Raw genomic sequence first — 72,089 nt, 5'->3', positions numbered from 1 at the left:
TAATTAAATTTTGAATATGAGAATTAAAAGGTCATAAAAATATTAAGATTGGTAAATTATTTCCGATTTAAAATTTAAAATTTCCATACATATTAAATTATGTTAAATCCTATATGTTGTACCTATACTTCAAGAATGTAAGTGCAAAAAAAAAAAAGATACAGTTACCAGGAAACAATCATCACACAAGTAATGATATAGTAAAAGGGAACTCACTTAAGATACAAAAAAAAGACAAATACCATAGGCTACATAGAATGCTCGAGCCGTTGTGATATTAGTGGAGCCTTACTTGTTGGTATTTTGTCAAGATGTTTGCATTAGGATAGGACTTTCATGAGAAATATTAGGGATGTTCTTCCAATCCGATCAAACTTTTTTACTATTAACCAATCTAATCCAATAAATAAATTTTAGATATAGAAAATCATCATCCAGTCCAATTATAATTTGATTGGATTAATTATTTTATCTTTGAATCTAAATTTTATTAATAAAGAAATTAACAAATAAAAAAAACATACAAAAGAAATCATGCAAAAAAACTAAATACTGTTTAGTAATAATACTAAATTAAGTCTTTACAATTAACCATATTAAGTCATCGAAATATTAAGTTTACAACATAATCATTCAAATTTAAAACTAATGTGTCCAAACCAATAATTAAAGTACTTAAATAGTAACAAAACATGAACACAACAACAACATTGTAGAATATAAGTAAAACAACAAAGTCATGCATGGGGCATTTATGTAGGCAACCCAAGTACAAAAAAAAAAAAACTAGCTAGTGGGTAGCTTCGAGTAAGATAAAACAACTTGTTCCTAATGGAGTATACAAGCTGGTGAAGCTTGACAAACAAAAAATACATAAAAATACCATTCTTGCCTATTTCAAGCTAAACAATTATAATTATCACCCCTTATATTAATCATTTCATTTTCATTTCTTAAACCTACCACCAAATTGTTACCTCTTCATAGCTGACGAGTTCTACCATTAACACTATATTTCACCAATAACACATTATGTCTCCCCCTATCAAAGTTCCAATGATGGATTTGAGCAAACACCTTTAGGTTGACAACTAGACCAGAGTGTCGAGGCTTACTTTTGGTAGTTGCCATAACAAATGCAATCTTATGTTGATATTAAAGTTTTAGATGGTGACTGTCATTGGATATGTATTACCTTGTGTTATCAATGGAGGTGATAACTTGACAATGTCATCAATAAACGAAATCTTCTCCTGCTCCTTTGTGTTTGATGTCACAATGTGTTCAACTTTCTTCAGATAATGAAGTGTCAGCACCGCCAATGTCAACATGTGTGGAAGCAATGTACGTGGCTAGTAGAGGAAATGTCAATCCTATGGTAAAATTGGATGATATGGGAAATTGGGTATGAGAATTTTGCCAATTGATACTCCAAACGAGAGAAAAAAAAAAATTGATGCAAATATTGTTGAATGACAATGGCCCAAATATCCAATGCAAATGCTAACTCATCGACCATTGCTAATATATTTGATTTAGCCATGAAGAATAATTAAAGTATCGATTGATACAATCCTCTATAATTAAATAAAGAATTGTATTTAGAGAAAATGTCATTTCATTCATCATTGAATTTGTAAATAGAGTCAAGGCTTTATATCACAAACTCAACTAAAAAAGATTGATGAAATTACATTTTATATGAGATGTTTAATAGTGTACAAACATACGACTTTTTAAAACAAAAAATTTAATCTATGGTTTTTTTAAGAACTTTTACTTTTATGGGTTTATTTTTCCATATTTTTGTATAAAAGTTGGTTTATGTCATAGTCTTACTCTTAATCAGGTTTTATTAATTTGGAAAAGTATGTTTGTAATTTGATTATTATTTTTTTAGCTTATTTATTTTCTTATATTAAATTTTTCTTTGGTTGTTTTGCACATTTTTTTTGTAATATGAAATGTGTTTAAAATTGTTTTTCATTTATTATAAACATTTTTTCCTTTTTTTTTTTAGATTGTACATTTTTTTTTTAAATCCTAGGTAATGTAACCTGTTATCCAAAAAACAAGCATGGATGACATGGCAAATATTTAGTACACGTGGCTAACATCTGGCAGAGTTCGTGCTCGATCATCGACCAGGAAGACATATACTGTCACGACGTTCGATCTCTTCATACAACCAGCCTGGTCGTACGCATGCTATATGCGGAAAAGATCCTAGGCAGTTAAGATAGTATCCGAAATTATCTCCCATGATTTTCTGAGTATCCGATTATTTAGGAAATAATATCTGTAACAAATTAATGTAAATCCTCCTTGAGCCTATAAATAGAGGAGGGCTCAAGGGAAGAGGATCTTCTTCTTCTTTTTTGCTTTCTGATCACTAGAGATTAGAGTTATCTTATTTGATATATTGTCTTGTTCTTCGGAGGTTGGTGAAACTCATTGAACCTTAGTTTTTTTATCATTCCTTTGAATCCTATATTAATAATAATGTTATGAAATATCATTATTATAATAATATATAATGTCAATCCTAAATTTTTTTTTTTAAATTTATAAAAATTAGGATTATGTAATAATAATAATAATTTATAACATTTAAATTTATATTAACATAATTATTAAATATCTAGTCTTGCATTATATATTATTATAATAATGATATTTCATAACATTTGAATTTATATTAATATAATTATTAAATATTTAGTCTTGTATTAAATATTATTATAATAATGATATTTCCTAATATTTGAATTAGGGCATTTTGTCCTCCCACTTTTAACATTGTCTTTAAATGCCCCCTAAATGACAAATTTAACCTTCTTTTACCCCTAGCTACCCCTCTTAATATGACTTTAGTTCCTAAACTTTTTATTTATAATTAAATATCACATACATTGATAAAATTGTTTTATTTTTAACCTAAAATTTAACTTTTCTTATGAATTTAATTTTATTAAGAATTTTTTATTTTTTACCCCTAACAAATATGCTATTAGAAAATATTTATATGAATATCTACTAATTTATGATATAATATTTGACTAAGTAAAATTGATCAAAAATATCAAACATATTAAACTAATTATAATTTTGTTAGCCATTATAAAATATCATTTACCTTAAAAAATTAAATTAATAAATAATATAAAATTTTGTAAGTTGCTTAAGTTTTTTTAATTTTACTTATATAATTAATGTATACATTTTTTTGTAAAAAATAAATATTTTAACAAAAATTTCATTTAGTTTTATTACTAATAAATAAATAACACAAAACCAAAACAAAATTATATAAATTTAAAAATTCTGTTAGTTTTTTCCAAATCAACATTTTTCCAATTTTTATTTACTTATAGCTAACAATTACATTAATAACATTATTAATAAATTTATCTTTATTTATTTTTTTCTAACCATTTCATTAATTATATAATCCAACAAAAAATTAGATAATCAACTCCTATAAATTATAGGTAAAAAATGATAATTTTGTTTAAACTTATGTAACAATTAAATAAAAAATAAATTAATTTTATGGTCAAATTTATAACAAAAAAATTTAAGGGTAAAATTGAACTAAATTTATCATGTATGTGATATTTACTAAATGCATACTACTAGTAAAAGTGGGGGTAGTCTTATTGTAATTACTAAATTTATTCTACCTTATTGTTTTTAATTAATTTTAAAAGTATTTTCTATTAAATATTTGTAATATTCCATTAAAGTTAACAAAAAAAAAACAGTTAAAACGAACAAAAATTGTTAAATATACACTTTTTATATTGCAGAGATACAGTGTAAAAATTACCTTACATAAAAGTCATTATATATTATGTGCAATTTTACACATTTATATATCTATAATTACATTATTCTCTATAAAATTACATGTACATGTATAAAATTATATCCAGGTATTTAAAATTAATTAAATTGGACTAGTCCTTTATTTTAAGAATTAATATTTTATATATAGAAAGTTATATTTAATACTTATTAAAATTGATGATAAATTATTTCGAATGAACTATCTGGTTCAAATCAAATTATCAAAAATATTTTTTCTATCCATAGTATAATAAAATATCAATATTATAATAGTATGTGTATATAATTATAGGGGAGGAGCAACATGGGAGCATGTCTTTTCCCATGATTTGTAGGGACGCTTTATATTTGACACGTGAAAAAATTATAATATAATTTTTTTATGTGACAGTGTATATTGTAGTTATTTAAGACTTCCCATAGTATAATAAAATATCAATACTATAATAGTTCACATATATAATTATAAGGGAAGACCACAATGGGAGCATGTCTTTTGCCCTTATCAATAGGAGCGTCTCTGTATTTGATATATGAAAAAAATTATTATAGTTTAATTTTTTTATGTGACGGTGTGCATTATAGTTATGTAAGACTTTCTACTAATTTTTGAGAATTTTCGAATAATTTACGGTGCCAAAAACATATTTCAAAACAACTTGTTTCACGCACATGTAAAACATGCTTCAAAACAATCTATTTCTTATTTTCAGCACTATAAATTATTCGAAATTTCTTCAAAATTTGTGAAAGGTTCTAAATAAATACAGTGTACACCGTCATATAAAAAAAATTGAGATTGCAACTTATCCATATGCCGAAAATAAATTGTTTTGAGGCATGCTTTCGGCGTCGTAAATTATTTGGAATTTTCTAAAAACCGATAGAATGTCTACTATAATTAAAGTGTACACTGTTATATAAAAAAGTTGAATTATAATTTTTTAATTGCCAAAAACAAAAAAACATTCGTGAATGGGCAAAAGCCATTCCCTACCAAAAAAAAAAACTCCTATAATTATATGGTTAGAAGTGCCGCCCAACTCTCCGAAACATTTTTTCAGTTCGGACGGAGTAGAGAGTGGGCTTTCAAAGTTCCAAAAATTTCATTAGTTCATGTTTGGGTTTAAATTTGTTGAACTTAAGCCTAGAATTCAATCTTAAATACTTCGAACTAGGATTTACGGTCGGGCTTTGAACTTTAGATTTGATTTAAGCTTGTCATTTGCACTTTTGGAGCCAAACTACAGATGCATTGATATCTAATAATATTAAGAGATTTAGGTGAGTTTACAAAACAGTATACTTAAGAACCTATTAGAAATTTTGTACTATTTTAATAATCATATATAAATCTTTTTTATCAATTTGTTATTTATCATGATCTTAGTTAAAGACGAGTTAAGCCTGGACCTAGAACAATTTATAAAAAAAAAATATTTTTATATACAAAAAAGTTCTGTAATTTGGAAAATTATCATATATATAAAAGTTAGAAAAATACCACATTCTGAATCAGACCTCACACACTTCAGGATTTTAGCCCTGTTATTTATATAGCATTGTGATTAACATTGAGTAGACACAACAACTAAAATATCAATTTTATATTTAAAAAATAATTTTAGCATAAATAAGTATTCTCGTATCAAACTAATTATAGCTAAAAACATGTTATAAAATTATAGCAATAATAATAGGGCACCAACCAACTTAATAATGGAGTTGACAAGGACCTATGGAAGTCGGGGCTACCCGGTCCCAATGGGCAACGCAAAATACAAAGATATATTTTCTAAATTATACATAAGAGTTGCTTTATCTAAAATATATTATTTAGTTTTACTATAATTTTTTTTACAGAAACTCATGGTAAGTGAATTTATGGTTGTTGTAATAGATTCTAGTAATTAATACAGTAATAACAGTTTTATTCTAAAAAAATGAATTTATGTAATTTACGTAATGTAAGTCTATTAAGTTAGATTAGTACGAATACTATGATTGCAAGTTAATTTAGTTAGGTCGGTAACAAACACCCCACTAGAATTTTGGCATTAGAGATTAGTTAAAATTGACGTCTGATTTTAGATTTTTTTTTTTTTTTTTTTTTTTTTTTTTTTTTTTAGGGAATCTCTTACATTAGTTTGAAAACGAACATTTAGGTTAGTGATTTAACATCGGTTGTTGTACGACCAATGTCTCATAAATAGAAAGGGAAAGTTTTCTTGTTCCCACTTTTCTCATTTTGAACCAATTTGTTCAACCCCATGGATTTGCAAAGATACAAATATTACGAGTGATAAAAAATGTCTTCAAGAGTCAAGATTACAAGATTCATATGGTCATCGCACATATTAAGGTATTTGCACACTAATTTAAGACTTCGTTAGTTAGACTCTAACTTTGATTCTAGACGTTTTAAAGTACTTTTTAGACTAAAATACTAAAGCACATGGTTAATCCAATCAAAGTTTAAAATGACTTTCAAACTTTAAAAACTCAAAAGTGACTTTTAAAAGCTCAGCCGACCAAAACATCATTCAACTTCGCAAAGAACTTTTCCTAGGCTTTTCTATGAAAGTCAGCCTTGCCTCATAAGTAGCCAAGGGCGATAAGCTTTTTGTTGTAATGTGGTTCAACCACTTAACACATCATTAACCAACTTAACAACAACAGTTAAATTAGTTGCACCTATTGAATTTTTTTTATCATGTTCAATTTTGTTTTAGAGCGAAGAGTGAGTTGTAGAGAGAGTTTATTCTCATGGATCAAGAACTTAGTTTTATGTTGTAAAAGTTCTTGGAGACATTGCTGCTGTAATCCACTTTGATCAATAAGAGAGAGTACCAACAATTGAAGGTTGTTCCTGTGGATGTAGGCTCTAGATACAGACTTGAACCACGTATTCCTTATGTTGAGTTTTATTTCCATCTTGTTATCTTACCACCATTATCTTGTTTAGCTATTTAGTTTTTTTGTTAAGAGATTGTTCTTGTTATTGTGACTGAATAGATCACAACACTTTTGAATAAAATCAACAGATGGATCAACAATCATGACCTCTAACGACATTGATTAAAGGGTTGGGGATGGACTCATAATCAACCACGGTGTACTCTATTTTAATCTTTATTGTGAATGAAGGGATAAAAATGATGTTTTTGTTAATTAAATTTTGAATATGAGAATTAAAAGGTCATAAAAATATTAAGATTGGTAAATTATTCTCGATTTAAAATTTTAAATTTCCATACATATTGAATTATGTTAAATCCTATATGTTGTACTTATACTTCAAGAATGTAAGTGCAAAAAAAAATGATAAAGTTACCACGAAACAATCATTACACAAGTAATGATATAGTAAAAGGGAACCCACTTAAGATACAAAAAAAAGACAAATACCATAGGCTACATAGAATGCTCGAGCCGTTGTGATATTAGTGGAGGCTTACTTGTTGGTATTTTGTCAAGATGTTTGCATTAGGATAGGACTTTCATGAGAAATATTAGGGATCTTCATCCACTCCGATCAAATTTTTTTACTCTTAACTAATCTAATCTAATAAATAAATTTTAGATATAGAAAATCATCATCCAGTCGAATTATAATTTGATTGGATCAATTATTTTATTTTTGAATCTAAATTTTATTAGTAAAGAAATTAACAAATAAAAAAAACATACAAAAGAAATCATGCAAAAAACTAAACACTGTTTAGTAATAATACTAAATTAAGTCTTTACAATTACCATATTAAGTCGTCGAAATATTAAGTTTACAACATAATCATTCAAAATTAAAACTAATGTGTCCAAACCAATAATTAAAGTACTTAAATAGTAACAAAACATGAACACAACAACAATATTGTAGAATATAAGTAAAACAACAAAGTCATGCATGGAGCATTTCTGTAGGCAACCCAAGTACAAAAAAAAAAAAAACTAGCTAGTGGGTAGCTTCGAGTAAGATAAAACAACTTGTTCCTAATGGAGTACACAAGCTGGTGAAGCTTGACAAACAAAAAATACATAAAAATACCACTCTTGCCTATTTCAAGCTAAACAACTATAATTATCACCCCTTATATTAATCATTTCATTTTCTTTTCTTAAACCTACCACCAAATTGTTACCTCTTCATAGCTGACGAGTTCTACCATTAACACTATATTTCACCAATAACACATTATGTCTCCCCCTATCAAAGTTCCAATGATGGATTTGAGCAAACACCTTTAGGTTGACAACTAGACCAGAGTGTCGAGGCTTACTTTTGGTAGTTGCCATAACAAATGCAATCTTAGGTTGATATTAAAGTTTTAGATGGTGACTGTCATTGGATATGTATTACCTTGTGTTATCAATGGAGGTGATAACTTGACAATGTCATCAATAAACGAAATCTTCTCCTGCTCCTTTGTGTTTGATGTCACAATGTGTTCAACTTTCTTCAGATAATGAAGTATCAGCACCGCCAATGTCAACATGTGTGGAAGCAATGTACGTGGCTAGTAGAGGAAATGTCAATCCTATGGTAAAATTGGATGATATGGGAAATTGGGTATGAGAATTTTGCCAATTGATACTCCAAACGAGAGAAAAAACAAATTGATGCAAATATTGTTGAATGACAATGGCCCAAATATCCAATGCAAATGCTAACTCATCGACCATTGCTAATATATTTGATTTAGCCACGAAGAATAATTAAAGTATCGATTGATACAATCCTCTATAATTAAATAGAGAATTGTATTTAGAGAAAATGTCATTTCATTCATCATTGAATTTGTAAATAGAGTCAAGGCTTTATATCACAAACTCAACTAAAAAAGATTGATGAAATTACATTTTATATGAGATGTTTAATAGTGTACAAAAATACGACTTTTTAAAAAAAAAATTAATCTATGGTTTTTTTAAGAACTTTTATTTTTATGAGTTTATTTTTCCATATTTTTGTATAAAAGTTGGTTTATGTCATAGTCTTACTCTTCATCAGGTTTTATTAATTTGGAAAGGTATGTTTGTAATTTGATTATTATTTTTTTAGCTTATTTATTTTCTTATATTAAATTTTTCTTTGGTTGTTTTGCACTTTTTTTTTGTAATATGAATTGTGTTTAAAATTGTTTTTCATTTATTATAAATATTTTTTTCTTTTTTTTTTAGATTGTACGTTTCTTTTTTTAAATCCTAGGTAATGTAACCTGTTATCCAAAAAACAAGCATGGATGACATGGAAAATATTTAGTACACGTGGCTAACATCTGGCAGAGTTCGTGCTCAATCATCGACCAGGAAGACATTTACTGTCACAATGTTCGATCTCTTCATACAACCAGCCTGGTCGTACGCATGCTATACGTGGAAAAGATCCTAGGCAGTTAAGATAGTATCCGAAATTATCTCCCATGATTTCCTGAGTATCCGATTATTTAGGAAATAATATCTGTAACAAATTAATGTAAATCATCCTTGAGCCTATAAATAGAGAAGGAGGGCTCAAGGGAAAAAGATCTTCTTCTTCTTTTTTGCTTTCTGATCACTAGAGATTAAAGTTATCTTATTTGATATATTGTCTTGTTCTTCAGAGGTTGGTGAAACTCATTGAACCCTAGTTCTTTGATCACTCATTTGAATCCTATATCAATAATAATTCAAGTGGACGTAGGTTATTACCAGATTCTGGGGCCGAACCACTATAAACTCTTGTGTCCTTTATTATTTCGTCATCACATTCTTTCCAACGTGTTTGTCCACATCAAGCAAATTTGACTCCGTGTCAGTTGGCCAAAATCAAGGTCAACATAACCGGTTACTTGATTGATCTTTAACAGTTATGTAAAAAAAAAATCTTAGAGCTAGGTTAAATAACATGTACCAAGAGGGGTAACCAGTTATCCTGAGAGGAGTAAATTTCTGTCATAAGAGGGTTAACCAGTTAGCATAAGAGGGGTGACAGGTTACTCATATTAAACATGATAATAAACATCAAAATTGAAGGAAAATAAGAAGAATACTTCATTAGAAAAGGATGGGTTACTCATAAGAGGGGTAACCAGTTATCCTAAGAGGAGTAACCTTCTATCATAAGAGGGGTAACCAGTTACCATAAGAGAGGTGACGGGTTACTCATATTAAATATGATAATAAACATCAAATTTGAAGGAAAAAGAAGAAGAATACTTCATTAAAACAGGAAGAAGAAATAACTATGATTTTAGTAACATAGGTAACCAGTTACCATAAAGAACCTAGAAATATACACGCACATCAGAACGTGAAGATAACCAATTACCCCAAAAAATATACACACAAAGAACGTGAAGGTAACCAGATACTCTTAGCAATATACACACAAAGAATGAGAAGATAACAAGTTAACACAGATCTAAAGATAAAAAAAAATCATATCCACCCCCTTTCCCTTCTCTCCCATCTTCTTCATATCTATTTTTTTTTTCTAGATTTGAATGTTCCCATCAGGGTAACTGGTTACTCATTCATGTTTTCATATTTTTATTAGTTTTCTTTCTAAATTTTGGTGTTCCTATAAGTGTTACAGTAAAATGAAAATGCTGAAAAAATTGATTTGATTTTTTTTTTACATATAATTGAAAAATCTATAAAAAAAAATTACAATAAAAAATAGTAAACTAATTATGTAATGTTAAAATATATGTGTGAAAAAAATGGAATGAGAAAATAATAAGTACAAAAAAAGAAAAAAAAAAGAAAAAAAAACTTAGGAAATAAAACTAAAATAATATGAAAAAAAAAAGCAAAACAAAAGAAATGATGAAGGAAAAAAAACATATGAATGAATAAAAATGAAAAGAAGAAGAAGAAAAATAATGAAAAATGGAAAGAAAAAATTGGTAGAAAAAAAATGATAAAAAAATAAAAAAATGGAAGAAGAAAAAAAGAAATAAAAAAAAGCTCATATGTGTGAAAAAAGTGAAAAAAAAGAAGAGAAAATAATAAATACAAAAATGAAGAAAAAATAGAAGGAAAAAAATAATAAAATAATAAAAAAGACTCAAAAACGAAAAAAAAAAAAAAAATAATACAAATGAAAGAAAAAAATAGATAAATGAATAAAAATGAAAAGAAGAAGAAGAAGAAGAATGGAAAGAAAAAAAAGGATGAATGAAAAAATTGATGAAAAAAAAGAAAAATAGAAAAAATGGAAGAAAAAATAAGTAAGGAAAAAAAGAAAGAAAAAATAATTAAAAAATGAAGGAAAAAATAAATAAAAATTGCCTTAAAAATAAAAGAAAACATAATTATGATAAAAAATGTGACAAATCCATATTTTAGTTAGTTATTAATTGTGTTTCTCATACTTTAATTTTTTCTTTAATAAATTTTCCCATACAAATTAAGAAAAATATAATTTCCATATTTTTGCATATTGATAGTATAAAAACTGTATTTTTTAAAAATTCCAAAAAAGATTACCTCTACTGATGGTCCTTGTATCTCAATAAGTTGGATCTTTTCTAGTTATTTTGAGTTTGGTAATCAGTTTTCTAAGAGTATCCAACATCTATGTATTTTTAAATTAGTTTTTCTTACATATTCTTTAGGTGGACATAAAACTTATTTAATTGGAGGAACTTCGTCTTTCTTAGTTTGTGTAAACATTTTGTCATCTTTAATGAATTATGGCATTATTAAAAAAAATTCACCACTAAATTTAACAGGTGTCCTTCTACACATAACAAACTAACAACAAAATGCAATCAAGTTTCATGGGCTGTATAAAAAAAAAGTTTCATTGGGTTGATATTTGTGATCTTTACAATAATATAAAATAATTATAAAAATTACCTACAAAATTTTATTTACAAAAATGTCTTGCCACTTCATAGAAAAATATAAGATTCTAAAAGTAATATACCTGAATATGAAACATTCCCGAAATCCCATTTTTTTTTCCCGTTTTTATGGGTTTTAAAAAATAACATTTTGGTTACTTAAAATGTTAGTAAGTTACCAATGAATTACTTTTTCATAAAAAAGTTTATTTTCAAAGCATATTATTTTATATATTTTTTTGTTACCTCAAAAACTTATTTGTTTAAACTTTTTTTATCTTAAGATACCGATTAGTCATTTTAGGTTATATTATGGTGTCTTATTATTATTAAGATACTTTTACATTGCCGATTAGTCATTTTTTAGAAACTAATGAGTTACAATAATGTATAACAAATTACTATATAACTTATTATTAAAAGTTACTTTTAGTATACTATACAACTTCTTTTTTAATGAAAAATTTTATTTCACTTTTTAGTCACTAATGTAATTTACACGAAAGTAATAGTATTAATCAAACAAAAAATAAATTTAAAAGTTGCTTTCGAATTATAATAATAAATATACATTTCAGTATTTTATTATTAATTTTTTTTATCAAATTAAAAAGCAACTACATAATTACTTTTTAAATACAACACATAGATTATTTATTACAATTATTAAGAAACCTTTTTGTTTTTTTTTACAAACAAAGCTAAAAAGAAACTTAAACGCTACTTTTCAAACACAACACAAAAACTACCCCATCCCATCATCTTCTCCAGCGACGTCAAGAAACTCATACTTGTCATATACCAAAATGACCACCTTCAAGAATAGGTCGCGATGATACCACTCTTGACCCCAAACAACCAGCAATGTGGCTGAAAAAAGTTTATAAAGTCGTGGAATACCCACAAACTCGCCGAAAAAGAAGCCGACATATAGTCGGAGTGAATCACTGAGTTGTGTCCCTCTTGAAGAGCTCGTTCCAATGGTATCACCCTCAAAACTCGGGGTGGTTGGAGTTGGCCAGAAAATGCAGTCAAAGTCGCACCTCCGACGACTTTGATCAATGCGTGTAGTCTTCTCCGGCATCGGATGGTGACAAGGTTTGGACCGTGAGATCGTCAGCACATCATCTTCCATCCCATCCGGTGCGTGTAGCAGTATGATAGCCGGAATATGACAACTTACTTTGAAGAGTGAAGAAGTTTTCAAAATTAAAAAAAAAAAAGACATAAAAACGTTATTTTTTATAATAAAGTTTTACACGTTATCTTTTAAATTAAAATTAAAAAATCTTATCACACACTAATTTTCTCTTGATATTTTTGTTTGTACGAGGCTTGGGCCCTTAAACTGGATTCTGTTAACCAAAGTAATAAGAAATTAGGTTTTTCGTATATGGGCCATGGGAAGGCCTGGCCTGCGCTCTTACAGCCCTTGTTACAAAAGGCAAAAATATAAGAGCAAATCTCATTCGTTAGTAAGTGACTGCTAAGTCAATAGTAACCGTCCGATCTATCTCCCCTTAATGCTTATAACCTCAGTTCTTTCTCTTCAAAGCCCTAGTTAGAATTCTAGGGTTTGAGAGCATCCATTTTTCAGCCTCCACACTCCTTGCTTCTCCAGATCTCGTATCTGCAACTTTGCTGCAAATATGGCGACTCAAATGAGCAAAAAGCGAAAGGTAATTCCTTTAAACTGTCTTAGCTTTCGATTTTGTTTTTTTCGCTTACTCCAGTTATTCGAGTTTTCTTCCAGGGTTATTCTAAGTTAACGTGCTTGCGGTGTTTTTTTTTTAGTTTGTCGCTGATGGAGTGTTCTTTGCTGAGCTTAACGAGGTTCTGACCAGAGAGCTAGCCGAGGATGGCTACTCTGGAGTCGAGGTTAGGGTTACTCCCATGCGCACAGAGATCATAATCAGAGCTACCCGGACTCAAAATGTTCTTGGTCAGACTCGGATTTCAATGCGATATTCATTTTTTTTTTTAAATTTAAAGTTATTGTTGTTTACAGTTTTTTTATTTATTTTGGATGGTTTTACAGGTGAGAAAGGTAGGAGGATCAGGGAGCTCACTTCTGTTGTGCAGAAGCGTTTCAAATTTCCAGAGAACAGTGTGGAGCTTTACGCTGAGAAGGTGAACAACAGAGGGCTTTGTGCTATAGCCCAGGCTGAGTCTCTTCGTTACAAGCTCCTCGGTGGTCTTGCCGTCAGGAGGTACTGCTACTTTCTCTTCTGATAACTATATAAAAAGTATTCACTTGAATATTATATTTTTTAACTTGGCTTTGAATTTTGTTGTATAGTGATTTGTACGTTTTTATTCAGTAGATATGTATATTCTATACAAGATTGGATTTTTTTATTTCAATTTAATATGCTGATTGGTAACTCTAGGACGTAAGACCCATCTCTAGAAGTGTTTTTACTTGGTCTCTGTGTGATAAAAAAGAACCATCAATAGTCTGTTGAATTGATCTCTTTGTAATTCCTGTTGCACTTTTTACATGTTATCACATTATTGCTTAAATGCTATGTCATCTACAAAGCAAATTGGTTTTCCTGTACCATCTTTGTGTCGGAAGGTGACGAAATAGAAGATCTTTTATAATTTTAACTTCGTCAAATTTTGTTGTTTTCATGCGGTACTGTTGACCGTACACTTCCTACTCGTGCATACCATGTTCCATCTCTTTGTTTCTTTAGTAGTCATCTGGAAAGCAAATAGTTCACTTTGTATGCATGAAGAATCCATTTGATACTCTGCTTTTTGGGTTTTGGTTACTAATTCTGGCGCCTTTCCAAAATTTATTCTTGCATAGCTGATTTCCAGTAGCTTTTGTTCTTGTGCTTCTGTTGTTTATGTCATCTACAAAGCAATTTGGTTGTTTTGTACCATTTTTGTGTCGGAAGTTGTCGAAATAAAGAGCTCCTTTACCATATTCTCTGTGAAAATTTGTGGTTTTCATGCAGTAACGTTTTGGGTGATACATTATTCATTGTCGATTTTTTTTGTGCATGAAGAATCCATTCATTATTCTGTCTTTGTCGAAGGTTTTGTTATTGATTCCTTCCTGTGCCACTCCAAGACTTGTTGTCTCATTGTTGCTTTTCAGTAGGTTTTATTCTGATACTAATTTTATACTGTCATCTACAAAGCAATTTGGTTGTCTCGTACCATCTTTGTGTCGGAAGTTGACGAAATAAAGAGCTCCTACATACCATTATATATGTGAAAATATGAGGTTTTCATCATAAACGTTTTAGGTGATACATTATACATTGTTGATTGTTTTAAGTTTAATCTTTATGTTTTTATTTCATTTTATGGATATTATATTTCATTTGTTTTTTTTTGTTTGTACAGTCATCCTTAAAGCAAATAGGTTACTTTTGTACCGTGTTTGTGTCGGAAGATGACGACATTGAAACTGCTTACCAGGCAATTACTTTTTGTTATGTGAATTGTCACCATATAACTTATGTTGTCTGGGTTGCCACACTTTACCAATGCCTACATTCATGTTGTGTATATTATTTATGGGCTTGTGTTTGCATGTTTTCTCTAGTTTGGTCTAGCTTCCTTCTCTTATTAAAAGTCTATCCTCTGTATAATATAAATATGTTGGCTTTATTTATTTATTTAGCGGTATACCTTGTTGTGCTGTGGTATTTTTCTCCCTGTGTTTACATCACCTGAACTTTTCCCACCGCACTATTGATTTTGTTTATTCTATCTGTGTCCATTGTGAAATTAATGTCATTCTGTGCTTTTTTTTTTCAGGGCATGCTATGGTGTTTTGAGGTTTGTTATGGAAAGTGGAGCTAAGGGTTGTGAGGTATGCTGTCGATCATTAGATATTTTTTCCCCTCACGTCTTTAAAATTATTCTCCCGTAATTTAGCTGTGAGAATTTTTGAATGAGAACAGGTGATCGTTAGTGGAAAGCTTAGGGCCCAGCGTGCTAAGTCAATGAAGTTCAAAGATGGATACATGATTTCATCTGGGCAGCCAACAAAAGAGTACATTGACTCAGCCGTGAGACACGTTCTTCTTAGACAGGTATGTTCAATCCTCCATTTTTATTCGAACTGTCTTTACTGTGAGCTCCATATGTATTTTATTTCTGAATTGTGTTTTGTTTAGGGAGTGCTTGGAATCAAGGTGAAGATCATGCTTGACTGGGATCCCAAGGGCAAACAAGGTCCTACAACTCCTCTTCCTGATATTGTCACCATTCATCCTCCCAAGGAGGAAGAGGAATATGCCAGGGAAGCTCTTCCAGTTTTGGCCCCCGCTGAAATTGAAATCCCAGTTGCTTAAAATCTTTTTTGTTAATCATATGCATTCAACTCACTATCTTCAAATTTTGAGTGCTTAGCTGCCCAGTTCCAAAGACATAGGCTGAGAGTTTTTTTTTTTTTTTTTTTACAAATCTTTTATGCTTCTGAAGTTTTGTTACAACTTAATGTTATTTTTGTTATAATATTGCTTAGTTTTGATCAATTCTTTTCAGTTTTAGGCTGCCGTAGAAATGCCTATATCTGATTTATAAATCGTGACAAATTTTGTTATTTTTCAGCAGAATTCAAATTGACTCTTAAGCTAATAATAATCAATGGATAAAGATTTGCGAAGTAATAAATATTGAATACAATGTGTTATTGCTACTCACAAGCAATCTATTAGCTCTAACGTGTTCTACATAGTAATAGAATTATTATTAGAAGCATCCGAACTCTATCACTTAAGGTTTGGAAGGGAACTATCGCTTGACCATTCGAATGCACACAACTTCAACATTCAATTTAGAACAGTCAGATGAGGGTGTCGGCCAAAACTGTTGGATAATGAGTCTGGAGCTACGTCTTAAAGATGGGAGCTGCTAAAAGACCCAATGTATATCTAAATTAAAAATATAAAATTTTTTAAACCCAATGTATAACCAAATTAAAAATATCAAAAGTTTCTAAAACGTAGTATTTAAGTATTATTTTTTTAACGAGAAAAATAAGTTAAAAATAATTTTGATTAATCATTTTTTTCTATTTTAAAAGTTTTTTAGCTGTTTTTTTAATTGTGGGTATTTAAATGTTACATTTTAGAAATTTTGGGTATTTTTTAGTCAAAAAAAAGTTTGGTATTTAAATTCTACATTTTAGCAAGTTTAAGTATTTTTCTAGTACAAAAATAGTTTGGTATAAAGTACAACACTATTTTATCTATCATTTACTCTAAAAAAAAAAAAAAATTTGCGACATAAGTACCTAATGTTTGGAGAAAATATCCGACATGGACCCAATCTATTTTTTTAGTGGGTAAAGTATCCAAAGTCAGTAAAACTATAATTCCGTTAGTCATCGTCCAGTTGAGCTCCGTTTGGTGATGAATAAACTATTATGTACCATTGCGTGATTGCTCCAGCTCACAACTATTTTTAAAAATTAATTTAATGGATTTTGGCGGCTCCGGTATCCCATTTACCCACCCAAAACTCGTAAAACTCAAACCCGACCCGTATGCACCCCTAAATACACAGTGATTGTCTCTTCATGATAAGTAGTGTATTGCTGTGTATGCATATGCTTAATTTGTGTAATCACATCTTATAAATGCCCAAAACGATGACGTACGAATGCACATGCTAGGCCTCAGACCAACCATTGTATCTTGACGAGGAACAGCTAAACAAGAGGATTCAAAGAAAGGATTAAGGGCGAGTTACGCTATTTATACGGCCCTTCTATCGTTTTTTCTACCTTTTTAACAAGACTATTCAGACTAAATAAGTCAGGTAAGTCGTACAAAATTGTGCTTATTCAATTAATATGAGCTTTAATTTAGAGTGGAAATAATATTTTGTGTAATTATGCAAACTTTTGGACGAGACTAATGTGATTACAGAGGAAAACGAGACTATCATAAGCTAGTTTTAAGTTTCAATGTGTCCATTATTAATGTATCCATATGTATTAACCATTTAACTTTTAAAACAAATATTTCACTTTAATTGTATGAATTTAAGTATCGTTTTGGGTACACCTATACTACTAATTCTCAATCTTAATAGTATGCTTCCTATCATACTTCATAACCAGATATGCGATTGTAACTGAACTTTTTAAACTTCTAACTTTGTGGTTCAACAATCACCAAAAATTTCCACAAGAGCATGTCCCATTATGGAAATGGTGAAATCTCATATTATCCCTGACAATGATCTCTCTCCCCGTGATTTTTGATGCACCACACATAACTGCATGACAATCTTCACATATTCTAAGGTTCTTCATAATCTTAATAGTGCAATCAGCATCAGTACTAAGCAGTCCATATGCCAGAGCTATTTTTTCGCTATGATTCAATAGCAAACGCTTTTTTTCTTCATCGTGAAGGTCATAAGTGACGGAATTCAGGTGTGGCACGTAACCATGAGCCTTTAATCTGTTCAGAAGATCCTCCAGTGCCTGCTTAATCTCAATGGACATTGGATGCCTCATATCACCGGCAAAGAACTCGTGTATTTCCCCATTCTTTCCTTCGATCCAGCTATATCCAGGATTCTTCTTCAAACCCCTTTCTCTCATTAGCTTCCTCACCTCCGAAACTTCATCCCACATTCCTGCCGATGCGTAAATGTTACAGAGCAAGACGTAGTTTCCAATGGTATTAGGCTCGAGCTCAAAGAGATTGTTAGCAGCAAGCTTGGCAATGTCGGGATTCCGATGTGTGCGACATGCTCCAAGCAATGCTCCCCACACACATGCATTGGGTTCCATTGGCATTGTTTTAATAACTTCAAGAGCTTCTTCCAAGCGCCCAACTCGTCCAAATAGATCTATCATGCAAGTATAGTGCTCCACAGAAGGATCAACACTGTAATGTATTTTCATGGCTGCAAATAATTGTCGGCCTTGTTCTACAAGACCAACATGGCTGCACGCTGTTAGAACCCCAATAAAAGTGACATGGTTAGGTTTTATCTCAGATTCCAACATATCATGGAATAACTGGATCGCTGCATGGCCGCGACCATGTATAGCAAATCCGAGAATCATTGAACTGTAAGAAAATACGTTTCTTTCCTTCATTTGCTCAAAAACCTTGAATGCTTCATCAATGCTTCCACACTTGGAGTACATATCCACAAGTGCGGATCCCACAACAACGTTTTCATGGGGTCCAAATCCTGATCTTTCTGCAACATCTCGAACCCATTTAGCATACTTCGACGCACCTAATTGTGCACAAGCCGAAATGACGCCAATAAGAGTGACTACATCTGTCTCTACTTCTTCAGTTTGCATTCGTTCAAAAACTTCCAAGGCCTCTCTTGGTCGAGCATTCTGGGTATAACCGGTAACCATTGCCGTCCAGGCCACTTTGTCCTTAACAGGCAACTCAACAAACAAGTCTCGCGCTGATTCCATATCCCCACTCTTCGCATACGCTACAATCAATTCTGTCCAAGAAATCACATCTCTATCAGGCATTTCATCAAACACCTTGCGCCCACATTCTAAAAACCCACACTTAGCATACATATCAATCATACTATTGCCCACATACAAATCTGAAGCATACCCGCCAACCAAAATCGTATGTGCATGCATCTGTTTACCTAAATCTACGTCAAGAGCAGCACTACAAGCCTTGAAAAACACAGAGAACGTAAATGACAAAGGCCTAGTACCATCTCTTCTCATACAATTATACAAACTAACAGACTCTGACAGCAACCCTTGAAGAATGAATCCGCGAATCATAGCATTCCATAAAAATGGATTTGGGCATCTAACCTGCTGGAAGATTAGTCGAGGATAAGTCTCCATTGGAACATGAAATTTCGTGAGCGTTCGTATAAGCTTAGAAAGGACAAAGCAGCATTGGTCAAGGCCTTGACAGAGGAGGTGGGCGTGGACCTGTTTGATGCGTTTGACACTGGTGCAGCCATCCAGAGCAAAGATGAGTTTGGACTGTAAAAGCTTTTGTTGTTTTTGAAGCTGCGATGGAGACAATAGGCATAAGAGTTGAGTCTCTCGTTGAGGTTTCCAGTGGAGGAAAAGATCAATTGGAGCAGAAAGAGTGTTGAATCTACGAGACAGAGTAGGCATTGCCACAAAGAGATTTCAAAGGCACTTGGGTTTTGGAAGATCATTTACTGTTTTAGTCTGTTGTGTGAACCAACTAACTGCTTGTGAAGTCCGATGTGGTTGGTTTTGCATTGCTTTTGCATATTTGCCGAGTTTTTATGCTAAACCACCAAATTTATTATTCTTTTTTGCAAAATAAATGTATTTGACTTGATTTGATTTTAGTGAATAAAAACTTCCTATTATGGAAAATAAACTTATATGGAGAAGATAATACCAAAATTAGTTATAATTATATTCAATTATTTATAATATGAATTTTTTTGAACGTATATATAAACAAATTATGATAGTGTATTTTCTTCTATTTTGACAAAATAGATTAAAAATTATATTTATTTAAAAATGAAAATGTTAGTAACACATACTGCATACTCTTTGTTTCGTTGCAAATTATGTTAATAGTTTTCTTATAACTTGGTCATGATTGAAACTCTGGGATCTTTTTGTTGCAACGGTTATGATGTCTCCATTGATACTGAACATCCAAGGCCCGAAGCACCTCCTCCGCAGTAGGTACAATTGCTTGGCATTGTTTGGCTGGACAGAACCCTTTCGTTTATGTTGCTAACGCACACAAGAAAACATGGCTTTTCTTCGATGAAGAACAGTTTATCAAAGAAGCTGCACAAAAAACAAAATACTTGCCACACAGCAACTGAAACATGGTTTCAAATCAAACATACCGGAAGAAAAACTACAGTAATAATTGTGACATCACAAGCTATTAACGTAATGATGTATAATTATTCTCAACTACACAATTAAAAATAATGTTATCATCACTTAAAATTATTTATGACTAAAATTTAACATATTATGTAGCATTATTCTATAAAAAAAAATACATTATTTAATAGAACGACACAAAATAAGTAAAACAACAATAAATTTTAAAAAGACAACAGTGAATCATATAAGCCACAATAAACTTGAAAACGATAGTAAAGTAAAAAACGACAATTATACTAAAAACGACAACAAACTTAGGAAACAACATCCGTCGACACTAAACTTGAAAAACGACGTCAAACTAATAGAAATCAACATCAAACATAATAAACAGAAAAACCACACGACTTTTATAAACGACAGTATTTGATAGAAACGATACCACTTATGATAACGACAATAATTGAGGAGAACGATAATAAATGCGAAAACGACAGCAATTGGCTTCTTTTTTTTTAAAAAGACCACAAATAAATTTTTAGTTTATCTTTTACCGTTAAAATTACTGGTGGGTGTTATTTAGTTCGTCTAGGCGGAACGAAGACGGAAAATGAGATGAAGAAATCGTTGAATTTAAATTACTAAAATACCCTTAAATGAAATAAACATTCGAGATAATCCGAACCCATCCGCTCTACTAAATAGTAAATATGGAGATATATATGGTTTCTTAGTCGGTTATTTGGTTCTCAAGTGCGCCCAAATAACGCCCCCGCCAATTCCAAATCTTCATATCTCCAAACCAAAATTTGGACCTCTTCCTCCATTTCTCTCTCAGAGGACTCTGACCACCTCCGAATTCTACTTCCATTGGATTCGGATCCCTAATTCAGTGAAGCGAACGCTCAATTCGTTCTAACCCTCACGCTTAGGGTTTCTCTTCTAGAGTTTAATAATGCCGGTGCACCTAACGCCCAACGCCATTTCGGCCATCATAGGCGGCGACGTGAACTCGAAGCCGCTCGTCCAAATCCTGGATATCAAGCTCATCGGTAACTCGCAGGAGAGGTTCCGACTCTTGATCTCGGACGCAGTTTCCACTCAGCACGCGATGCTTGCAACTCAGCTCAATGACCGAGTCAAGGACGGTAGCATCAAGAAAGGATCGGTCATCCAGCTGATCGAATACATCTGCAGCGTTGTCCAGAAACGCAAGTGAGTCCCTCATTCTCTAATATTTTACTGGCTAGTGATTGTGTTAATATGAAGTAATTCTCGATTCGTCGTTGACATTTCGTTTTTGGTAATTTTATTAGGATCGATATGCCTCGTGTCGAGTGTATGCAGTTTAGGATAAGTACTTCCTGAGATGCTTATGTATATATATTTTAAGTTATAGCGAAATTGGTTGAAATGTTGCTTAGTAGAAGCTAGATTTTTACTTTTTAGTAATAGTATTAGGATTTTTTGGAGTCATATTCAGTAGGCTGAGGTACAAATATGGTCTTATTTCTTGTTTCTAGCACTTGAGCTCCTTTCTATCCATCGAAGATTCATAAATTCAACGTTAATGATAGATTACTGGCATTTGAAGAAGTGAGTTTGTACAATTTGATTTCTGGAAGCCCTCCATTAGAGGGATTTTATTTGATTTTATATCATGTTTGTTTGTTTTTGTTGAAATTATTGAAGTTAACCTCGACTCTGTGTGGCACAAAGCACAATATGTGCTTGGAATAACAGCCTATCATGCAATAAAGGATAATCAACTTAAATATTTTGTGAACCTTATGAACGAGGTTTCCTGATCGATCTGTGTTTCACTGTTATTTATTTCTTTGTAGTTGTTTCAATTTCTAAGTTCGTAAAGACTTTTGATCCATGCAGGATAATTGTGATTTTGAGCATGGAAACTATTATACCGGACTGTGATATGATTGGGAATCCAAAATTTTCTCTCGAATCTGATTCAACAGCTCAGAAGATGCAACCGAATGTCAATCTACAGCAGCCAGCTAGGGTTTCCAATAACCGTTACCAACCACCTCCTGTAGCCAATGTGCAGGATTTCCGGCCTGCTGTTCAACCTCCTTACCAACCACCTTCTAATTACAAAAGTCATGGCACTATCCTTAAGAATGAGGCACCTGCTCGGATCATTCCTATTGCTGCACTGAATCCTTACCAAGGCAGGTGGGCTATCAAGGCAAGAGTAACAGCAAAAGGGGAGCTTCGTCGGTATAATAATGCCCGGGGAGATGGAAAAGTATTCTCCTTTGACCTTCTCGACTCTGATGGAGGGGAAATACGTGTAACCTGCTTCAATGCTGTTGTTGACCGCTTTTATGATGTTATAGAGGTTGGTAAAGTTTACATGCTTTCAAAAGGTAGCTTAAAACCTGCTCAGAAGAACTTCAACCATCTGAAAAATGAATGGGAAATATTTCTAGAGGCAACTTCAACTGTTGATCTTTGCCCTGATGAAGATGGTTCTATTCCAAAGCAGCAGTTTTCTTTTAGGCCTATTAGTGATATTGAAAATGCTGAAAGTAACTCTATTCTTGATGTTATCGGTATTGTCGTATCCGTGAATCCTTCTGTTCCTATCTTGAGAAAGAATGGAATGGAAACTCAGAGAAGAATTTTGAATCTTAAGGACTGGTCAGGCAGGAGCGTTGAGCTAACCCTATGGGGGGAGTTCTGTAACAGAGAAGGTCAGAAGCTGCAGGATATGTCTGACACTGGATTTTGTCCTGTTTTAGCGGTTAAAGCAGGCAAGGTCAACGACTTCAGTGGGAAATCAATAGGTACAATATCTGCCACTCAACTCTTCATAAATCCAGATTTCCCAGAGGCTCATAGTTTGAGAGACTGGTTTGATCAAGGTGGCAAGGATGCTGTATCACAGTCCATTTCTAGGGACATGGTGCCTGGAGCGCCTAAGAATGAGATTCGGAAAACTATATCTCAAATCAAAGATGAAGGTCTAGGAAGATCGGATAAACCAGACTGGGTCACTGTGAAGGCTACAATAACTTTCATGAAAACCGATACTTTCTGCTACACAGCATGCCCGTTGATGATCGGAGATAGGCAGTGTAGCAAAAAGGTGACAAGGTCAGGAAGCAGATGGCAGTGTGACAGATGTAATCAAGAATTCGACGAGTGCGATTACAGATACCTTCTTCAAGCCCAAATTCAAGATCATACAGGATTGACTTGGGTGACAGCATTTCAGGAGTCTGGGGAAGAGATTTTGGGTTGCTCGGCGAAGGAGTTGTACTTGTTGAAGTTTGAAGAACAGGATGATGCCAGATTTGGGTCCATAATTGGACAGAGGGTTTTTAACCAATTTTTTTTTAGGCTCAAGATTAAAGAGGAGATGTACGGTGATGAGCAAAGGGTGAAAATCACTGTATTAAAGGCTGATAAGGTGAACTACTCTTCAGAGAGCAAATACCTGCTTGAGTCAATATTAAAGCCCTTACGGTAATTAATGCTACCAAAAATGAGTAGTTAATGAAGTAGTCTTCATTCCGGAGAGCTGATTTTCAAGTCTACTGAACAGGTCGTCGAATTTGTTTTCGAGCATTCTCCGCAGAAAATATTTTTATGTGCCTCGTTGTTTTTGTTGTAGCGAATCTAGCTAACATTGATTCTACAATACCATTAATTGAATTGCAGATTAAGCATTTAATTAGAAAGTATTCAAATTGCCATAATTATAATCTCATTGGTGAAGTCAGCCTTTCCAAATTTCATGATAATCCTTGATGTTAGTTCTGATTCTCATTTAGTGAAATCAAGAATTTCAGAATTCACAGTTTCTCACCCCGAATAATAAAGCTGGAGAGTCACAAATATTACACGAACGAAACAAATAGACACTATTACATTACACAAACAGATTACATTTAAACGAAAAATCAAGAATTTTGCATAATTCTCTCAATAAACTAAAAGGTGAGTGTTCCAAGCTCAGCCCCGTTTAACCGGATCGAAGTTGGATACACCGATCACAGCGCCGATGATGGCCGTCACTACAACTCCGCCAGCTGCAATGCTAAGCAAGAAGTTCTTGAGCGAGGGAGAAACCCCAGACTCGGCTGCCTCGGCCACCTGAGGGATCACCATCGACGCCGTCATCATCCCGGCCGTAAATCCTGTCACCGCCTTCTCCTTCAGAGAAGCCCTGACTTCGAGCATTCCGCTCGATCTTGGTGCCGCGGCCATGGCCTTAGAGGGCCTCAATGGGAGTGGCTTGAGGAATGCCTCGGAACTCGGAACCTTCTTCTGGCTTACCGCGTTTGTCAATGGCATCGCCATAGAAACTGCCGAAGTCGCAACCATTTTAGTGTATGTTTGTTCTTTGATTGAGAATTTGGAAAAGGGGAATCGGAGTGGAGTGGTTTTGCGAAGGAGAGAGGGGGTTTGGTGTTTTGATACAGAGGGTGGGAATGAATCGATGGGAGTGTGGCTAAAACGAGAGGTGGAAGTCTTCAGATTTTGAGTGACCTTGTTTTTTTCTGTTATCCCTGTCCTACGTGGCGGATTCTCCTTTCATGCTTGGTAGATAACGTTATCTTATTGGTCCAATCCCCATGCAAGTTACAAATTTTCAACTGGTGTCGATGTGTCTTGACACTCCCTTCGTTTCAGTGGTGTACGACTTCTTTGGCTTTTTGGGCCCTCTGTCGTCGTTGGGCTTGCTTTGGACGGCCCAATGTATAAAATCATGCGTTGTTGATCTGTACCAAGGATGATCAACTGCTGTTTTACCTTAAAATTCGATTTTTGTCGCAATATATTATTTAAAATACTCACAATAATCATCACAAATTTCTCCCTAAATTCGTTTATACGAATATAGTTTCCTGCCCAGTCAATAACCGGTTTCAATTTCCAACTTTGCTCTGATGATAATATGGTTACGAGTATTGCCTAATAGGTCAACGGTAACACATCGTAAAATTAACAAAGTAATGTTGTTGGTTATACGTTTTTAATGCATACGCTAAATTAGCATGAATTGAATCCATGATGCTGAAAATAAAATTAGAACAAAATTACTGCATTGAGTTGCACATTAAGTTGTCCAGTCTCAGACCTCTCCAAGTTCAATCTCCATACACCCATCTTGATTGATCGAGAAAACTGATTGGAAGAAAAACCATTTGAATTTTCATAATCAAAGAAATATCATAATCTCCTATTCTTTCTGTGTTATCAAATTAATAGACAAAAAATAAACTTGAAGAGAAACGTGTTCTCCTCGAAAGATTTAAATAGATAATAAAAAATATTTCTTATTAACACCAACAAGCTAACACAACCACATTGAATAGTAAGCAGCCCCACTTTCACATTCCCCTAGTACTCCTTGTGACATATCCTAAGACTAGAAATACTAAGGGGTTGTTTGGTATGCAAGAATTTAGATACGGGAATGAGAATCTGAAAACTTTTTCATGTTTGATAGTGGGTTTGAATTTTTTTAACCTGAGAATCTATACTCCAGGAGTTTTAACTTTTTCTGATTCTAGATTCAAGTGAAACTCATCTGACAAGTAGTTTTCAGATATCCAAGAATGTGAAACACTTCAAAATTATTATTATTTTTTTTAAAAAAAAATCTTAAACCAATAATTTTTTAATTAATAACTTATTTTATTTTTGAAGCTTATAATATAAAAACAAATATACATATATCAAACTATAAAATAATAAATAATATTTATTTATTTTAATAAATTTATTTGTAAAGCCTTTATATTATTACTTTAGTTTAAAATAACAAATAAAATATTATTAAAAATAAAATAAGAATATTTTTGTAATTTTAAAAATTATACTTGATTCTAGTATTCAATAGATATATTGTTTTAATTTTGTTAAAAAATATTTTATGATTAAAATTGTTTATAAATTATTTTGATGAAATATAATTATTATATTAATTTTATAAAAATATAAAAACTTAACAGATTCTTATGCATAACCAAACACAAAAAGTGATATTCTCAGGAATTAGATAAAATTACAATGCACAACCAAACACAATGACGTAAATTTCCATACTATCGGATTACCCTCTTTAACTTTCCCAGTAATATGAAAACTGTGAACTCCTCGTACCAAAAGGCTCCTAAACAATTTGCGACTCTACACATAATATGGAAACTCTATAAGACACTTTTCATTTATTATTTTTAAAAATTCAAAAAGTACCAACAGCTAATTAAGTATATCTGTATTAATGTGAGATACATAGGTAGCTTTAGGTTTTAATTAGTAAACAGGTAGCTTTAGGTTTTAATGAGTAGAATTTCACCAATATGATGGCATTTATCTTGGTATTATACATATGCAAATTGAGGAAGATGGCTATCAACATTGCTCTTGAATTTTCATTCAAAATCCCAACAAAATTTGTTGATTTAACAACCAAAAAGACAGTGGATCTGAACTACATTAATACAAATGAATGAGGATATTTAAAAAATAAAATAAAATAACCTACGCTGTCCTCCATCCACACCTGCCATGAAAATAAAAATATTAATAAAACAATTCGTTTCCTAAATCATAAGCCAACTTGAAATTTGATTAAATCACCACCAAATATCTAGAAAAGGACTAGCAGCATATAACCCAAGACTGAAGGCATTGCACAAAGCCTAGGTCTCAGGACCACAAAAAAAAGATAATTTGAAACTCTTGCCGAATCAAAAGAAAGAAAAGACTAGTCATTTGTTCGAGAAGAAGAAGAAGTACTTGCAGAGGAAAAGATTTAAGATCATCGCCATGTGGAATGCAGTGCTGCAGCAGTGGCGTTACCAACAAAGTTGGCTTGAATTTCTTGAGGCAGCAGCCGGTATTTTATGCCAAGTTCTTCAAATATTCTCTTCAATTCTAATACTAGATCGGATCTTCGGCTGCTCTTGTCCCCATAGTTCTGAAAATTTATGGTATGAGTAACGTACAGAGCTATTGTCATCTTGTTCACATCTTGAATATCCTTAACCACCACACTATGACTAGGACGCCAGTGCTGAGGTTTTCTCTCCAGGTACCTTAGGCATTCAAAGATTCAATTTCAATATTTTTTCAGTGGAAAATGGTATGTTATGTTTGTTGTTTTAGCTATTTAATCAAGTGGTATGCTATTCCTATTTCTGTGCATAGCGATTATGATAGAACAAGTTGTTTTAATGTCATGCTAAATAGTTAAGACTTAATAGGCAAGGTAAGATAGGTATAGTGCACATACGTTTTTAATCTTTCTTTGAGAGCTCCAATAGTCTCAATCGACGTAGAGAAATCAACAGCAAATTCAACAGCATCGCCCATTTCAGGACTTCTGTAGAAGTTGCTGATGGGCTTCGTTGCCAGAACTGAGTTCGGATAAAAGATTTTCTCGTTATCATATCTCAAGAAAACCGTCGACAAAATGTTCATCTCTTCAACAACCATCTGCGAGGCATCAAACATGTTAAGCATGTCATGTTACCAAATAATCAAATCAAACAAACAATGCCATGGTTAGAGAGGTACCTGTACTCCATCAACAACGCAACGGTCCCCTACATCAAATGGGTGCATCACAAACACAAATATGATGGCTTCAAACACAGTCTTGGCGGTGTTACCAAACATAAACACAATCAGTAGAAGCTGGGATGAAATTAAAACAAGTATTTGTGTCGTTAAATATCCCATCAAGATGAACCACACGATAATGATCACAATAACAACAATTGCAGAGGTTAGCCTATTTAGCTCCTCTATAGCTGTTTTGGTATCGTTTAGTGAATGAGCAAGTGATTTGCGTTCAAGGTAGACATTCACCTGCAAACAAGACAAATTTAACTATTAAGAGTCAATGAAGACTTCCTCTCAGCCAGAGCTTTTTGTTACACCAATAATCATTTGATGATGTAGTTTTCTAGGGTCATTTGTACTAAAACTTTAACATCATGCACAAATAATAATATTTACTAGAAAAGCAAACACATACGAGCCAATTCTTCAGAGATTTTCTCCTGATTTGTTTAGGTTCTCCAGTTCCTTCAAACATAGGAAATATAAGATCCACCTCCTCTTTCTTAAGGAATCGTGAGAGGTCTTCTTCATCAATGTGCCTAGTGCATTCAGTAATGATCAAAAGTTAAGAAAAACTAGGAGAAAAACGAGTACTCATCAGAAAATTCCTAGTTTCCTACAGCTTAAAAGGGTGGATTTTCTTACTTGTTACCAGACTTGGCTACATTCTCAAAAATCCGATAAGCAGCCGCCTTCGCTTCCCACTCACTGTCAATCTCCTTGTCCAGCTTCTCATCTTCGTCCTCGTGATCTTCCAAAGTATTGGAAATGGTTGACAAGCCAGTAACCCTTATCACATTAATCAACCCTTTCATGGTCCAAGCAGAGACCTTCTCTGACTTCATCTTTTTAAGCTTTTCAACATCAATCACCTCTTCTTTCCCCATTTGTTTCTCCTCACCTTTTTCCTTCTTCAAATTTCTGAAACTCAATTGCCCTGTACTTGGTGTTCTGCCAACCTTTTCTGCCATCTCCATCAACGGAGGCCCAGAAAGGGTCCTCAAAACATACTGATGAAAGATCGATTCTTGAATCCGATCAAAGAATCGAGTGCACTGAAAGGACGACGATAACAACTTTACTAAAAGGTTTTTCACCAACCATATAGCTGCTCCAATCAGAAAAGAAGCTAAAGCCCTCGTAACATGATTTAGAATCTTGTTTGTTTTTCTTGATCGCTTCACTCCTCGATTGAACAACAAACCCCAAGTCAAAAGTATCAAACTCAACCAAATGAAGACCTGAACACTCTTCTTCAACCCATAAACGAAATACAGAACCTTCTTCTGTAACAGATAGTTCATCTCAATCAAAAATACTAAAAAATTAATAAACCACTCTGTGACCAGTCTACCGCATATGACTACCAAAACCAGAACACACCATTTCCATAACTCCAAACCCCAAATGAATTTCTTTTGCAGTCTGTGAATAGTTAAGCTTGCAACTAAAAACCCCACTATGCAAATGAACAACACCCACTCAATCAAACGCATTACTCTCACTTTTGGTTTCTTACTCGAGTACACCTGCCTAACTTTAAGATTGGCTGTCTGATAAACTTCGTCATCCTCATCCTCCTCGGAGTCTGGTGCTCCGATCAAAGGCGTTCGTGGAGTAATGGGAGCTGATCTTTGAGACTCTCTGGGTGTAGTGGCTGTGCTTTTTCTGTTCGGTGATGTTAAATTAGGTGAGTTTCTAAGAGGTGAACTCGTATTCGATTTTGATGGAACCTTCTCTTCAGTACGATAAGGCGGTGGTGGCTCAACTAGTCTTGACTTGGGCTTAGAAAACGGTGACCTCGCTATCGGAGCTCTCGGGGGCTTAATCGTTGTTGTCGTGCTCTGAAGCTCCGTTAGCTCAAGATTTGAACTTTTCGACTCTTTCGGAGAAAGCCCACTTCTATAATTCTGAGAAACAGGGTATGAAGTTGATCCTGAGCTTGATTCTTTAGAACCATTGATGGTTTCTTCCGTACCCGATATCTGCAAAACGACATCTTTCGTTCCATTCTTCTCTACAACCCCTTTACCAGTCTCCATTCCCGCTTCAAAGTGTAGAAAGCTCTTGCAGCTTCGAAATTCCGAGAAGCTAGAAACTTTCCGGGAAAACAACCAGGACAGCTGGTTGCATTAGCAGAAACTTCACTACGAGTCTTTTTATGCTGTCTGGGACAAGCAAAGCATCAACATCACAGTTCGATATGTTCGGCTACTTGTTTCCTCGCATAGGTTTTCTTTTTCTCTTCTTCCTGGGAAAAGAGACACAGAAAATAAATAAAAATTGGTAAAGTGTCAGTAATGGCTAAGTCTGAGGATGAACTTAGTTCAATAGGATAATAACAAGCCACGAAAGACTCTAAATATGGATTGTATATTAGATTCTATATCGACGTTGGCATATTTGAGTGGATTTTTCCTTTGTTGCTATGAAAAGGGGAATATTGTGAACAAATTTCGTACTTATTATAGAATAATGATAAAATAAAGTGGACAAATCACAAAAGGAGCTCAACATGTCGTGAATAACTCATCTGGTCCTAGATAAAAAAAGTTAGGTGGAAGAAAGAAATAGGCTGCTGTTGAATTACAAAAATACCCTTATATGTACGTAATAATTAGGGTAGGATGGGAATATGAATTCTGTGTACCATCACCATGTGCCCATGATCACCTATCTTTGCTGCTCGATGGCGGGCTTGAATAGAAGAACTGGTAAAACTGATGAGCTGGAGGCAGCGTGTTTCAGTCTGAGTAGTTTTGAGTTTTAAGCCTAACCAAATCTCTCAATAAAACATAAAAATAATAAAGTCACACAGAAATCTCTCTCTCCAGTACATTTATTAATTTTTTAGACGTAAAGTTCTCAGAAAAATAAATATATAAATAAATAAACCGAGATAAAGGAGTTTACAAGGCTTGAGCACTGAAATGACTATTCCTAATTAGTAAAATAAGAGTGATTTGTGTTATGTCCGTGGAAGATAGAACGTGAGTTTAGACTTTGGTACATATTAAAATAAAAGGCTCTTTTTCGTATCTTCAAATGCTCTTTAAGCAGTGAATTTATTCCAAGAAAATAAGAACAAGAATTCCCCTAAAAAAAAGAGCAAAAATCAAATAAAATGAAGAAGTAGGCATAATACTACACTTTCAAAAAGAAGAAAATCATTTCCATACAAATAATAAAAAAAAAGAATAACATCTGTGGGGGCATTGTGTAGAAAGTAAGATTCTAGGATCTTGAGTATGTAAGGCCTAAACTCCTCACCCATAAAAGTAATAAATTCAAGAAGTAGATGCCATTTTTCAGTAAGTACAAACAATCCTTATTTTTGCCTTCTAAAGAATATGTTAGTATTATTGTGTACCAATTATACTATGTCAACTCTATGAACTAATCTCAATTCTTTGTTAAAATAAAAATAAAATAATAATGAAGTCTAAACTATTCTAACCTCAAAAGCCATGTGTTCATAATTTTTAATGTTTTATTATTTGGAGTCAAATATACGTCGCTCTCTGATTTCGTAATTCGTACGTTTTTTTACTTGTTATCGTATTCGTATCCCATTAATTTTTGGATTCAAAGAACGAAGAGAGGAAGTGAACATAATTATAATACTCAACTTAAATTTGCATGATTGGAAACTTTGTTATATATGAGCAAGTTGCATGGCAATATTATTAATTATCCTCAAATATATATAATCAATGAATATATAAAACTTTACTGTATATGCAGCAAAAACCATGCAGTACGTCAGGAAAATTGGTTCAAATTATTCAACTTAATTGACTTAGAACTGTTTTGCTATTCATATTACTTAGTTTTCTTCCAATATTATTTTATCGTATATCATTTTTTAATTACAATTGGTGGAGATTTTTTTAAGGCCCCATTTTACATATTAGGTTTTAATCATTTGTAGGTTTATCAACTCTTCACCTCACATATCATCATGACATGACTCGACATATTTAAAATAAAAATAAAAAGTATTTAATGGATATGATCAATCATATTCAACATGTTTTTTTTTTCTTCATTCTTTCTTTTTCGCAGAAAAATTATTAGAGTGAAGTGGGGACAGCTAGAAACTGCATTGACACAGACAGAAATGAAAAAGGCCAAAACAATTGAAAGTGAATTCTATACAAGCTTTAAGCAAAATAAAATTTTCATATACAAGTTTCTCAAAATCTAATGAGAAATAAAGAGAGGAGGCCAAAAGAATTCGCGACTTTTATTATTATTTGAGGAGGAGAAATAGGAGAAAAAGACATTGAAAAGTCCATCAAGAAACTATGGCTCTCTAGTCAAAAAAAGTTTGCCACATAATTGTTATAATACATTTGTCATTGTCTAAATTAATATATTTTTAATTTTTAATTTTTTTTTATCTTTGGCCTCTGAAATAAAAGGGTGCCTATTTGGTTCATTAGTCTCAACAGCAATAAGAATTAATTCGTCTTTGAATATGCTTTTGTTTATTATTATAGTTCGGCCGGGGCTATGAGGAAGTTACTTCCTTTTTGACAGTTATTTCCCATTCTCCTTCCTACCGGTTCTTCCACATCTCCGGCCACCTTCTCCTCACGTTCTCCATCAACTCCTCTCTATCTCACTACAAAAAATAAGTCTTAGCTACATATTGATGGCAAATAATTTGTATTTAGGAGCTAATACATTTTTTGCTAACAAAATTTTTTGGTAGCTACTAGCTAATACCCCATCACTAAAAACATTTTGCTACAGAAAAAATCGGTAGCAAGTGTTCTTTATTTGCTACTAGCATACTGTTATCTCAAAAATCAGCAGTGAATGACATGGCAGGAATTAATTACGCGTGGCTAACACCTGGTAAAACCTGTGTTCGACTATCGACCAGGAAGGTGTTCGGAGCTATGCGATCGGTCCATTCATACGACTAGTCTGGTCGATAGGCAAGTAACACACGGAGGAAATCTTAAGCAGTTATGATGGAATCCGAAATTTTCTCCCATGATTTCCTGAGTATCCGATTATTTAGGAAATAATATCTGTAACAAATCAATGTAAATCTTCCCTGAGCTTATAAATAGTAGAAGAGGGCTCAGGGAAGGGGATCCGATCCTTTTTCCCTTTTTCTGACTTCTAAATCGCTGGAGTTTTGAGTATTCATATCAATCATATTGTATTGTTCTTCAGAGGTTAGTGAAACTCATTGAACCCTAGTTCTTTGATCACTCCTTTGACTCCTACATCAATAACAATCTAAGTGGACGTAGGTTATTACCAATTCTGGGGCCGAACCACTATAAAATATAGTGTTCTTATTATTTTCGCTATTACGTTCTTTTCAATGCATTCATCCACGTCAAGCGTATTTTGACTCCGTGTCAGTTGCCCAAAATCAGGGCAACATTCTGGTGCTTTCATTGAGAGCTTGATATATCACTGTTGAAGAAACCAATGGCAAAAACTACAGGGAAAACTGGACAGGCGGCCGCCACTGCACCATCAAACCCTCCTCCTCCTCCCCCTGCAAGCGTGGCTGAGGATGAGCCACATTTGGACTTTGAGGAGGAAGAAATGGATGATGCGACGCTAAAGAGTACTCTGGGAGCGTTGCATGAAGAGCTGGCCAATCTAAGAGCCAGCCAAGAGGGCGCTGCCGAAATCATGGCACGGCAACAGCAAGAGATCGAACGGCAGCGCCTGGAGTAGAGCGAGAGGCAGGCGGAGATGGACCGCCGCCAGAGCGAGGCCATGGCAGCCTTGCAATTGGCTAGGAATCAAGCCGTACCTGTCTCGCAGCCTGATCAACCTGCGAATGGGCCACCCCACAGGGGTCCCAATCCTAGCCCGCCTATCCAACCCTCGAGCCCGCAAAGGCCCGAGCAGCCTCAGGTGCCTCATGACGATGTCCCACAGGACCCTAAGGCACAGCCTCCATCCCAAGCTGGCCACGGCAATCCCCCGCATCAGAGGCAGAATAGGACCGAGCATCAGCCTCGTAGTCCTAGACGCCATAGGGGCGACGAGCTGAACCTTCCGAACAGAGGTCAGAATCCTCCCGGCAACAGGAGGAACTCAGAGTTAGGCTCTGCGGTCCGGGGTCCCCCATGGCATGACAATGCACGGGGACACAACGACCAGCGCAGGCCACCCTCTAACGCTCGGGACGCTTCAGCTCGGGATGGAAATCGAGGGAACAGTCGATCCCACCATAGCCAATCAAGATTCAGAGATGCCCATGGGTATAATGAAGCCGACTCAGGCAGAGGAAATGCCGGTCGGAGGAATGACGAAAGAGGTGGAAACAGGAATCAGCCACCTCAGTATGACCAACCTGGCAGACAGGACGCTGGGGGCCAATCCAGACAGAATAACGTCTTCAACCGGCTCGGAGCTAGCGAGCAGCGGAGAAGAGATGAGGACTTGAGAGATGTACTCAACGATCGCCGCGAGCGGCACGACGAGAACATCCCCCAAGCAACAGAGGCCACATCGATTCCTATCGCTGTGCAAGCCCAGATAGATGCCCTCAACCAGGCGGTGCAACAGCTGGTCGGGGGAAGAACATCTCATATCGACCACGACAGGAGGAAAGGTACTCCCTTCGTCCAGAGGATAGCTATGGCAGAGACTCTTAGCAAGTTTAAAATGCCTACGCATCCGAACTTTGATGGGTGCGGTGACCCGGTATCTCACGTTAATAAGTTTGAGATACAAATGGACATTCAGAAAGTGTCCGAAGATGCTCGGTGCAGGATCTTCCCTGCAACACTTTCTGATGCCGCTCAGGAGTGGTTTTTTAAATTCCCTCCTGCGAGCATAGTTTCCTGGGAGATGTTCGTAAGAGAATTCTACGGACAGTTCTATGCAGGTCGTGTACACCCGACCGAGGCAAACCAGCTGGTTGAAATTCTCCAGCAGGATGGAGAATCGCTGAAGGATTACATCCAGCGCTTTATGCGAGCAGCGGCTGGAGCGAAAACAGTGGGGGATGAGGGCAAAATGATGGCCATAACCGCAGGGGTTAGGCGTCGCTCCCCCCTTTGGAAGAGCCTTCACAAAGATGGGGTTAGAACTACCCAGGAATTCTTGGACCGGGCTGATCGTTATTACATCAAGCTCGAAGATGCCATTGCCGATGATGGGAAACCTTCAGGCAAGGATAAGAAGGCTGCCGAGCCCGCCAAAGCTGCCAATGGGTCTAAACCCAACGGAAACGACAAAGGCAACGAGAACGGTAACGGCAATGGCAAGAATGGTGGAAAACGGCCACACAATGAGCCTTCCACCTCCGACAATAAACAAGCCAAGGGTAACCGTTATGAACCTCGGGGAGAGGTTTATCAGGCCACAAGTTCCAGTGTGCCTTATAAGAAGCCTGCCCTCATTCGAAAGGATATTTTGAAAAGAGACACTACCAAGTTATGTCGTTATCATAACGACTACGGACACGATACCAACGAATGCAACCAGCTAAAGGACGAAATCGAGTTCCTTATTAGACAAGGACACTTGAGAAGATACGTACGGGCCTCGGGAAATTCCCAACGAGAAGCTCCAGGTGGCAACGAGTAGGCGCCTACATGTTAACGCTCGCCACCTTTGCAGCCTGCCCCCGTGACTGACACACTGTTAACCATTTGTGGAGGCCCGCACCTCGCGGGGAATAGCGGAAAGGCCAGGGAACGATACGATCGGACTCTGCGCCACAACCAGGACATCGAGATGATGACTGTGGAGGACCGTGCACCAAAATAGGCTTGATCAGAAAAGGGTGAGATAAACTTCTCTGATAGCGATGCCCAGCATGTCCGGTTCCCACATTCCGATCTGCTGGTCGTGGATATCCAAATGGCCAACATGATGGTGAAGAGAGTGCTGGTCGATACAGGAAGTTCGGTGAATATCCTGTATAAGTCTTCGTTGGAACGCATGAAACTGTCCGTTAAGGACTTGGAGCCTTGCAGCCAAACAATATACGGCTTCTCTGGTGAGGGACTCGCCCCCGCCCAATCGATCAAACTACTAGTGACGACAGGTACAACGCCTGCTACCAGGACATTACTCGCTACTTTTGTGGTAGTCGATTGTCCTTCGGCGTACAATGCCGTCATTGGAAGACCTATACTGGTTGACCTACGGGCCGTCATCTCTATGTGGCACTTAGCCATGAAGTTCCCAACAGACGCAGGGGTAGGACGCGTGTTGGGGAACCAGAGGGAAGCCAGAGAGTGCTACAACGCCTCAATCACGAAGGCGAAAAAGGGAACACCAAAGAGCACTACCTCTGATAGGTTGCAAATGGAAATTGATACACAAGCCCAATCAGGTGATGAGGTCACCAAATAGGGTGTTGCCCAAAGTGAGGACAGAGATCTGGATCCTCGCTTTGGGGATTTTGAAGAGAACGTTGGACCCATCGAGGACCTGGAAGAGGTCCAACTCGACGAAAAAGACCCGACCAGAGTCGTGAAGGTCAGGACAAACCTAGAACCAACCACGAAGCATACACTGGTGGAATTTTTGCGGAGATACCAGGAAGTCTTTGCCTGGTCGCACAAAGACATGGCTGGAATAGACCCTGCAGTTATCAGCCATGTCCTAAACATAGACAAGAATTTTCCACCCGTACAACAAAAAAGAAGGATGCTCGATAAGGATCGATCGAGAGCCTTAAAAGAAGAAGTTGAAAGATTAAAGGAGAATGGGTTCATCAGGGTGGCGTTTTATCCATCGTGGGTCTCCAATCCAGTGCTAGTACCCAAGCCTAACGGAAAATGGCGAACCTGTGTGGATTTTACAGACCTCAATAAAGCCTGCCCAAAGGATTGCTTCCCACTCCCAAGAATCGACCAGCTGGTCGATGCCACTGCAGGACACAAGATCCTCTCGTTCATGGATGCATATTCGGGCTACAATTAGATTAGCATGCATCCCCCTGACGAGGATCACACCAGCTTTCGGACCGATACGGGCCTATACTGTTATAAAGTAATGCCCTCCGGACTGAAAAACACAGGTGCGACTTACCAACAGCTAGTCAACCACATGTTTAAAGAACTGATCGGAATAAACATGGAGGTATACGTGGACGACATGCTGGTAAAGTCTAAAAAGGCAGAAGGACATGTGAAGGATTTACAAGAATGTTTTGATGTATTGAACAAATACCAAATGAAGTTAAATCCTCTCAAATGTTCCTTCGGAGTTGGATCAGGGAAGTTTTTGGGGTTCATTGTAAATTCAAGAGGAATCGAGGCGAACCCCGACAAGATAAAAGCCCTGATTGACATGAAATCGCCAGAGAAAATTAAAGATGTGCAAAGTTTAACCAGGAGAATCGTAGCCCTAAGTAGATTTATTTCTAAGTCAACGGACAAGTGCGTCCCCTTTTTCAATTTACTTAGGGGCAATAAGAAGTTTGAATGGACAGGAGACTGCGAACAAGCTTTTCAGGCCTTGAAGACTCATATGGCACAGCCTCCCGTTTTGTCCAAGCTGATCGAGGGAGAAACTTTGTTCATTTACCTGGCGATCACGGAAGTTGTTGCTAGTGCGGTACTAGTACGCGAGGAAGAAGGCGTACAAAAAACGGTCTACTATGTTAGCAAGAGGCTGATTGGGGCGAAACTGAGATATCCGCCCATTGAAAGGTTAGCATATTGCTTAATCCTGGCCTCAAGAAAGCTACGTCCTTACTTTCAGGCCCATCCCATAACAGTCCTAACCGACTAGCCCCTTCGGCAAGTCCTCCAAAAGCCGGAAGCGGCTGGGCGATTATTAAAATGGGCAGTTGAACTAGGGCAGTTCGATATCACGTATTCACCGCGAGCAGCAGTAAAAGGACAAGTCTTGGCCGATCTTATTGCAGAGTTCACCGAACTCCCAGACAGCGAACAGTGAGAACAGCCTAGTGCGCCTGAGCCTTAAGAGAGAGCTCCATCGTGGAAGTTATTCACCGATGGGTCGTCCAATGAATCCCACGCAGGAGCGGGAGTGATATTGATAATGCCGGAAGGGCATCGATTTCACTGCGCCATTAGGTTCGACTTCACCGCGTCAAATAACGAAGCCGAATACGAAGCCCTCCTCGCTGGAATGAGAATGGCCAAAGACATGAGCATAAAGACGCTTGTTTACAGCGATTCACAGTTGGTGGTGAACCAAGTTCTAGGGGAATATCAAGCGCGAGGCCTAAAAATGGTGGCCTACTTGAATAAAACAAAAGACATGCTAGCCCAGTTCAAGAAGTACACCCTTCAACAAATACCGCGGGATCAGAATTCAAATGCAGATGCCTTAGCTAAACTCGCGAGTGCAAAAGATGCTGACACTTTGAACATTGTGCCAGTAGAAAGACTGAATGAGCCAAGCATACAAGCGGTTGAAGCCAATATGGAAATTCGAATGGAGGATACGTGGATGGCGCCTTACTTGGAGTATCTGACAAAAGGTGTATTACCATCAGATAGAAACAAGGCCATAACTCTACAAAGGCGGGCCGCTAGGTACATACTGGTCGATGGTGTCATGTACCGAAGAGGATATTCCATGCCACTACTCAGGTGTGTTACACCAAAAAAAGCTAAGGAACTAATGAAAGAGGTGCATGAAGGTTTCTGTGGAGATCATACTGGGGGGCAGAGTTTGGCAAAGAAAATTCTGAGGCAAGGTTACTTCTGGCCAACTATGAACGAGGATTCGATGGAATTTGTACGAAGATGTGATAAATGTCAAAGGTTCTCTAAAATTCCATGAGTAGCTCCAAACGAGTTGAAACAGATGCAGAGTCTGTGGCCTTTTGCAGTATGGGGGATAGATTTGATTGGATCCTTGCCAACGGGAAAAGGCGGAGTAAAGTACGCAGTCGTGGCAGTTGATTACTTCACCAAATGGGCCGAGGCTGAACCACTCGCTACCATAACGACCAAGAAAGTTCTTGACTTTGTCATCAAGAACATTGTTTGCCGGTATGGTTTGCCCCGAAAGATAGTTTTAGACAACGGAACCCAATTTGACAGCGACTTATTCACCGACTTCTGCGAAAGGCATGGAGTTATTAAAAGCTTTTCTTCAGTTGCGCATCCCCAAGCAAACGGGCAGGTCGAGGCCGTGAATAAAACTCTTAAGGACACCCTGAAGAAGAGGCTCGAAGACGCTAAAGGGGCATGGCCAGAGCAGCTGCCTGAAGTCCTCTGGTCGTATAGAACGTCTCACCGAACAGCGACAGGACATACCCCATTTTCCTTAGCCTACGGATATGAGGCTATGTTACCTGTCGAGTTAGATCCCCCCTCACATCGACGCATAACATACGACCAGGATCAGAACATCCAACTGATGATGGAGTCCCTAGACTCAATTGATGAGATACGAGAAAAAGCCCAGCTCCGAGTTGCTGCGTACCAGCAAAAGGTCGCCCGGTACTTTAACTCAAAAGTAAAAGAAAGAAAATTCAACGTCGGTGACTTGGTGCTACGACGAGTTTTCTTGAATACCTGCGACCCCACTGCTGGAGTACTCGGACCTAATTGGGAAGGACCTTACCAGATTGAAGAAGTCCTTCATCCGGGCACCTACAAACTTGCACGCCTAAATGGAGATCTCATTCCACATTATTGGAATGGAGAACACCTGCGCAAGTATTATCAATAAACAATCCTTTTTAAAGGATTGGCTTGTATTAAATTCTACTTTTTACAAGTTTTGCAAAAAGGGTTAGCCACGTTGTATGGCTGATCGCTTATAAATGTAAGATCTTTTTTTAAGATCACTCGTAAAGACATGATTAGTCCATTTTAATACGAGATTATAAGGGACTGTGCGCAGCCAGTCATTCTTGCCAACTATTGTAAATTTATTTTTACAAGTATTTGTTCATTATGTGTGTTGTTTTGCTGTATTACAAGTGTTAAAATTTTGCACCGAGCAGTAATGTTCGCACAGGTCGTGGTCAAGGCAAGTGACCAAGGACCTAAAGCTCCTCGATCACTTGGGAAGCATACCGTAAGGTATGTAAACACATGAACAAAATAAGTGAAAGCATGCTACAGTACTTGGCGTATTTCTCAAAATTTGTGATTTTGATAAATCGAACCAAAGTACTATGCTAAGTTCGGTCATGCGAACAGGTATTATAATAAAAGATTATAATATCAAAGGCAAACGTTTACACCGCGAGCATTAGTGCTCGTATGTAAAAATAGAATTAAAAGGAATACAAACCTTTACACCGCGAGCAGTACTGCTCAGATGTAATTGTTCAAGTGTAAGTAAAAGAGCTGCCCTCGCAGCAATAAAATAAAAGATTGTCTTTACAAAAAGACCTGTGGGCCATAAAGCGAAAAGCAAAAAAAATAAATAAATAATAATTTGGCTGGGGGGCAGGAGGGTCTTCTGGATTAGGAGCGTTTGGACCAGCCGGAGGTTTAGCCACGACAGTTGCAGCAAGAGTTTGGGCCTTGGCGGCCTTGGCTTTCTCTTCTGCTTCCAGCCGAGCAACACACTGCGGCATCAGCGTCCCTTGCAACTGCTCGGAGAGATAGCTAATGTCTGCCCCCCGATTGTGCTTCCAGAGGTCATAGAAGCAGAGGAAGGTAGCCTCCTTATACTTCTTCAGAGTTTTAACTCTGTCCTCCTCGAGTTCGCGCACCCGTTCCTCAAGCTTCTTTACCTCATCCCTGCTGGTAGTCAGATCGAGTGTAAGATGCTTGCATTCTTGGGTGTTGAGTTTGCAGTTCTCCTTCCATTTGTGCCGCTTGTCGATGGCTTTGTTCTGGGCTGCTTCACTCTCTTGAAGCTCTCGGGTAAGAGTGGATTGATCCTCGCATAGCTGCTCATTCATCTTAACCAGCTCATTGTTCTCCTCGAGCAGCTTGGTCTTCTCATCCTCAAGCGCTTGTGTAGCCTGAGCAAGCCTGGAGTCAAAGCTCCTCTCTCGAGAAACCATCGCCCCAGCTCGGCTCCAGCTAGCAGTCAAGGACAAAAACCCCTGAAGAAAAAATGAGTTAAGAAAAGAAATTTAGCATAAATGACAAAGCAGCAAAAGACGACTTACACTGGCTATCTCGTTTAGCCCTCTGTTGATGATTTCATTGATGTCGATCGTGGCAGTGTCAGTGATGGAGACCTGGGAACGCCTATGCTTGGAGAGCCGACATAATCTCTCCCTGGCCATGCCAACTATGTGGCTGGGCAGGGAGCCTTCGGACAAGTTGTCCGTGGTCTCTTTGTCTACGGCCTTTGAGGAAGACCGAGGATCGACAGGCGTGGGAGTTTGTTGCTCGGGGGCAGGCGGATGTGTTAAGTTCTCTTCGAAGGGGGCGTCGGTGGGAGCATCTTCTGTTTTGGCCTTCTTCGAAGGGGTCTTGCTACTTTCCCCACGAGCTCTTTTGCCGTCCTTTTTCGGGACAGAATCTTCGGCAGCAGCTTGGTAGTGTGCGAAGAAGTCCCCGGGGTCCATGCCTGCACAAAGTGACATTTCAAACAATGAGATTAAAAGGTCGCAGAGAAACAGAGGTTAGAATATAAGAGATGCAAAAGTAAGGTACCCGAGCTACACCTACTGGTCGGAACATTATCTACTGAACTACCTAGTTCCTGGAAGAAATCTGAATTTAAAGAAAGAGCGTTCCTAAAGTTGTCGTCCCCATCAAATAGGTGGATGGGAATGGGCAAGTTATTTAAAAACGAGAATGGTGTACCGTATACATCCGACGAGTCGTCAGACTGTTCGGCAGGCTCGGCAGCCTTTTGTTTCCCCTTGCCCTTGGGGACCGACGGTTCTGCTGCTCGGTGGGAAGCAGCAGGTTCCCTGATTGTAACCCCAGTTGGCCTTCTCCTAGGAGGAGGTGACTGAGGTTGCTGCTCGGGACCCTGCTCGCGTCCCACGTCAACATGGACACCATCCGTCGCAGGTTCGCTGGCCGCAGGAGGGGAGCCCTTAAGGCCAGCCAACCTAAGGTTAGCCTCAGTGACCAAGTTTTTCACACTCTTAGCAGCATTGGACATACGGGCTAAGAGCGCTGCCCTCAACTTCATTCCTGGAGTAGGGGTTGGGCGCAACCATGGACCTGAAGTACAGTAGAACAGCAGAGTATTATGACGAGAAATTTTAAAGGGCAACAACTACTGGTTTAAGGCTCGTTATTCCCCTTACCTCCTCGTGCGAATGCCAGGTTGTTCGCAGCAATGTTAGGTGTGAGAAAGTATTCCAGATGATACTTCCCCGCATTGGAGATATGGGTGGTCTCGGACAGAAACGTGCGTCCGGTCTCCTGATGGCAGAAATGGAAGAACCCCGTACCGTCTTGGTTGGGGTTGGATTTAAGGTCAAAGAGATAATTGACCTCATGGGGAGAGGGGGCTGGCCATTTCTTGAGTTTATAGAGGATATAGAGTGTGGTCAACATCCTATATCCGTTCGGGGTAATCTGAAAAGGGGCCACCCTGAAGTAATTAGCCACCCCTTGGAAAAATGAGTGTAGAGGCAAGGTGGCACCCGCCTCAATATGGTATCTCGACCAGGCGCTATAAGCCCCCCCTGGCAGGTTGGCTCGCTGGTCGATGGAAGGTCTGACTAGGGTCACCCCCGTCAGATTGTACTTATTTAAATAATTGGAGACCATGCGAATGGTCACCGTGCTTGGAGATACCACGTGCCACTCAACATCCGGCTGGTCGGCATGACGAGGACGGGCATGTGCTTGAACTTCAGTATCAGGAAGGAATTCTCCTCGACCACTGGTCGAGGGGGCATCAGCAGGAGGCTGAATGGGAGAAGGGTTGCGTCTTTTTCTGGCCATTTTTTGGGAAGGAGCTGATGGAGGATTTGGGTTAGGACGTGAGAATGGAATTTCAGGATCAACGAGGATGGATTTTCTTCGCCTTCGAGCAGCTGGGCTAAGAGTTCGTCTTCGATAGGTCTTTCTCCCCCCCAAGGGTCTTGCATACGAACTGCAAACAGACAATGGAGGAGATAAGACAATCCGCGAAGTAGTGTAGGGAAGCTGGGATAACGTTGCTCGTGCCTAAATAGCCAGCAGCATCCTAATTCTACGCTAACTTCAACGTGGATAAATAAAAAAAAAAAGAAATGGGAAGGAAGAACGTTTTCTGAAAGGAACTTTTTTCAACTCCCGAAGGGCGGGAAAAATTTCAGTTTTTTCGTCTAGCTTAAAGGTTGAACCTTTCGACAACCTAACGTCCCAAATCAAAGACTCTATCTATCAAAGTACTGATCTAACCCATACAAATTATAAAGATGCACTTCTACAGAACATTAAGCGATCTATACCAAGAACCCTAAAAACCCTATTCAAGAACGCAGACATATCAGAGCACAAAAAATAGCATGCATGGCGTAGTTCAGAGCTTAAAGGATGGAATCCTTACCTGAGAGAAGGAGGAGATTCAGAAGAAAATGAAAACTTGAGGCGGAAGATCTGTGGCACGACGTCGGACTGGTTTTTTGAAGCTCTGAACACAGGCGTGAGTTCTTGAAGATTTTGGCAAAATGACGGGTAAAGGTTTCTTGAAAAAGAAGAAAGGCTACTTATAGAGATCGAGGGGGTAGCCAAAAGGCGGTAATCATCACTTCCCACTTTCAAAACGTGGGGAAGTGGACAAGCCGTCAGATTGCCTTTTTGGAAACCGAAAAGACTTGATTAGACATAATTATGTCACAGTTTTCGAAAATGCACGGGGATTCTGACAGACGTGGGAAGACGAACGGTTGTTCCCTTAAGTTTCTTTATTACTGGTTGCACTAAACAAACTTGGGGGGCAAATGTTATCCCAAAAATCAGCAGTGAATGACATGACAGGAATTAATTACGCGTGGCTGACACCTGGCAAAACCTGTGTTCGACTATCGACCAGGAAGGTGTTCGGAGCTATGCGATCGGTCCATTCATACGACCAGTCTGGTCGATAGGCACGTAACACACGGAGGAAATCTTAAGCAGTTATGATGGAATCCGAAATTCTCTCCCATGATTTCCTGAGTATCCGATTATTTAGGAAATAATATCTGTAACAAATCAATGTAAATCTTCCCTGAGCTTATAAATAGTAGAAGAGGGCTCAGGGAAGGGGATCTGATCCTTTTTCCCTTTTTCTGACTTCTAAATCGCTGGAGTTTTGAGTATTCATATCAATCATATTGTATTGTTCTTCAGAGGTTAGTGAAACTCATTGAACCCTAGTTCTTTGATCACTCATTTGACTCTCACATCAATAACAATCTAAGTGGACGTAGGTTATTACCAATTCTGGGGCCGAACCACTATAAAATATCGTGTTCTTATTATTTTCGCTATTACGTTCTTTTCAACACATTCATCCACGTCAGGCGTATTTTGACTCCGTGTCAGTTGCCCAAAATCAGGGTCAACACATACATATTATATCTAGTACTAAAATAATTAGTTTTTTCATCTTTGATTTTGTTTTTGCTACCACAAATTGGTAGCAAATTATATTAATTGAGTAATTAGTAGAATGATTAATTTAGTAAAATAATTAGTTTTTTCATCTTTAATTTTGTTTTTGCTACCACAATTTGAGTCATTAGTAGAATGACTCATACATATTAGAATGATTAATTATATTAATTGAGTCATTAGTAGAATGATTAATTGGCAATATTATTTTGATCGTACAATTTGGTAGCAATATATTTTAAAATTGGTAGTTAAAAATATATTTTCTATTATCAAATGGAGAAATATTTTTATTTGGTAATATGTATTACATTTTTCTTTGTTATTTTTGTAATTAATTTATTATAAGTATTCCATAATTTTAATGTAAACAATTAATTAAATATCATGAAAAATATTAAAATAAATATATATTGTATACATTACATTGAAGACACAAACAAAGAATATTAGATTAATTAAAAACAAATTACAAGTACAAATTTTATATACAAGATATATGCAAGGATTGCTTGATTAATAAAAGAAATTACAAAATTGTATTTAGTATAGGTTGCCCTCCAAATTCAAGTGTAGAAGCAACTATTAATTTTCAATCTTGCAGCCAACATTAAAAACATCTTCAATATTTTTTGCGCCAACTCTATAAAAAAAAAAAAAAAAAAACAAACAAACAAAATACAATTATGAATTATCGATGAAATAACTGAATATATATACCTTTTCGAGTGAGACACTGCACGGAGATATATATATATATATATATATATATATGTTGTCGGCAGAGGAAATTATACAAGAGAGATAGAGAGAGGTGACATTGCTTGATTCATTTGCTCCAAATTTTGAGTTCCAAAGTGAGGAATGATAACTATTTAATTCTTGTTGAGAAATTATTGTAAAATCATCCAATTTTTTTAAAAACTTGTGATAAAGTAGGCAATCTTTTCTTTTTTGAAAAAATACCTAATATCAAGTTCCGTTAATCTTCGTGTACCCACCCTAACAGATCTGGTAAAAGCTAGCTTAGTGGACACATGGTAGATTATGATTGGTCCATCTATAATTTTTTTTTAAAATAAATTTAAATTGATTTTAAAATATAAAAAAAACTAATTAAATCAATTAATTTTTTTTAAATGTATTTGAATTAATGAAAAATATAAATTAATATAAAAACTGAAATCAATAAAAAAATAATAAAAGCTAAACATAAATTTCAAAATAAATAAAAAAAATAAACCAAAATAAATTTAAATAAAAACTCTAACCCTAAATTTCCTCATCTTCTTCATCTCTCTCTACCTTCTCATCTTCTTCCTTTGTTCTCTGTTTCTTCTCTCTATCTTCTCATCTTCTTCCTCTCTCTCTCTCTTTCATCTCAATTTCTTCCTCTCTTGTGCGTCGGGGCTGAGACGAAGTTGATGCTGAGGAAGGCTTTTCATGTGGCTTCGAATGAGGGGACTGGATCGAAGCTTGGGCGACACAATAGGTCAGGTACTCTCTTATGTGGATGACGGTGGCCAGGGGTCAGGATCTAGGTTCAGAGTTTGTGGGTGGTTGACGATAGTAAGGGATTAAACTCGAAGTCAGAGATGGATCCAAAGTGGTCAAACTTTGAATTTTTGGATATTTTTGGATGAATTTTCAGAGCTGATTTCTTATTTCTTTGATTTTTTTTCTTGGTGTTCTTGAGGAGATGGATCTGACGATGAGTGTGGGACTTGAATGACTTTTTTAATATTGAATGTTTGATTTTACAAGATTAAATATGAGATGAGTTTCTGAGTTGTGTATGATTCAAATGAATAATGAGTTTGAGAATGATGATAGATGAGTTTTTTTGTTGTTGGAAATATAGACATTGAATCAAAATAAAGTGCTTGATGATTGATGTTTAGCGCAAGTTTTTTTTTTCGAATTTATAAGGTTAATTTTTTTTATTTCTTAAATTTAGATTTTCAATTTTTATTTTTTTGTTAATGGAGAAGATGAAGAACGACATATTGAAGAAGAAGAAGAAGAAGAAGAAAAGAAGATGCTTTTATTTTAACTTTTTAATTGATTCAAATATTTGTTTTTCTATCTTAAAATTAATTTAGATGAATTTTTTAAAATTGGTTTTAATTTTTTTTTGAATTTTTTGATTTCTTAAAATTAATATAACCAAGTTAACATCTGAATTTGACTTTTATTGTGAAACAAGCTTTCGTAGGACTTTGAATAAGTTTTCTAAGGCCACTAAGAATGCGTAATATTGTAGGTCAAATGTCATCAAGTAAACATGTGAATTTAACTTTTCTTATGAAACAAGCTTTCGTAGGGCTTTGAATAAGCTTTCTAATGCCACTAAGAACACATAAATCAGATATGTTAGGAAAGAGATATTGTCAAAATACCGAAACTATCTCATATTCAAAATATTTCAGATTTTTCCAACAAATTAAATTCAAATAAATATATTTTAGTGTTTTTATCTTGATTGAAGATAACATTTCAAATAAATTTTAAAATATTTCTCAAATATCCATTTATCACATAGCAACGTGAAAAATACAATAACCACACATAAAAAAAGAATTAAAAATATAAAAAAATAATAATAAACCTTTTAAAAATCTAAGACTTAAAAGTAACATAAATCTATCCTATCAAATTCCTTCAAACTAAACATTTGCTCGCCCTCGAGCAAATAACTCAAAATAGGGATAAGGGTCGAAGGGACCAGCGCCCGAGGAATCCGCTAGATTCGCTGGCAGCACAGCTCCTCATGAACCGTCAGGATTATTTGAGGGAAGAGGATTTGTCTGGGTATTCTTGATTTGTGGTGAAAAATACACATTTATTGATTTAAATAGTTAAAATAAATTAAGTTTTAATTATTATTTTCATGGAATTAATATGATTTATTTTATAAATGAAAATATTTGATTATGATTTAATTTATTGTTATTTTGTAGGAATGAAAGTTGTATTTTGGCATAAAGAAAAAGAAAGAAGAAAGAAATAATCAAAACTAAAAAAAAAAAAGGTTGAAAAATTGGCATTTTTTAAGGGAATTAGACCCAAAACGAGCCCAAACAAACCTAAGCCCAAGCTTGCCACCACTTGGACACGTGGCGCGCTTCTATTGGTTGCACTTGGTCAATACTTTAAGCCACCTTTCAACCCAATTTTTGTGGGTTTTGGGTCTTGCACATTTTCATTTTGAGCTTTTAAGCTCATATTTTATGGTGTTTTAGAAAAAAGGCAAAATGACCATTCACAAAAATAACTAGGTTAATATTAATAATAAGATTTGATTTTTTAAAATCATATTTTATTATTAATATTTCAAATTTATTTTGTAGACCACATTTGTAATTTAATTTCTTTTTATTCATTTTCTCATTCTATAAATATGGACTCTTCTTTCACATTTGATATATAATTTTTAGAGTAAAGAAACTATAGCAAAATTTCTACTCACTTTCTTCTCATGTTTTCTTTTTAGAATTTTGTGAGAATCATGAGCATAATGACCTAATCTTCCTAGGAATGTTAGGATGATTCCATATGCTAGTGATGTTATTTTGCTACTTTGATTTACTATGTTCTTAATATAATATATTTGAGTTGTTTATGTTCTTTCATCATCATCTCCATTTTGTTATCTTTATTTACTTGCACTAATAGTATATAGGATTAGTCATGCTCTTTCTATGTGCGTCTAATTAGTAAAAGTAATATTGATACATAATTTTATGTCCAATCTTCTATTGTATTATTGCCTTTGGGTATTTTGTCATTTTTAGATTTTTCATAAGATTAACATTGTGCTCCTAAAGTAAAGAACTTTATAACTCAAATGAACTTTTGTTAGAAAAGTATATGGACTTTAATGTTAGTGTTATCCCCAAAAATTTGAAATGGTGACATGGCAATAAAGGTGACAAGTGGCAAGAGATATTTGACTGATCAGTTACCTGCTCCGGCCGACAAGTCAAGTGCTTGGCCGACCAGAGGAGTCATCTCAATATCCTATGTGAGAACAAGTGAAAATCTAGCGGATCATTTCACTAAGCTACTAAGGAGGGATTTAGTGGCTGCATCATCTTGAGGGATGGGACTTAAACTCCCTAAAGAGATTCACGATTGATGGTAACCTATCTTAAAGTGTTAGGTTCAGTAGGTAATAACAAGTTAATCAAGTGAATATTTAGTTGTACTCAAGACAAGTCCCATCTGAGATAATGAGTACTTGTGTGTTACCAAGTGGAGGGTTAAAACCGAAAGGTTTTTTAATAGAATTCAGTCTTGTAAAGACAAGTATTTTTTGTAACGAAATACTGTAAGAATTCTACCTATATGGACCTAGGGGTGGTGCCGCCTCTCATGAGAATTGGGAGTATTCTCAAGAACGTCCATGAATGGAAAGTGCACATGGCCATTAACGGTGCAAAGCGAGACATAGAGGTCTCAAGTGAACAAAGCAAATGTGTGTATGTTATCACCGATTTGTCATCATGAAAAGATGGTTCAATGCCTAGTGCAACCTAATTTTCGACAAATTTTGTGATAATTACACTATAGTAAAGTTCAAGTTGAAAAACACTTTGCTTTATGCACTAATGCAATGACTCCTATAAGAGAGAGTTCTTATTTAATCAAGTGGGGGATATGTTATATTTCAAAATATAATGATTGATTAAATAAGTGTTACAATAGATAACTATTTAATCTAGTGGGGGAATGTTATATTATTTTATAATATAATGTAATATTATATTATATTATAATATAATGTTTTAGATTAAATAAGTGTGTCACATATTGTAACATATAATAGAGATGTACAATATTTAGATATATGAGATATATCCAAATAATGTAACATATTTGGTGTTACAAATTTGTAACTTCCAAATATTTCCCTTTATTGTGTAAATTTGTTGTTACACAATATTGAGATGAATTTCATAAAGCCATATGTGATATGGTTGTTAGAGATATGATTTTAACCCCAATAATGTGTTTTGGGAGTTACAAAATCATTTGGGAGGGTTTGGAACCGTTTGGAAAAACAGCACTGTTATCCCAAAAAATCAGAAGTGAATGACATGGCAAGCATTAAATACACGTGGCTGACACCTGGCAGAATCTGTGCTCGACTATCGACCAGGAAGACATCCAATGTCATGCGATCAACTTCTTCATATGACCAGCCTGGTCGTACGCACATTATACGCGGAGGAAATCTTAGGCAGTTATGATGGAATCTGAAATTATCTCCCATGATTTCCTGAGTATCCGATTATTTAGGAAAGAATATCTGTAACAAATCAATGTAAATCTTCCCTGAGCTTATAAATAGAGGAAGAGGGCTCAGGGAAGAGGATCCCTCCTTTTTTCTTTTGGGCAAAAAAGATCTTTTGAGATTAGAGAGAGATTACACGAGAATAATTGTATTTTCTTCTTCAGAGGTTAGTGAAACTCATTGAACCCTAGTTCTTTGATCACCCCTTTGAATCTCATTTCAATAACAATTCAAGTGGACGTAGGTTATTACCAGATCCTGGGGCCGAACCACTATAAAATCTTGTGTTCTTATTATTTTCGTCATCACATTCATTTCAACGTATTCATCCACGTCAAGCGTATTTTGACTTTGTGTCAGTTGGCCAAAATATGGGTCAACATTCTGGTGCTTTCATTGAGAGCTTGATTCATTATCGTTGAGAGATCAATGGCGAAAACTACCAGGAAAACTGGACAGGCGGCCGGTGCTGCACCATCTAACCCGCCTCCTCCTCCTCCTCCAAACGTGGCTGAAGATGAGCCACATTTGGAATTTGATGAGGAAGAAATGGACGACGCGACGCTGAAGAGTACCCTAGGGGCATTGCATGAGGAGCTGGCCAATCTGAGGGCCAGCCAGGAAAGTGCTGCCGAAATCATGGCGCGGCAACAACAGGAAATTGAGCGGCAGCGCCTGGAGCAGAGTGAAAGGCAAGCGGAGATGGACCGTCTCCAGAGAGAGGCCATGGCAGCCCTCGAGGCAGCCTTGCAATTGGCTAGGAATCAGGCTGCACCTGCCTCGCAACCTGATCAACCCGCCAATGGGCCACCCCAGAAGGGTCCCAATCCTAGCTCGCCTATCTAACCCTCGAGCCCACAAAGGCCCGAGCAGCCACCGGCGCCTCAGGACGATGTCCCACTAGGAGACCCTGAAGCACAGCCTCCATCCCAAACTGGTCGCAGCAATCCCCCGCAGCAGAGGCAGAATAAGACCGGGCAGCAGCCTCGCAGTCCTAGACGCCATAGAGGGGACAAGCCCAATCTTTCGAGCAGAGGGCAGCATCCTCCTGGAAACAGGAGGAACTCGGAGTTAGGTTTTGTGGTCCGAGGCCCCCCACGGCATGAAAATGCATGGGGACCTAATAACCAACGCAAACCACCCTCTAACGCTCGGGAGGTTCCATCTCGGGAAGGCAATCGAGGGAACAGTCGGTCCCACCATAGCCAATCGAGGTTCAGAGATGGCCATGGTTATAACGAGGCTGACTCAGGTAGAGGGAATTCCAGTCGAAGAAATGAAGAAAGAGGTGGAGGCAGAAGCCAGCTACCTCAGGATGAATAACCCGATAGACGGGACGCTGGGGGGCAGCCCAGACAAAATAACGTCTTCAACCAGCTTGGAGCTAGCGAGCAGCAGAGAAGAGATGAGGACTTGAGAGATGTACTCAATGATCGCCGCGAGCGGCACGGCGAGTACGTCTCCCCAGCACCAGAGGCCACGCGCGATTCCTGGCGCTGTGCAGGCCCAGATAGATGCCCTCAACCAGGCAGTGCAGCAGCTGGTCGGGGGAAGAACATCTTACATCGACCACGACAGGAGGAAAGGCACTCCTTTTGTCCAGAGGATAGCTATGGCAGAGACTCCTAGCAATTTTAAAATGCCTACGCTTCTGAACTTTTATGGGTATGGTGACCCGGTATCTCACGTTAACAAGTTCGAGATACAAATGGACATTTAGAAAGTGTCCGAGGACGCTCGATGCAGGATCTTCCCTGCAACACTTTCTGATGCCGCGCAGGAGTGGTTTTTTAAATTCCCTCCTGCAAGTATAGTTTCCTGGGAAATGTTCGTAAAAGAGTTTTACAGACAGTTCTACGCGGGTCGTGTGCACCCTACTGAGGCAAACCAGCTGGTTGAAATACGCCAGCAAGATGGAGAACCACTGAAAGACTACGTCCAGCGCTTCATGCGAGCAGCTGCTGGAGCAAAAATAGTGGGAGACGAAGGCAAAATGATGGCTATAACCACAGGGGTTAAGCGCCGCACGTCTCTCTGGGAAAGCCTCAGAAAACACGAGGTTAGAACTACCCATGAATTCTTAGATCGAGCTAATCGCTACATCAAGCTCGAAGACGCCATTGCCAATGAAGGAAAGCCCCCAGGCAAGGATAAGGGGACTGCTGAGCCCGCCAAAGCCTCCAATGGGTCCAAGCCCAACGGCAACAGCAAAGGCAATGGGAACTACAACGACAATGGCAAGAACGGGGGGAAACAGCCACACAACGAGCCTTCCACCTTTGACAATAAACGATCCAAGGGTAACCGTTATGAACCTCGGTTCACTAACTATACTACCCTAGTTGAGTCTCGAGGAGAAGTTTATCAGGCCACGAGTTCCAGCGTGCCTTATAAGAAGCTTGCCCCCATTCGAAAGGATATTTCGAGAAGAGACACTACCAAGTTCTGTCATTATCATAACGACTACGGACATGACACCAACGAATGCAACCGGCTCAAGGATGAAATTGAGTTCCTTATTAGACAAGGACACTTGAGAAGATATACACGGGCCTCGAGAAATTCCCAACGAGAAGCTCCAGGTGGCAACGAGCAAGCGCCCATGCGCCAACGCTCGCCACCTTTGCAGCCTGATCCCGTGACTGGCACATTGTTAACCATCTGTGGAGGCCCGCACCTCGCGGGAAACAGCGGAAAGGCCAGAGAACGATATGCTCAGACTCTGCGCCACGACCAGGACATCGAGATGATGACTATGGATGACTACGCGCCGAAAAAGGCTCGATCAGAGGAAGGCGAGATAACCTTCTCTGATAGTGATGCCCAACATGTCCGGTTCCCACATTCCGATATTCCGATCCGCTGGTCGTGGATATTCAGATGGCTAACATGATGGTGAAGAGAGTGCTAGTTGATACAGGAAGTTCGGTGAACATCCTGTACAAGTTTTCTCTGGAACGCATGAAGTTGTCCGTCAAGGACTTGGAGCCTTGCAACCAAACAATATACGGCTTCTCTGGCGAAGGACTCGCCCCTGCAGGGTCAATCAGACTTTCAGTGACAGCAGGTACAGTGCTTGCTACCAGGACATTACTCACTACTTTCATAGTGGTCGATTGTCCCTCGGCGTACAATGCGGTCATTGGAAGACCCATACTGGGTGACCTACGGGCCGTCACCTCCATATGGCACTTGGCCATGAAATTCCCGACAGACGCAGGGGTAGGACGCGTGTTAGGAAACCAGAGGGAAGCCAGGGAATGCTACAATGCCTCAGTCACGAAGGCAAAGAAAGGAATGACAAAAGGCACTCCCCCTGATAGGTTGCAAATGGCAGTTGATACACAAGCCCAATCCGATGAAGAAGTCACCAAATAGGGTGTTGCCCAAAGTGAGGATAGAGATTTAGATCCTTGCTTTGGGGATTTTGAAGAAAACGTTGGACTCGTCGAGGACCTGGAAGAGGTCCTACTTGACGAGAAAGACCCGACCAGAGTCGTAAAAGTCGGGAAAAACTTAGAACCAATCACGAAGCATGCATTGGTGGAGATTTTGCGGAAAAACCAGGAAGTCTTTGTCTGGTCGCACAAAGACATGGCTGGGATAGATCCTGCAGTCATCAACCATGTCCTGAACATAAAAAAGAATTTTCCACCCGTGCAACAAAAAAGAAGGCTGCTCGATAAGGATCGGTCGAGAGCCTTAAAAGAAGAAGTTCAGAGATTAAAGGAGAATGGGTTCATCAGGGTGGCGTTTTATCCATCGTGGGTCTCCAATCCAGTACTGGTTCCCAAGCCTAATGGCAAATGGCGAACCTGTGTGGATTTTACAGACCTCAATAAAGCCTGCCCGAAGGATTGCTTCCCGCTCCCAAGGATCGACCAGTTGGTCGATGCTACTGCAGGACACGAGATCCTTTCTTTCATGGATGCATACTCGGGCTACAATCAGATCAGCATGCATCCCCCTAACGAGGATCACACTAGCTTTCGGACCGATATGGGCTTATACTGTTATAAAGTAATGCCCTTCTGTAACGACCCAAAATTACTAATAAGGCTTAAGGGCCTTGATTAGTGTGCCAGGAGGGCATAATTGGAGGTTAAGAGAATTAATGGTAAGAAAGCGTAAAATGGGTATTGAATAAGTATGCGGGCCCTGTTTGGCTGGTAAGGCATAATGGTAATCTTGGCCCGTTAGGGCATAAATGTGAATGTGTGTGATAATTGTTGAGACCACATTATTATGTGGACGGATGGATAAATATATGTGCGTGTACAGGTGTGTGCGTTTGTAATTAGCGGCACGAGGCGATCCTAGGGAGCAGGTAGCAAGGAAAGTCACAACGAGGCTTAATAGTTGGCTTTGGATAAGTCAGGGATATTATTGGTATCGGGTAATTATTTAGACTATCGGGTTATGAAAATAAATATATGGAGATATATTTGAGGTTAGGAAGTCTAGGTGGGAATGTTGGGGAATTTTACCATTTTTCCCTCAGGGACGTTTCCGGCACCCCGAGGCTCGAGATTGACTTAACGGGGTAAAGGATAGACTTAGTTAAAACAGAAGCTAGTGGAAAGAAATATTAGACCGACTCTTACTCTCTCTCCCTCCTCTCTCTCAAGAAAACTAAGAAAAACACAAGGAAAACAGAGGAAATTTGGAGGATTTAGGCTGGGATTTCAGAGGATTTCAGTGGGGATTTAAAAGCTTAGCTCAAGGATTATCCAGGAACATTTAATCAAAGCCAAGGTGAGAATAAAACTGTGTTTTTGGGGTTAGAAACTCTGAGTTTTCTGAGTAGTAAGATAATTGTAATTTTGATGTTTAAGGTGGAATTAAAGCTAGAAACTTGGGAACTAGCTGGGATTTTACTTAGAAAAGGGGTTCAGCTGAAAATGTAAACTTTAATTTATGATTTAGAAGTTTAAATTTGAGTTTTGAATGGTTGGTTATGGTGTTTGATGTTCTTGAGTTTCAGAGATTGAAACATGGATTGCAATGAGTTTTAGGTTGGGTTTCCTGTTGAATCATGATGTTAAAGTTGTCTTAAAAGTGTTGGGAATGATTGATATGGAAATAGGGAGCTTTGGGATGGTTTTGGTTAAGGTTTGGAGGTTGAAAATGGTGGAAATTCTGGGTTCTACGGGAAGGGTCGCGGCTCTGTTCTAGAGCGTTGCGGCCCTAGCTTGCAAAGGAGCCAAGAAGGCTCGGCCAAAGGCAAGCGCTGCGGCGCGTGTCCCCTTCAGATGTGGTGTTGGCTCTGTTTTGGAGAAGGGCCGCGGCTAAGCTTCAAGGGCCGCAGCCCTTGGTTGCACACATGAGTTTTTGAGGGTTTTAAGCACGGGAAGGTAGTCTAGTGTGCTCGGGATTGGTTTCACCACCGTGCTTGGTGGAATTCGGTTGCCCAGGAGTTAGTTTTATAACCAGAAACCTATATCCGAGTATTAATGGAATTCATTAACTTGGTTGTGACTAGGTGATAAGCTAGGGCTCGGGAATGGATCGTGCTCGGGGGTCGTCCTCTCTAATTAAAGCATTTGGATTTAAGGTAAGAAAACTGCACCTGTGTATGTGGATAGGACGGGACTAAGTGTTCCCTATATTTGAATGTATTGTTATGTGATTGTGATACACCATGTGAATATGTTGGGACTAAGCGTTCCCAATAATGGTATGAATGTCATAAGGTGGTATTATGCCACGGGGACATGTGGTAACGACCTAAGGGTGCCGAAATCCACACTTGCGCACAGGGCGCGGCTCGGACACTGGTATCTGAGGACAGCTTATTATGCACTGAGCTATGTTTAAGCGGGCCGGAGTCAGTGGGTTAAACAGAGGGTGCGGCCTAAGTCGTCGGCCCTGGATATTATGTGGTATGAGTGTATTATGTGATTAATTGTGTCTTGAATTTGAATGTATGTGCTGAATATCTGTTGTAGAATATTGTTTACGACTTAATGAGTATCTGGAGCTGGATTATTGATTATTGACCAGTGTGTTGTCTTGAATGGACTTAATGGCTTGAAAGAACTGAGTAATGCTTTGTGATTATTGGATTATGCTCTGTGAACTGTTTAGCTGTTAATACTGTTATGATATGATATTATGTTTTCTTGTTGGGCTTCGGCTCACGGGTGCTACATGGTGCAGGTAAGGCAAGTTAGCCATGGGTTGGAGAGCTCTGGGGGCGAGGTGTACATTGTCAGCTGCTCGGCCACCACGGTCGAGGATTTGTACAGGGACGGGAACCTAAAACTTATATTTTGCCATTAGAGTGGCTTGGTCAATTATTTGTAATTAAGAATTTTGTATTTACGTTATTTAAACCCTGATTTGGGATCCCATATAATAAACGTCTGTTTTCAATAAAGTTTAACCGTTTATAATCAAACTCTGTTTAACCTAATCCTTTGTATCATTAGATACACAGTTCAAACTAAATCACTTGATTAGCAAGTCTTGCACTATTTCAAACACACAGTGTAACGGTCTTGGTTATCCAGGGCATTACAACTTGGTATCAGATGTCCTAGGTTTAAGGGTTCCTGGAGATAGGCTGGACATGTACATTTGCCGCCGAAGACAAGCTCGACTCAGGGTTCTTTGATTGAATATTTGAGACTATATGCTTAAGCTTTTGATTAAAAGATGAGTGTATTATGCTATATGACTATATGGAGCATGAGAACTGATAGGGCCTGGCCTGTAATGCCCCAAATTTCTTAATAAGGTTTAGGACCTTGATTAGGAGGCCGGGAGGGCCATAGTTGATTTATTATAGTATTTAATGACTATATGCATGTTTACGTGAATTATATTATTATATGATGGTGAATGCATGCATATGGGAGAATTTATTATTGTGAGGGTATTTTGGTAATTTGGCCACTGCGGGCGTAATTGTATATTTTGGGTGCATGGTTGTGATTAATTAATATAGCCACATTATAAGGTGGATTGGTTCGAGCTAATCGACATGAGACAATCATGAGATGTAAGTGTTCGGTCTAGTCGTAATGGGTTTAAGTTTGGGGCTCGGGGTGAGTCTCGGGGTGAATTTAATGATTAGAGCATTACCGGGAATTAAAGGGTAATGGGATAAGATTTATTGGTATTTGGGAATATTGAGTATAGCGGGAATTGGAGAGCGTTAAATATAATTAACGAGATAGGCGAGAAATGACGATTTTACCCTCGGAAGCTTTTAGAGGGGTTTATTTGGCTTAAGGGCATTATGGTCTCTTGACCTTAAGGATTTATATCAGCCTAAGGGAATTTTAGAAGGCTGTGGAATGAAATAAAACAGAGTTTATCTTCATCTTTCTCCCTTTCTTCCCGTACAAGTTCTCCTTCACCCTTTTCTTTGAGTTTTGAGAGCCCATGTTGAGGAAGCAAGCTAGGGAGTCTAAGCTTGGGAATTCTAGACCTAACTCAGCCATTGGGAAGGACTCAAATTGTGCTTGAGGTGAGTTCTAGTCACTTATTTCAGGTGGTGCTCTGCTTTTATCTTTAGATTTTCAGCCTTTGATTCTTGTTGGAAGTTTGGATTTAAAGGGGTTTTGATTGATGGTTCGACTGGGTTTTGATGAGGGGAGGTTATGGGTGATGTCTAGGGATTTGAATGAGTGTTTGGAAGAGGTTTTGGGCTGAATTGAGGGGCTGGTTTGAGAGGAAAAACACAGGGGAAGAACTGGGATCGCGTGTGGCCGTTTTTGCTGATCTGGGCTGGGCGCCGCGGCGCAGCTGTGGTGCGCCGTGGCCCTTGGCGTCTGGCAGGGGGGAGCCCTCTCTGTTTGAGGGCGCGCCGCAGCGCAGCAGGGGAGGGTCGCGGCCCTTAAGGCCATTTTGACCAAAAACATGTTTTTTAGCTTGGGGATTCACCTAGTACCCGGTTAAGTGGGGATTGATGTCCCGGAGGCTAGATATTGATTTGGGAACTTATGTTGACCATTTTTATTGATGGTATCTTATTTTTGGTTATGACTAGGTGACCGCTAAAGGACTGAAAGTTGATCGTTCTCAAGGGTCGTTCTTTTAATCGTTCTAGCTCGACTTTGAGGTAAAAAAACTGCACCCTGCGTATATGTGACATGTATGGCTATTATGAGGCATGTTGGTTGAATATTGAGTATGACATGCATGGCTATTATGATGCATGTTGGTTGATTATTGAGTATGATCATGCATTGAATGGCTCTATGGCATTAATGCTAGATCGACCCTAAGGTCGATGATCACGCATTGAATAGCTCCATGGCATTAGTGCGGGACCGACCCTAAGGTCGAAGAACTTATAAGCGCTTGCCTGGTCTATGACCAGATATTTATAGCCAAGGTATATGACCCCGGTGACTGTTTGTCACATGGCTAGGGGACGCTGTCCATAGCACGACTCTAGAGTCGGGAGGAAGGTTATGTTGGTAACCATTCACCATGCACCTGTCCTGATCAAACTTATGAAAGAATCACTTATCAGTTAAGCCCTGGTGACCCTATCGTCACATGGCTAGAGGGGAGCTATGCTCATTATTGTGACTTTTGGCTATTGTCACCTATTTGCTTGGATTGATAGTCCTAAACGGTTATTATGATCGTTGTTGATATTATATCATGCTTTATTGTGTTTTCTTGCTGGGCTTTGGCTCACGGGTGCTACGTGGTGCAGGTAAAGGCAAGAGGAAGCTGGTCCATCCTTGAGTTGAAGAGCTTAGGTGATGATGTGTACATATGCAGCTGCTCGTCCACCACAGCCGAGGTTTAAAGTGGAACTAGGGTTGAACCCTGTTTTGCCGCTTAGAACGGCCGGTTGTAAATATTTTCTGTAATAAACTCTGAAACTATATTTTCGGGATCCCAATGTATATGTTAAACGTTCTAGTGAAACGTTACATCCTAGCCAAGGTTTTTAATCCCTAAACCGCTAATCATACTTCACAATTTTGGCCAAATGACTCGATTAGCGAGTTTAGCACTGTTTGCAAGGCACACCGTAACGGTCCCAGGAGTTGGGGCGTTACATGGCCCTTGACTATTGCATGATGTGATGGAGGCATGCTGATTAGCATTGCTGTTGCATGTGAATGAACATTGGGATGATGGATTGCATCTTGTTTGCCTGTGGGTGACTGCCCAAGCTGAATTTATATGTTATGCTTGTCTATTGATTTGTAGGAAGCATGAGAAAGTGTGAATGAATATGGTAGCAATAAATTGGATGGCTAAATGCATAGAAATGTGAATTAATGTTTATTATGTTCTATGTGTGTATGAATATTGTGATTACTTGGACCTGGATATGGTTTGGTTCGGAGTGTGAACATCAGGGTTGGAGAGTTTAGTCAGCAGTGGCGGATGAACTCAGATTGTTTGCATACAGAATGGTTTCGTAGACCCGGTATCGTAATACAAGAGGGTTGCAGATGATAACTGGGGTTGGTAACCTCCATCTATCATGAAAGTTGCAAAGTTGTTTGTCAGCATATGGGTAAATGGTGTTGGTTCGCTATAAGGAGACACACAGATAAAAGATATTAAATGGAAAGCCTAAAAGGTATTATCTTCCGGTTTGAAGAGGAAAGTTTGGGTTGGCTTAAGAATTGTTTAGCGGATGGGCAAGCTGATCTCATTTTTGGTGATATAGTGATGAGAGGTCATAATTAAGGGATTGTGCTAAGTACTTGTGGCAGAAGAATGCTAGGAAATGGTATTCAGATTGAGACATTGGCATGATGGGTTGGAAAGAAATATACAAGTGGTGGTAATTGGGAATGATGACCCATGTAAAGGTTAATTTTTTGGAATGGTCCCCAGAATAGTTACGGTGAACCGGAAATTTGACCCGCTACCCGAGTCCTTTGGTTAAAAACGTGATCTAAGTGTTATTATCAGGTTAAGGTAGAAAACCAGTAAAAAGGAAAGGGTATATTTCATTAAGTAAGTAAACTGCTCATGAGCCTTTCAAAATATTTACAAGTGGTTCGTAATACAAAAGAGTCGCTACAGTTCCAAATTTACAATCCCCGCCGGCCTAAGCGGCAAAAATAGGGTAAACCCCTAGTCCCTCTGAGAACTCCTTGATCGTGGCGGTCAAGGGCCCTGTATGTACATCACATCGCCCAAGCTCTCCACTCAAAGTTGGCCAAGCTTTTCCTTTCCTTTACCTGCACCACATAGCACCCATGAGCCAAGGCCCAGCAAGAAAACACAATAAAATATGATATAATATCAACAACGATCATAATAATCATCCAGGACTATCAGCCCAACAAATAGGTGACAATAGCCAACAGTCACAATAACGAGCAGCGCTCCCTCTAGCCATGTGACGATAGGGTCACCAGGGCTTAACTGATAAGTGATTCTCTCATAAATTAATCAGGACAGGTGTATGGTGATTAGTCACCAACATAACCTTCCTCACGACTCTGGAGTCGTAACTATGGACAACGTCCCTTAGCCACGTGACTAACGGTCACCGAGGTCGTATACCTTGGCTATAGACATCTGGCGTAGACCAGGCAAGCGCTTATAAGTTCTTCGACCTTAGGGTCGGTCCCGCATTGATGCCATAGGGCCATTCAACGCGTGATCATCGACTTTAGAGTCGGTCCCTGACTAGTCAGTGTCTTAAACAGGTAATCAGCATTCATTAGCATTTAATATGCAATCCACGTTCATATATATCAACCCACATGCCTCAATATCAAACCATGCATGTCATATACCTGTACAGGGTGCAACTGTATCCGTACACTGTTTTCTTACCTCAAGTTCGAGCGAGAAGTATGATAAAGACGACCCCTGAGAACGATCGATCTTTTAGTTCCTTAGCGGTTACCTAATCACAACCAATTATAACCTCCATTAATGAGAATCCATAATAATAGGGTCTTAACCTAAGCACCACCCTCGGGACCTCGAAACATGCCCACACGGTGAGTAGATTCGATCCCGGGCCTTAAGGATTGAAACCCCAAGTCAAAAACCCTTAAAAACACTCAAAACGGGGTTTGGAAGGAACAGGGTAGCGCTACAGCGCTCAACCCCTAGCGCCACAGCGCTCTACTCAGAACCTCCCAAGCGCCAGAAAGCCTCCTGAGGAGCGCTATAGCGCCCTAGGGTGGGCGCTGTAGCGCTACCTCCAGGCCCAAACACCCCTGAACCGACCTTCTTCAACTTCTTCGATTCTAACTCGATTCCCATGCTTCCAAAGCCTATTCTTGATGCCAAGTAAACCCAAAAACCATCCCAACACACCCCAATAATCACAAGCATGGGAACCCTAGCCAAAACTCCCAACAAACCATGAATTCACCTTAGAAAACTCAGCTGCAGATAAAACTAAAACAGAGCAGACCAAAGAAAACCATGGTTAGAAACTTACCCAAAGCTCGGCTTATGATGGTCTTCAATGGTGGAACACACTCCCAAACTCCCAAGTCTTGCTTCCCAAGCTTGAATCCTCAAAATTGGTTCAAAAACCACAAAGAACAGTGAGGAGAAGAAGGTACGGGAGAACTCTAAAGTATACTCTGTTTTCCATCACTTTCTTCACTCATCAAGTGTTATACCTATCCTAGGGGTGAAATGTCCATTTTACCCCTAGGTCAATTAATACTTTCTAAAGGCTCCCAAGGGCATATTTGGTACTTTCCTTCTAACTCGTTAATCATAATTAACGTTCTCCAATTCCCGTTATTCTCAATGTTCTCAAATACCAATAATTCACATCCCGTTACCCTTTATCTCCCGGTAACGCTCTAACCCTCAAAATCACCCCGAGACTCAACCCAAGTCCCGACACTTAAACCCGTTGTGACTAAACCGCTAATCAATATTCTACGATCGTCTCATGTCGAATAACTCGAACAAACCCACATCATAATGTGGTCTCAGCATATATCACTGACATGCATACAATTAACATTATATTATAATATAATTCTCATAAACATGCATAAACACATTCAATGGCATAATTAAACAATTATGGCCCTCCCGGCCTACCAACCCGGCCGTTAACCAGAATAGGGAATCCGGGGCATTACAATGTCAGGTGAGGGTGTAACGCCCTACTTCCTTAGAGCCGTTACTAAGTGAGTTTTTAAGACGAAATAGTGTGCAATGAACTCGCTAACCGAGGTTTTGAGCAAAAGTGTGACTAATTAAAAGTTAAGGCTGTAATCTTTGAAAATGCGTCGTTTCATTAAAACTTCTATCATTAAACATTTGGGATCCCAAAATAAGGTTTGAAAACTAATTACATCTTGAAATAAGGTTACAGTTAAGAAATCATAGATTATTACAGCCATTTTCGAATAAACCCCCAACCAAAGCAGTCGGGTAGGCCAAACATGTACACGTCGCTTCACGCTCTCCGTACTCATGGTTGGTTGACTCAGTCATTGCCCTTACCTGCAACATAGAGCACCCGTGAGCCGAAGCCCAGCAAGAAAACTCATGCAGAACATAACATATGCAATGTATACAGTTTATCATAACAGATAATCCACAAATAAACAAGTCAATCATTCTAAGCAAACACGGCCAAGCCGCCCCAGAGCCTTACCGAAGCCTGGGGTATCGGTTCTCACCGCGAGGATAACTCATGTATCCCTTGGGTCCCACCCTGAATATAGCATGATACATGTTTCCACCGGGCCCCGCCCTGACTATAGCATCCCATGTGCTAGGTGTTACTTTCGGCCCACGGCCGCCCCGGCTTACGCCGTACTCGGCCCACGGCCGCCCCGGCCTACGCCGTACTCGGCCCTTGCCGTTCATTTCATCATAATCACACATATAATATAACACAACAACATGCAATCAAATATTAATTCATTTAAGTTTGCACCCTAACATGTGATGCAATATAGGGCCGCGCCCCGCAATCATACTATGGGCCCACGCCCTATCCTACGGGTGTTATAGTTTTCTCACCTGAATTCCGAGCCTCCTGATGCACTAAAGCCGCGAGCACGGTCCTCAAGCATGAGCCTCACCAACAACCTAGTCACAACACACAAGAAACATCCCTCAATACTAATCAACCCAAAACCACTTCCCGGGACCAATCCCGCACTCTCGGGACCTCTAAAACCTTAAAACAACACCCCGGAGACATCCCCCGAACCCCCGGAGCAAAGGCCTAAAATTGCCTAAAAATGCCATCCTGAAATTTGCCTTGTGCCGCGGCACCCAGAAACCAGAGGCTCCCTGCCGCGGCAAGCAAAACCCGTGCCGCGGCACGCCCTCGCAGACCCAGAATTCTGGGTTTTTCCTTCGCGTTTTCCCGAGCTTCAACCTCTCCAAATCACCCTAAACCAATATCTAAACCCCAAAACTCAATTCCAAGCTTCATATGAACAACTTAACAACCTATAGGCACTAGATACAAGATCAAAACATCAACACACCCAAGAATCCACCCCTTGATTCCTATTTTCAGCCACCCAAACCAAAACTCAAACAACTAACTCAAAACTCAACAAAAACAACTTAAGCTCTAGATTTTAACAATCAAAACAGAAATCACAACTTAGATGAGTCTAAAAACCTTACCTCAAATGGAGAACCCACACAAAGTCCTTGATCTCCTCCTAGACTCCCACTTCTCCTTCTCTTCTTCTTCTTGCCCTAACCTTCTTTCTCCTTCTCTTTCTTCTCTTCAATTTCTAACAAGCCTCAAGTGGCATAAATGCCCCAAACCGTATACCCCCAAATCCCAGCTGCCATTTATCTATTTCTCAACCAAATGACCATTTTGCCCCTCCTTGCCTATCCTTTCCTACTTAAACCTCAAGGGCACTTAAGTCCTTTCATTTCTATTTCATTTCTACCATTTTCTTTCTAAAACTTGTTACTCTCAGCAGTAACTAATGGTTACCCAGGTTACTAAATCTCCAATAACCATTACCCGCTAAACCTCAACTTAACCATAAAATCCCGAGGTACCCCTAGGCTCCTCCCGAGCCGGGTATAGAAATCCCGTTGTGACTCTTGAGTTAACTAGCTCTCTAGGACCGTCTCGACACGTGCATCACAATAAAACAACCACACCCACGTGGTACAATTCACGGAATACAATTATCACATATCAATACAGTTATGCCCAACATGGCCAAAATTACAATTATGCCCTTCTAACACGCTCCGGGCCTACATGCATACTAGTAAACATAGCCATGCATCTCAGTTAAACAAATAGCCAAATAACATGCTTTAAATCATAATCATGCATTTAATTCATAAAATCACACATAAATCCCAACCTGCCCTCCTGGCACACTAATCAAGGCCCCTAAGCCTTATTAGAGAATTTGGGTCGTTACAGAGGGCATGACCTCTACACGAAATAATTTAATATGTTGGGATGGATTATCCATGGTGAGGGAAACGGGAGACTGGAATGTCTGGTTACATCTGAAGCTCAAGGCTAGCTCCTCGGAATCGATTAGTTAGTTAAATAGTTTGTGATTTGGTTACATAACAAGTTGGAAGAGTTCAGTGTTGAGTATCTTTCAAGAAAGGTTCAGATATAGATAGTATGCCTTAAAGATATAGCGCGGAAGGCTGAAGAAAGTAGTACTGATTAGGGAGGAATTGGAAACTTCTGGCAGAGGATTTGGGATACAAGTAATCGGGGGATTTGTAGTGAGAACAATAGAACGTGTTGTATGGAAGCTTCAATATGAGTCAGAGTGAGAGAGAGTTAATCTGTTAAGAGGTAACCATGGATTGTAGGGAATATCACTTGGAAAATATTAATTTGACTGAATGGAAACTAAGTCAATCAGTAGGCATTCAGATGGGTACAAAGAAGGAATGGGAACACTTCAGGACTGGACTACGAACAAGTTTGATGTTAGAGACACTATGGAAGGTGGTAATAACTTGACAGGAAGAATTACTTAAGCAGTCGAAGAGGTTTGATCTTGAATCAGATGGAGCATTGTATTGCGGGACTTGTTGGTATCGTCAGTTAAGAATGAAAAGTTTTAATGTTGGGTACAAGACGGGACAATGTCTCCAGGAATTGATCTATGATCTAGTTATTACCAGCTGGTGATCAAGGAAAGAGACATTTAAGGAATTGCTACTTGTACTGAGTAGGGTGTGAGGAAATTGGAAAAAAGGGTTCTAAACCGGTTCAAGCTTCAGCAGCGCAGGTAAGTTCTTCAAGTAGAGAGTACAAGAATGGCGTGGACAAGCCTCCTTTAAGTCCACGAGTGGTATGTTGGACTACCTCCAGGCAGAAGAGGAAAGCGAACGACTACTATACTGAAGGCGTTAGCACCAAGAAAGCAGGGTCACAGATAAGGTTCTATAAAGTGTCAACTTGGATTGTACCAGGGCTATTCAGAGTAGAACTACAAGAGGAAGGGATAGGTATGAGCAGGTTTGATTTGAGGTCACGAAGAAGCTAATGAAGAACGTCTGAGGAACAGAAGGCATAACAAGACTGGCAAGTGCGTCATCTATCGCATAAGTGTCTTCATGGACAACTACACCAGAGATGGGAGGAACAGTAAGGAAACTTAATGATAGACCGAATGGGTAGTGTCAAATCAGAGTTCAGAAGACAAGGTAAGAATTGGTTAGAACTTGGTGATGCAGAGGTATGTGTATTATGGTTAAGTATAGAGGGATAGCGTCAAGGACCTAACCTATGGTAAGGATATGAAACTGTGAGGATACATAACAGGTTGGGCACGCTCAGGCTCAGACTGGCGCGGGGATGGGTCGAGCCTTGCGGGAGATAAAAGAATGGAAACATGGTTGATATGCACGGAACGTTAAGTTGGCAGTTTGTGCATGGCATAGGGTACTTAAGTGTTGATTATTAGTAAGAAAAAATAATCTTGGGATTGAAATTTAATGGAATGCAGTAGATGGATGGTTGGTGTTAGAAGTCCTCGACTGTACGAGGAGGGGATTTAATTAAAGACGGATCTCTTACATGGAAGGTATGTGTCAGTTAAAAAAAAAATTAACGCCACAGTTATCACGGAACGGATAAGATAACGATTGAGATGAATAAAGTAATAGGGTGTGGTGGTGATCATATACGTTTTCTTTGGATAGCGGAATCCAGAGTGATGGTTCTGTGGAAACAGGGAGGAAGCCTATGAGTATAATACAATATAAGGATCAAGGACCGGATGAATGGTCCACAGAGAATTTGGTGTGGAGATGGGAACTATAGGTGGATGTCGTTTCATCTCTTAGGGTTTGTCGTACCGGGAGGTTTAGCTGACAGTAGAATCTGGGATGCATGAATATTGAAAAGTAAAATGATATGATGGTGGGCCATAGGAATGGACCACATTAGACTGTAAATAAGGTGATTGAACAGAGAAGAAGTTGTAACCCAGCTGAATGAGATGGCATAATTTGATTTGTTTAACTGGTGATGCAGTGGAGCATTGATAGCGTTAAATTGAGACTCCATAACTTTATGAGTTTTGGAAAGGGACCAGAGAACGAAGGAAATAAAGTGGGAATCTGGAATCGCTGATTAATTGTAGATAAGATAACAACCTAAGGGCTTAACAATTATGTTAAGGGATTAGACACTGAATGTGCAACATTTGGGATATCAAGAAAAGTGTATTCTTTGATGGGACAGTCATGGTATTGGGTGCTGAAATACAACTAAGGTGACATGGCATAGAACCTAGTAAGATAAAAGCAAGGAACACCATGCGAAATAAAGGATTGAGAGATTTGTATCTCTCCAAGTTAGACAACAGGAAAGAGTGTGATAGCTGGGGAAAGGAAGGGAAGTTTTAACTCCTGATTCGACAAGAGTTTTAAGATCATAACAAGGGTTTAGCCAAGGGCTTATAAGCTGATCTCACTCTGGTAAGGGTAATGATTTATAGGTATTTCTGGCATTGAGAATAGAACAATGAAGAGATCCTTGAGAATTATCAAACTCCGGAAGTATAGCGGGTCTGGTATGCGAGTAAAGGTTAAAGGAAGTATAGTTATCAGTTGAGACCATAAGGAGTGATATGGTTACTCATGTTTGAGTGTTACCGAAGCTTAAGAATAGAGACATTGGTTCTTGGGAATTTTGGTCAGAGGTATGAGGTTTACTGTCTGACATGCTCAAGTAAATTTCGAGGACAAAATTATTATAAGGAGTGGATAGTTGTAACGACCCAAAATTACTAATAAGGCTTAAGGGCCTTGATTAGTGTGCCGGGAGGGCATAATTAGATGTTAAGAGAATTAATGGTAAGAAAGCGTGAAATGGGTATTGAATAAGTATGCGGGCCCTGTTTGGCTGGTAAGGCATAATGGTAATCTTGGCCCGTTAGGGCATAAATGTGAATGTGTGTGATAATTGTTGAGACCACATTATTATGTTGATGGATGGATAAATATATGTGCGTGTACAGGTGTGTGTGTTTGTAATTAGCGGCACGAGGCGATCCTAGGGAGCAGGTAGCAGGGAAAGTCACAACGGGGCTTAATAGTTGGCTTTGGATAAGTCAGGGATATTATTGGTATCAGGTAATTATTTAGACTATCGGGTTATGAAAATAAATATATGGAGATATATTTGAGGTTAGGAAGTCTAGGTGGGAATGTTGGGGAATTTTACCATTTTGCCCTCGGGGACGTTTCCGGCACCCCGAGGCTCGAGATTGACTTAACGGGATAAAGGATAGACTTAGTTAAAACAGAAGCTAGTGGAAAGAAATATTAGACTGACTCTTACTCTCTCTCCCTCCTCTCTCTCAAGAAAACTAAGAAAAACACAAGGAAAACATAGGAAATTTGGAGGATTTAGGCTGGGATTTCAGAGGATTTCAGTGGGGATTTAAAAGCTTAGCTCAAGGATTATCCAGGGAACATTTAATCAAAGCCAAGGTGAGAATCAAACTGTGTTTTTGGGTTTAGAAACTCTGAGTTTTCTGAGTAGTAAGATAATTGTAATTTTGATGTTTAAGGTGGAATTAAAGCTAGAAACTTGGGAACTAGCTGGGATTTTGCTTAGAAAAGGGGTTCAGCTGAAAAGGTAAACTTTAATTTATGATTTAGAAGTTTAAATCTGAGTTTTGAATGGTTGGTTATGGTGTTTGATGCTCTTGAGTTTCAGAGATTGAAACATGGATTGCAATGAGTTTTAGGTTGGGTTTCTTGTTGAATCATGATGTTAAAGTTGTCTTAAAAGTGTTGGGAATGATTGATATGGAAATAGGGAGCTTTGGGATGGTTTTGGTTAAGGTTTGGAGGTTGAAAATGGTGGAAATTCTGGGTTCAACGGGACGGGCCGCGGCTCTGTTCTAGAGCGCTGCGGCCCTAGCTTGCAAAGGAGCCAAGAAGGCTAGGCCAAAGGCAAGCGCCGCGGCGCCCAAAGCAAGGGCCGCGGTGCGTGTCCCCTTCAGATGTGGTGTTGGCTCTGTTTTGGAGAAGGGCCGCGACTAAGCTTCAAGGGCCGCAGCCCTTGGTTGCACACATGAGTTTTTGAGGGTTTTAAGCACGAGAAGGTAGTCTAGTGTGCTCGGGATTGGTTTCACCACCGTGCTTGGTGGAATTCGGTTGCCCGGGAGTTAGTTTTATAACCAGAAACCTATATCCGAGTATTAATGGTATGAATGTCATAAGGTGGTATTATGCCACGGGGACATGTGGTAACGGCCTAAGGGTGCTGAAATCCACACTTGCGCACAGGGCGCGGCTTGGACACTGGTATCTAAGGACAGCTTATTATGCACTAAGCTCGGTTTAAGCGGGCCGGAGTCAGTGGGTTAAACAGAGGGTGCGGCCTAAGTCGTCGGCCCTGGATATTATGTGGTATGAGTGTATTATGTGATTAATTGTGTCTTGAATCTGAATGTATGTGCTGAATATCTGTTGTAGAATATTGTCTATGACTTAATGAGTACCTGGAGCTGGATTATTGATTATTGACCAGTGTGTTGTGTTGAATGGACTTAATGGCTTGAAAGAACTGAGTAATGCTTTGTGATTATTTGTGACAGTCAGAATCCCGTGATCCGTAAGGGGAAAGACCGGGTAAGCTGTGCAATCCCACACCGCCTGGGGAAGGTCAAGTGTAATGATTCTAAGACTGTGTAGGTATGAGACTACACAGTTGAAGAGGGCTTAAATGGATTGATGGGTACTGCCTATATCAGGAAGATGCATATTCTTTTCGGTAGCCCATCACTTAAGAACTCCATGGTTAAGCGTGCTTGGCCTGGAGTAATCTAGGGATGGGTGACCTCCTGGGAAGTTTTCCCAGGAAGTGTGCGAGTGAGGACAAAGCACGCTGGAAAGACTTGTCTTGGTTTGTAAGGCCAGTCATCATTTTAGAAAGCAGCCATAGTGACGTGGGGCGTCACAACTTGGTATCAGAGCGATCCAAGGTTTATGATTCCTGAAGACAAGCTGGGCATGTACACTCATCACTGAAGATAGCTTCACTCAAGGAATGGTAAATATTTCTGTAGCTATGTGCATAGCTGTTTAAATAGAATGTAAATACTTTACCTGCACATTGTATTAGGGAGCATGAGATTCTGATAGAGCCTGTCTCTTGACTGTATGATTATATGCTCCGTAAATATATATATGACTGTGATCATATGATTGCCTGCTCTGTGAATATATAATTGCATTATTTGCATGCTGGAGTTGAGGCATGGTGTGAATGTTGGAAGAACAGGGATTATGAGTATGTATGAATTCCATGGGCATGTTTGTAGCACTGCAAGTGGTTTATGATTGTGGTGTGGTAAGATTTATCCCGTGGGAAAAGCCCTTGATATGGTTATTGTGATTAATGGGTCAAGTTATTGACTACAGATTGAATCAGCAGGTTTATATTCAAGGCAGATTATGAGGCCTGGTGATAGTAATACAGGGGCTGGGAGTTACAGCCAGGGTATCAGTTCTTCCTCTGCATCTTTGAATGTTCAGCAGACGCTTACAGATTTGCAATTAAGATTGCAGAGGCAGGAAGAAGAGATATTTGAAGCAACAGTGGAGTCTGTTGGGGAGTAACTCTTCTTTTCCTATGCCAGGGGTGGCATCAGTATCAGCTCAGCCTAGGGTTGAGAACAGATGGGAATTTCTCTGTGGAAGATTCCTGAAGTTTTATCCTCCAATCTTTGAGGGAGGCCTAGATCCATTCAGAGCTGAGCAATGGATAGGCATGATCAGCTCCATTCTTGATAGTATGGGACTGGTGGGTCACGATAGGGTGATCTGTGCTACATGTGTACTACGGGAGGATGCCCGGACGTGGTGGGAGGTAGTATCCCAGACATGAGATACATCTGTGATGGATTGGAAAGAATTTAGGCAGCTGTTTAATGAGAAGTATTATTGTGATGTAGCTAAGACTGCCAGGATGAATGAGTTTCTGAATCTTGTTCAGGGTAATGCGTCAGTGACCGAGTATGTCACTAAATTTGATGACTTGGCCCAAGTTTTGCCTTAGACATGGTACCCACAGATGTGACTCGGAAGGAAAGATTTGTCCAGGGGTTGAATCCTGGAATAGCTCAGGGCATTAGAGTTGCCCCAGTGTATGAAGTCTCTACCTATGCTCAGGTGGTAGAGAAGGCTCTTGCTGTTGAGAGTATAGTAGTTGGGCAGCAGAGTGCTGGAGAGCATGGAGCTCAGATAGTGGTACCTCCACCTATTAGAACAAGTAAAAATGAAAGCTGGAAGACTCGTCCAATATGCACGCGGTGCAAGAGACATCACTTGGGAAAATGCCGAGCAAAGGCATGTTTTGCATGTGGCATGGTTGGACATTTCAAGAGGGATTGCCTAAGTCGAGGGACAGAGCGTGAGCTAAAGGGGATAGCAACTTGATTTCAACTCAAGTGTTTGTTTCAGAGCAGTCAGAGACAGAGACTAGCTCCTCAGGAGTGGCAGGTCAGTTTTCTAGTTCTGAGATGTGAATTATGCTGTTTGGCTTTGGCGCCATGTTATTCTTTTTTTGGTATGTATATAGAGAAGGGTATATAGATGGTGTATATTGATCGCATGGTTATGTTGTGATGGGAAAAGTAGCACGGTATTGGCAACTTAAGAGATAAGTTGAGTTATGGCAAGAACTCATCAGGGATTCTGATAAAGCTGGTTATGACAGGCTTTGGTTTGATCCAGGGTTTGGATTGGTTAAGTAATTAAAGAGCAGTCTTGAATGGCAAGGAAAGTGTAGTAATTCTTGAGCTTGTGAGCGGAAAGTCTTGTGACAATTGGCACTGTGCATGGATTTGATATGTTTATGATACTGGATGTGAGAGCTGGAGTTTGTGCAGGGAGGTGCATGGAACTCTTAGCCAGTGTGGTGGATACCACTTATATTGTGTTAGTGAGATCAGGACAGACTGGATTAGTCGGTGGGTTTTTAAATGTGTTTCTGGGTGGTTTGCCAGGCCTTCTTTTTATTAAAAGAAGATTAGAATGGTGATTGGTTTAGTACCAGAGATGGAATTAGGTGTAAACATTGTTTCGAGTGGCTCAGTGGGGTTATGAGAATTAAAGAGTTAGTTGCTGAGTGAGATGGAATCCTTTAAGGTGGATCTTGGATCTGGTTAAAACCAGTTAGAGATCAGGGAGAAGAAAATTATGTAAAAGATTGTGCTGGTATCAGATTAGAGCACTGCGAGTGCTGAATATATCTTGAGAATTGGTTTGATGCTAAGTGTTTGTGAATCAAATGAATAGTGCATTCAAGGGTAGACTTGAATGGGATTTATGATCGTCTTGGACGATGGTATAGTGGTGTTTTCTCTGCGGAGAATTGCCAAGAGTGAAGAGTGCCTTGGGGACAAGAGTGTCCACGGATAGTAAAAATATTTCAGGTGCCTTGGGGAGAAAGTGCTGTGTCTTTTATAGACCAGGATCAGTTTGAGGATTATTATGACATCCTAGTGATAGAGGGAAGTGATTACCTATGCAACATGTTGATGAAAGAATCTGTCCAGAACTGGAGTAGAGTTTCTGGCGGGCCAGGTGGCCAGTTTATTGTTTGAGATTATTATCTCAGGAAAGATAAAAGGAAAGATGGTTAAATGAGCCACAGACGGGCAAGATTGAATGGAAAACTTTAGTTGGATTGGCTAAAGGTTGAATAGTGACATACATGAATTTGTGGTGATATAGAGATCGAACTTGGGATCCGATGGACATTGAGATTACCTGAGAGATTCTGGATGAATCTCATGCTATTCTTTTATTCGTTTCATTTTGGCATTGTGAAAGGGTAA

At 38.3% G+C, this 72,089-nt stretch overlaps 5 protein-coding genes across 6 annotated transcripts; 2 read left to right on the top strand and 3 right to left on the bottom strand.

Moving 5' to 3' along the window:
- The first annotated feature begins 13,204 nt into the window (after positions 1-13,204).
- Positions 13,205-16,180, top strand: LOC133797280 (small ribosomal subunit protein uS3y). The gene is made up of 6 exons (XM_062235138.1): positions 13,205-13,360; positions 13,476-13,623; positions 13,720-13,891; positions 15,459-15,513; positions 15,605-15,736; positions 15,821-16,180. Exons 1-6 carry the CDS (start codon positions 13,331-13,333, stop codon positions 15,995-15,997), a joined length of 714 nt encoding a protein of 237 aa, XP_062091122.1. The 5' UTR covers positions 13,205-13,330; the 3' UTR covers positions 15,998-16,180.
- A 1,493-nt stretch (positions 16,181-17,673) lies between these two features.
- Positions 17,674-19,899, bottom strand: LOC133797277 (pentatricopeptide repeat-containing protein At5g44230). The gene has a single exon (XM_062235135.1). The coding sequence runs from the start codon at positions 19,786-19,788 to the stop codon at positions 17,824-17,826; it is 1,965 nt and encodes a 654-aa protein (XP_062091119.1). The 5' UTR covers positions 19,789-19,899; the 3' UTR covers positions 17,674-17,823.
- Positions 19,900-21,197: 1,298 nt separating this feature from the next.
- Positions 21,198-24,221, top strand: LOC133797278 (replication protein A 70 kDa DNA-binding subunit A). Its single transcript, XM_062235136.1, has 2 exons — positions 21,198-21,714; positions 22,387-24,221. Exons 1-2 carry the CDS (start codon positions 21,455-21,457, stop codon positions 23,990-23,992), a joined length of 1,866 nt encoding a protein of 621 aa, XP_062091120.1. The 5' UTR covers positions 21,198-21,454; the 3' UTR covers positions 23,993-24,221.
- A 34-nt stretch (positions 24,222-24,255) lies between these two features.
- LOC133797279 (uncharacterized) lies at positions 24,256-24,979 on the bottom strand. Its single transcript, XM_062235137.1, has one exon. The coding sequence runs from the start codon at positions 24,847-24,849 to the stop codon at positions 24,478-24,480; it is 372 nt and encodes a 123-aa protein (XP_062091121.1). The 5' UTR covers positions 24,850-24,979; the 3' UTR covers positions 24,256-24,477.
- Positions 24,980-26,882: 1,903 nt separating this feature from the next.
- On the bottom strand, positions 26,883-30,586 carry LOC133797276 (mechanosensitive ion channel protein 10-like). 2 transcript variants are annotated; one of them, XM_062235134.1, is made up of 6 exons: positions 28,747-30,586; positions 28,517-28,640; positions 28,054-28,347; positions 27,770-27,972; positions 27,278-27,572; positions 26,883-27,037 (listed from the first exon to the last, which is right to left on the bottom strand). In XM_062235134.1, exons 1-5 carry the CDS (start codon positions 30,141-30,143, stop codon positions 27,296-27,298), a joined length of 2,295 nt encoding a protein of 764 aa, XP_062091118.1. In that variant the 5' UTR covers positions 30,144-30,586; the 3' UTR covers positions 26,883-27,037; positions 27,278-27,295. The 2 variants fall into 2 exon arrangements, with proteins under 2 accessions (XP_062091118.1, XP_062091117.1); XM_062235133.1 differs by having other exon boundaries at positions 27,274-27,572; positions 28,747-30,584.
- Between the last annotated feature and the right edge of the window lie 41,503 nt (positions 30,587-72,089).

The sequence above is a fragment of the Humulus lupulus genome, chromosome 8 (genome assembly GCF_963169125.1).
Source record: "Humulus lupulus chromosome 8, drHumLupu1.1, whole genome shotgun sequence".
In the NCBI taxonomy this organism is placed as follows: Eukaryota; Viridiplantae; Streptophyta; class Magnoliopsida; order Rosales; family Cannabaceae; genus Humulus; species Humulus lupulus.
Note: the sequence above shows the minus strand (reverse complement) of the source record. Positions and strands in the feature narration are given on the sequence as shown.

What these genes read in the sequence shown, in the direction of transcription:
- LOC133797280 (XM_062235138.1), top strand. Translation starts at nt 13,331, where the DNA reads ATGGCGACTCAAATGAGCAAAAAGCGAAAG. An exon ending in AAATGAGCAAAAAGCGAAAG is followed by an intron (nt 13,361 to 13,475) that starts GTAATTCCTTTA and finishes TTTTTTTTTTAG; the next exon opens with TTTGTCGCTGATGGAGTGTT. An exon ending in CCGGACTCAAAATGTTCTTG is followed by an intron (nt 13,624 to 13,719) that starts GTCAGACTCGGA and finishes ATGGTTTTACAG; the next exon opens with GTGAGAAAGGTAGGAGGATC.
- LOC133797277 (XM_062235135.1), bottom strand. Translation starts at nt 19,788, where the DNA reads ATGCCTACTCTGTCTCGTAGATTCAACACTCTTTCTGCTCCAATTGAT.
- LOC133797278 (XM_062235136.1), top strand. Translation starts at nt 21,455, where the DNA reads ATGCCGGTGCACCTAACGCCCAACGCCATTTCGGCCATCATAGGCGGC. An exon ending in AGCGTTGTCCAGAAACGCAA is followed by an intron (nt 21,715 to 22,386) that starts GTGAGTCCCTCA and finishes TGATCCATGCAG; the next exon opens with GATAATTGTGATTTTGAGCA.
- LOC133797279 (XM_062235137.1), bottom strand. Translation starts at nt 24,849, where the DNA reads ATGGTTGCGACTTCGGCAGTTTCTATGGCGATGCCATTGACAAACGCG.
- LOC133797276 (XM_062235134.1), bottom strand. Translation starts at nt 30,143, where the DNA reads ATGGAGACTGGTAAAGGGGTTGTAGAGAAGAATGGAACGAAAGATGTC. An exon ending in AATCTCTGAAGAATTGGCTC is followed by an intron (nt 28,348 to 28,516) that starts GTATGTGTTTGC and finishes TCTTGTTTGCAG; the next exon opens with GTGAATGTCTACCTTGAACG. An exon ending in GCGTTGTTGATGGAGTACAG is followed by an intron (nt 27,973 to 28,053) that starts GTACCTCTCTAA and finishes GATGCCTCGCAG; the next exon opens with ATGGTTGTTGAAGAGATGAA.